Source organism: Anastrepha obliqua, chromosome 1 (assembly GCF_027943255.1).
Source record: "Anastrepha obliqua isolate idAnaObli1 chromosome 1, idAnaObli1_1.0, whole genome shotgun sequence".
NCBI lineage: Eukaryota > Metazoa > Arthropoda > Insecta > Diptera > Tephritidae > Anastrepha > Anastrepha obliqua.
This window is the reverse complement of record NC_072892.1, coordinates 182,920,624-182,988,333: the sequence shown is the minus strand read 5'-3', so window position 1 is coordinate 182,988,333 and position 67,710 is coordinate 182,920,624. Positions and strand designations below refer to the sequence as shown.

General features: G+C 36.5%; 3 protein-coding genes across 5 annotated transcripts; all 3 read right to left on the bottom strand.

Annotated features, from left to right (window-relative positions):
• Window positions 1–2,421: 2,421 nt before the first annotated feature.
• Window positions 2,422–3,720, bottom strand: LOC129238898 (uncharacterized). The gene is made up of 5 exons (XM_054874127.1): window positions 3,502–3,720; window positions 3,300–3,442; window positions 3,076–3,239; window positions 2,764–2,975; window positions 2,422–2,574 (listed from the first exon to the last, which is right to left on the bottom strand). Exons 1-5 carry the CDS (start codon window positions 3,718–3,720, stop codon window positions 2,422–2,424), a joined length of 891 nt encoding a protein of 296 aa, XP_054730102.1.
• Window positions 3,721–9,424: 5,704 nt separating this feature from the next.
• LOC129243500 (calcium-binding mitochondrial carrier protein Aralar1) lies at window positions 9,425–58,445 on the bottom strand. 3 transcript variants are annotated; one of them, XM_054880561.1, is made up of 12 exons: window positions 57,389–58,445; window positions 17,393–17,545; window positions 15,959–16,121; window positions 15,730–15,821; window positions 15,459–15,653; window positions 15,145–15,368; window positions 11,563–11,729; window positions 11,378–11,496; window positions 11,138–11,308; window positions 10,693–10,928; window positions 10,267–10,469; window positions 9,425–10,191 (listed from the first exon to the last, which is right to left on the bottom strand). In XM_054880561.1, exons 1-12 carry the CDS (start codon window positions 57,440–57,442, stop codon window positions 9,911–9,913), a joined length of 2,058 nt encoding a protein of 685 aa, XP_054736536.1. In that variant the 5' UTR covers window positions 57,443–58,445; the 3' UTR covers window positions 9,425–9,910. The 3 variants fall into 3 exon arrangements, with proteins under 3 accessions (XP_054736536.1, XP_054736545.1, XP_054736552.1); XM_054880570.1 differs by lacking the exon at window positions 57,389–58,445 and adding an exon at window positions 39,154–39,587; XM_054880577.1 differs by lacking the exon at window positions 57,389–58,445 and adding an exon at window positions 18,584–18,840.
• Window positions 58,446–61,536: 3,091 nt separating this feature from the next.
• On the bottom strand, window positions 61,537–65,793 carry LOC129243493 (STAM-binding protein-like). Its single transcript, XM_054880549.1, has 6 exons — window positions 65,513–65,793; window positions 64,535–65,065; window positions 64,114–64,429; window positions 61,991–62,103; window positions 61,811–61,913; window positions 61,537–61,739 (listed from the first exon to the last, which is right to left on the bottom strand). The coding sequence occupies exons 1-6, from the start codon at window positions 65,626–65,628 to the stop codon at window positions 61,677–61,679; spliced, it is 1,242 nt and encodes a 413-aa protein (XP_054736524.1). The 5' UTR covers window positions 65,629–65,793; the 3' UTR covers window positions 61,537–61,676.
• Window positions 65,794–67,710: the final 1,917 nt, after the last annotated feature.

Here is a 67,710-nt window from a genome sequence, read left to right as displayed (position 1 = left end):
ACCCTAGTCATCAATAGGTATGGAATTACCCCGTATTAAAGCACTTATCAACAGCTTTCATTTGATACCCATATTGTACATACATAACCAAAAGTTACCCGGGTCCACGTTTTGGCCTATATCTCGAGACCCTAGTCACGGAACGGTATGAAAAATACTCTATAGTATAGAAATCATCAACAGTTTCCATTTGCTACCCATATTTCTCGATACCCTGGTATCCGATTCTTAAAATTTCAAAACACAAACCATCTCCACATGTGTCTCTTCAATGTGGCAAAATTTGGGTAAAATCGGTTGAGCCATTCTCCGTAAAGTTCATCACAATGCGAAAAACGGCTGAATTTTTATATATATAGATCTGTCATAAAGGCAATACTTATATATATTACATTCAAACATTTCATGTCTTCAGTCACATCTAAGGTTTCTTGATGAGAAAATATCATATATGGTGAACAGATTTATAGAGGCGTGGCCAAGATTAGACCATTAACCCAAGGATGACAGTTTACCGGGTTTAGCCTTTAGCTATGGTGAAAAACGTGACTGAGCGAGTAACTTCGGTTGCCACGTCACGGGGCATAGTGGCAAAAATTCTGGAGAGGTGACCCACGTTAGAGAGAATAATAAGGTGGCGCCGATCGTGGTACCTCTACTTTTCTCTTAGTGGATTTGACAGAATCGGTGTGTGTGCAGACTGTGTTAATTTTTTTTATATTTCCCCAACACAATCTCAGTTTTTTTCGTAAAAGAACCGCTGTCGTGACCATTTGACGTTAGCCAATCAGCTAATTCCTAAAATTTGGTTGAGAGTCGGTTAACAGTCTAATCTCGTCCACACCTCTAAGCATACGAGGTTTGTTAAAAAAATAAGGTGAATTTTCAAATTTTGCGTGCTACGTACATTCGACTTTAGATTATTACATTTTTACGTTGGTACACTCGACTCGCAGATATGTTGACGATTTTAGCAATATAGCCTGTTTAGATTGTTTGTGAGAGGCATGGACAAGGCAAGTGTTTTGTGCGTTCTGCGATTTTCTGCTATCTACTCTTGGCTCTCCTGGACTCTTCCATTGGTACGATTGGACTTTGGTTTCGATGTCAAGATTCGTCACCACTTATGACGCCATTCAACAATTCCTGAGCGAACAAACTTCGCTGCCACACGCTCCATGCCCAAAATTTCCGAAAATATTGCATAGCATGAGCCCACCGATATGTCGACATTCTCAGCAACTTCTCTAATGTGATTCGACTTTCTGCATAACAACTTTCTTAACATTCTCATCGGTTGCTGATGTGCTGGTGCTGGGGCGTCCAGAGCGAATGTCATCATTCACATCTTTTTCTTCTGTGAAAAGCTTTTACCACTTGTAAACATTTTTTTTGACACAGAGTACTCTCACCGTATGCTGCTGTCAACATTTCAAGGGATTTTAAGCACTTAATTCCATCTTTGACTCAAAATTTTATGCAATTTCTTCTTTAAATTAAAACAAATATTGATGATGGAACATAATTTTAACTAGTTACAAGCGATCATCAGTGATTCCTTCAATTTTAGGTTTAGAATTTTTGTCTCCGTCGAAAAAGATTGTACGGCTCATGTGTGTGAGGGAAGATGTGGTTGGCCCGTTTTATGAATGAACAGGCTTTGCTTTGAGAAACAGGTTTTATACACCCATTTCTATTATGAAGCAGTAAAATTTGTCTAGAATATTCTCCCAAAATTGTAGGATAATTAGAATCCAAATTAAGAGATACAGTACTAAGAAGTTCCATTCATTAGACCAGGTCGGCCTTAGTAATCAGCTTTAAATACTTTTGCATTCAGTTGACCTAAAGCAAAAGGTTGCACGTTTCTTCAAGATAAGTTTAACTCGAGCTTAAGCAAAGTACTTTCCTTTTATCACAACTAATTTATAAGGAAGAAATACTCCTAAAGTAGCACCCTTTTGTACACAACTCTGCCAAAAATCAAAATTTATTTCTGTTCATAACTTCAGTTAAAATAAATAGGTATTTTGAATTTTCTTATTTGAGAGGGGTCTATTCTGATTTGTTCCGACAACACCAAGGGAACTTTATTCTGAGGGTTGAAAATACTCGAAGTCCCATTGGCAAATAACTATAAAAAAATGAAAAAATAATAATTTGAGAAAATACGATTTTTGAGACTTTGAAACCCATGCAATTCCTTACTCAAGCCGAAAATAAATTATCATCCGCTTGGATATCTGCCTTCAATTTTCTAATATGAGCAATCGAGTTCCAGCGCTCTATTTTTTATTCATGGTCACATTAATGTGGGTACGTAATATTCCAAAAAATTTTACTAAAGCTTATGGTAAATATAAATATTTTAATAGTTTCCTAAATTATTCACTAATTTAATTATCGCCTCTCCCATTTGCTTCATTTCTTTAGTCCCAGTTCTTCGGTGACTGGTTGCGCCACAGTAAAACCGGCCACTTGCCTTGGATGATGCGGGGCATCGCCTCGATCGTAATAGCCGTAATGCTCACCGGGTACGTGATAGAGACCGTAATGTATGCCGCTGTTGGCCACCTGTGGCAATGAATTGGTAGAATGAGAAAACTAACATTCATAATTTTATTAATTTTTTTTAAATAAACGATTAAAATATAGCACTAAAAGCAACTAAAAATTCAATGCCAATAAGAAAAAAAAAATTTTTCCAAAACTATAAAAAAATTTAAATTTAAAAACAAAATTAAAAAAATGTATTCGTTTCACCTTCTTGAGCCCATTGATGGAAGCTAACAATAGTGCCATTTTCGCCAACAGCAAAGCTTTGCCGCTCACAATGGAAAGCATTTGAAAGCCCATTGGCACAAGCACAGCACCCAAAGCGGTGACCCCAAACATCATTGTAATCATCATATTGTAGCGCTGACGGCGATGGCGGGCGGTGCCAAGCTCATCAGCAGCGACTCTGTTTGTATGCCCTATGGAGCAGTAATAAACGTGGCGCATAAGACACACACATACATACATATGCACATCGATTACATGTATACGAGTATTCTTAGTGCAGCTTTAACGAACCTTCTTTCTCCAGAGCATGCATGTAAGCGTCGGTTAGCTCCTTCAAGTTCACCTGTAGGAAATGGGTGCTAAGCGTGTGTGCCAACCGCATGGCGAGTCGATCGAACCAAGTGAGATGCTGTAGGTCTTTGCGATCGTAATATTCACTGAAGTCCCTTGGGAGGCTAAATATAGGAGTTCTAAACTATTTGCCAATTACTCGTTTTGCATTTAATGGCTTTCACCTGTCATTTGTTGCATGCGTCAGAGCGGGCATTCGTACCAGGCGGACGCCTGGCCACACGGGAATCACATTAGATGAGAGAACATCTTCGAATATGCGTGCACCTCTCGCCTTGAAGCAGTTCCACATGGTATCGCCCGTTTGCTGTGTATGTTGTTTTTATTTGTGCGCTTATGGCTGCAATATTTATTCATTCTTCTTACCTGTGCGCAATCCTTTATATGTCGCCGCAGTTGCTTCATTTCTTGGACCCACAAAATGCCTTCGTTGCTTACGCTCTTATCGGCCAAGCCGTTTTCGAGGTGGACATTTTGGGGTTTTTGCAAATTGTACTCGAATGCCGCTCCATTTACGCGCTCCAGTGACACAATCAACAACAACAATAAAATACTATACATTCCAGCTGATTTACAAGGACACATTTACAAGGATTTGCTTTCTCAATTGACGCTTCCCCATGCGGTATCCTTTTATTTGATGAAATATTAATAGTGCTACGCAATTATTTTAGCTCTAATCTTTTTGGCCTTTAATGTAAGTTTCTGTTTCCTTTTTCTGCGCGCACAACTACGAATCTCGTCACTGAAAGCGGCTCTGCGCTATTGCGCCGATATTTATATGCCAGAGGGCACTTCGTGTGACAGCTGAGTGACCACTTTAGAGCAGCTGCAGTTCAAGCTACTCCACTCGACCAGCAACTGCTATAATTATTCGGCTTCATTGCACTGAACGGTGAAATGCGGCTGCAATGGCTGGTTGTTTCAATGCTGCATGCGGAATCAGTGGAATTTATACACAAACTGCGATATAGTGGCATGAATAAGTATTACAAATTTGAGAACCACTGCTTTAAACTTCACAATTGATTCAGTAGCATTAACTTTTTTCCTTCTCTTTTGACCCAATAAGCCCGGTGCGTTTAGCGGAAAATTGCCATATGCATTTAATGAGTCTAAGCTGTTGACTTTGAAACCGAATGTGGTCGAAAACATCCGACGATAAGAGAAGACAGAGGAGGAGGATGTATAACCTAAAACCTCCGAGAAATTTTGTAGCAGCTGCGGCAACTTTTATATATTTTGCACTAATCAACAGTGATCACTGCTGGGCTGATAAGTGCGCGTTTTTAATCCGAATAAATGCGTATTTGAGACCTCAACATCACTACCCTCATTTCCTTTTCCTTTTATTTTCTTTTTAACAGCGAGATAAAACGGATTATATTTATATGGATGGTATGATGTATGATTGACCTCGGAGTAGTTTATCAGGGACTTTTCATAGTTACTCCAATATTACCGAACTCGTACTCAAAAATCATATCGAATGCCATATTTTCTTGGGACTAAAAACTATGCTGTCCCCCGTATTTTTAACCTCTTGCAGAGTTTTGAACTGTCTATCTCGAACGGAAGTAGCAGTATCTGGAGAATACAGAGGTTTGGGAAAAAGTTTCCATATGAGGGGAAAAACCACCTTAGTACCATACTTGATGTATAAAACTTCGCGTTGTTCTCCTGCAGGATCACCTTTAATTGACTGAAATATCTTATAAACGGGCAGTAATTGGATACAGCCCTGCCGAACATCGAATTTCTAAACTCTCTGTGTCAAATGGGACCTGTTTTCTACGTTACCCGACGTGCCGATACATAGATGTATAATACAGTGTAAAACAGCTCATGACATCAACGTCAAAATTGTTCTAATGACAGTTCAATATATTGTTTATAAGCCATCAAAAGCATTGGCGTCTCAGTTTTGTTGAATTTATTTTTCTGTGATGGAATTCAAACGTAATAGTGTGATTGCGTTATATTTGGCTGGAAAATCACAACCAGCCATTGTTCGTGAGCTCAGTCACCTCAAAGTGAATAAAATGTTTGTGTATCGCACTATAAAACGGTACAATGATACTGGTAGCATTGCAAAACGGTGTGGAGATGGACCAAAAAAAACCGCAACAACGCCAAAAATGGTTCGGAAGGTGAAGGATCGACTTGAACGAAATCTACGTCGAAGTGGAAGAAAAATGGCCAAAGAACTGAAAATATCGCAAGACAGCATTCGACGCATATTGAAAAATGAGCTCAAGGTCAAGGCTTACGAGTGCCAAAAAGCACACCATCTTTCACCTCAGCAAAAAAAAAGTTCGGTGCGAAAGAGCAAAGGAGTTATTGCGCTTGCACGAACGTGGCGAATTTCCTAACATTGTGTTTTCTGATGAAAAAAATTTCCCAATTGAGCAGTTCATAAACTCTCAAGACGATCGTGTTTACTTGACCGAACGATCATACGAGAAGTTGAGCCTACGTATGGCCACTCGAAGCAATTTCCCATCGCAAGTAATGGTTTGGGCCGCAATGACCGCTGATGGACGTTCTCCAATCGTTTTTATTGAACCTGGTGTCAAAGTGAATGAGACTTATTATAGGGAATATGTTTTAGAAGCTGCTTTAGAGCTTTAGAACATTTCGGTCGTAGACCATGGACGTTCCAACAGGACTCGGCACCGTCTCATAAAGCTCGTGTGAACCAAGAATGGTTAAAAAATCATGTTCCACACTTCATTTCGTCCACACAATGGGTTTCGAAATCGCCAGACGCAAATCCGATGGACTATTCCATCTGGGCCAGCATGGATGCGCTGAAAAAAGCGATTATAAGAGAATGGGCCAAAATACCTCGATCACATTCGTGCAGCGAGCAACACAGTTTTTGACCGTTTGAAGGATATAGTCAAGGCAAAAAGTGGTCATATCGAGCTAAAGTGAATATATGTTAAAATTGTAATCATTTTTGAACAAATTTTCTTTGAAATCAATAAAAACTAATTTCACACAAAAAAGTTATGGTGTTTTGAATAGGTATGCTGAAATATGTAAAATTCCATATTGTAGTTGCAACTAGTTGAAAACATGCATCTTCCCGAAACCATTATTTTTCTTTTCGCTCTTTTTTATATAAGACATGGAGGATTACAACTCAATTTATGAAATGAAGAAACATACAGTTATCCTCGCTATGTGTTGGAATCACACCACGCCCTTGGGAGGGAGTTTAATGTTTCTGAGAGTATTTTAGATTTTTCAGAGTTATTGGAAAGAGTAGAAAAAAATTGGACTGATCAAATGGACCATGTAACTCGTAGGTGCGGCGGACATATGCCGTGAAATTATCTATCTGATTAGAATAAAAAATATAAAACAAAACATTTCAACAATATTTACATTTTATATTAACACTTTAATTTTTCAAGGTCTTGAAAAACACTCTTTACAACCTTTCCTTCCAAATTCCACATATTCCTATCGAATACGCACAGCCTGGTTGAATACCACGGCCTTAAGAGGCCGAAGTTCGGTTGCTCCAAAAAATGGAAAGTTTTTTTATTATGAGAATTTCTTCCCCTCGTACATATATGGGGCATTTTTATGATGCTACAACAATAACATCACAAGCTTGAAGCGCTGTCAACAAAAAAGCGAAGAGAATATCACTAACTCATTAAATAAAAATTAGTTTTAGAGTGAAGTACTGGATTCCCATGTTGCTTAAATCTTCACAAATTAAATGAATTTGTGTATTACAGAACTAAAGTGGTAAGCAATAAAAACAACAAGCCATACCTGCTAATACAGGTTCATTAAGATTTAGGGAAAGAGATCTGTGAAAAGATACAAGTAAAAACAAGATAGTTGTCCCAAAAGTATCGCTTCAATACTGTATAAATTCCGTATGTACAAGTATACATTGAATGCATCAGTAAAATATTGGCAAAGTTTGTAAAGCTTATTTTTTTTTTGTTTTATTTGCTTTGAATAATATTACAACACTAAAAATTAAATATTAAATAATATACAAATATCTTAAATACAAAATATTTCGTTCTCCGCCATTTTTTTCCTTTGTACATGTACTCATATTGCATCAACTTTTTTGGCGATCCTATGGCTTCATCTTGTTGCCTATCGAGAACATCAACGATGCTGCTGGGAACACGATACATCGTCAATGGTTTCAGGGTTGTGTTTAGGAACATCCTGCTTTGTTCGAACGCAAAGCAACAGCCATTTTGGAAGCGCCTACATATGCTCCTCCAGCTCCAGAGGACTGGATGTATCTCTAAACTTCCTTCTAGATTTCGCCAACTCCGTCAGACTTCCACTTTCTTCTTCACTTCATCACTAAACCCCACCTCAATACTTTCCATTTATTTGGTTTTTTTTATTATTTATTCCAAAGTAATAAAAAGTAAATCGATTCCGTAAAAAACAAAGTGTCACAGCTGCTTACAATTTAGATGCCCATTCACAATAGCGTAAATAGTTGTACAATACATAAATAGAATAGAAACGACTCAATTGACAAGAGTCTTTTCTAATGCCAGTCGACATTGACGTAATTGGGGGCACAAAGCGCTAACTAAGATTGTGCTAGTCATTCCCACGGCAGCCGGTTCTACGTTACCGGAATGACTCGGGCTTTTCCCAACTAAGGGCTGCCGCCCCAATAAACTAGCTCTGTCTAGTGTACTGTACCCCATTGCGCTAGTGATATATGGAAAAAATCAACACAGTCTCGACTTATGTTGCTTCGCATATACTTCTATTTATTCTTTACTTTGGGGTTTTTAAAAGTACTCAATAATAAATACCCTACATCGCATAATATGTTGAGAAGGTCCTCACTCTGGACTATTCATTTTGACATTTTTTAAATCTTTTTCTTAGACGTAGGCACCAATTTTCTGAACTCCTTTACTCCATCATTACGGAGGATGCATTTTGAAAAAACGTTGCAATTTTGAAGTCCTAAATGTAATATAAACCGAAGCTAGTTTTGTTCTAAGTTTGTTTGATAGGAATAATTCGTAGGCAGTAATTTATGCTTAATTTTAGACCTTTTAAAATACTCCATGCCAAATACTCTACAGGAAACCTTGGATACCCGGCATTAACTGAGTCTTGAACACTAGCACGGAGGCTACAAATTTCTTGACTTCGTTTTCAAACTAGTCTTGCACATTTGATCTCTCTAATATGAATATTTGATATGAAAGAAGTTTTTTTCTAAAAGCGAGTGCATCTCGGCAAGCATTAGTAAGCCTCCTAGTGCATTCCTGCCACGAAAAAGCATCTGCCCTTCGGAGGCGGCATAAGCAGTAGGTCCCTCCATTTGGGAACAATATTAAGTCGTTTCCACAAATTGAAGTAGGAGCTCTGGCAAACATCCAATATGTATGTGTATATCGCACCTTTTGAAATATAGAGAAGTAACTCTAAATTTCCATTTTTGAGACTTTTGTTCAGTCTTATAAAATACCAAACATGATGAAAGTGGCAGAAATAGATGCATGTATTTGCGTGCACTTTTTGTAAACACACGTCGCCAATTTTAATAATAATTTCAGTGCTCCACCGAATACGCTCAATAAAATCGGGTAATGTTTTGAATTTAAATACAAAATAAATCTCTTTTTCACTAGCAGACAAGTATAATAAAAATATATATTTTTTTTTCAAAATAGGGCATGTAAAAATAAATTGTATTAAATTTGAAATGAAATGCAGAATTCGCCTGCCGTGTCTCCCGTGACGTGGCAGCCGAAGTCCCCTTCAAAATTTGCTTTTTTACCTTGCAAATCTATCATCCTTGGGCTAACTCTATATGTTTCCTTAAAAATATACCGGACCTGCCGTCTCAAAACCATTTTTAAATGAAAATATGTATTCAAGTTTTCGTTTGCTATGGGATTTTCTGCTTTAAATGTGGTTTTTTGTTTTAATTAATTATTTTATTGTTTTGTTTATTCACCAAATTCAATTTAACAAATTTACTATCATCAGGGTTTTATCATAAAGTTGATGTCATTTTAACAATTGATTTTATGTAGCTTTAAAGAACTTCTTAAAAGAGTGCAAAGTTTATATAATTTTCTAATTAGTGACTTATTTATATTTTGATTTATTTAATAGTTCAAAAATGTTTGTATTTAAATTCCACTTACATACTTATAGATTCGCGCATAGCGAGAGGTCACTCAAGAATTGTACGAAAACAATTATACGGACATTTGTTTAGCTCTTCTCTACACAATTAATAAATAAGTTTATGTTATTGTTGTTTTTCTTTTTGTCTATTTTATATTTGATTTTGACATTGTCCTGTACGTGTACGTGTGTATGATTTTCTGAAAAGTTGGCAAAAGTACTATTTCCGAAATACACATTAAATTTTCTGGTATGTACATATTTCCTCCTTTAATATTGGCATGCACATATCTATATGTATATAAGTACATATATTTGTATATAAAATGTGTTTTGCTTCGTCATATAAGTATATTTTTTCGGCTTTGAAAATCGTTGAAATATAATATATATTTTCCTAGCAAAAGATATATGTGTTTTCATATTTGTGTATGTGTCCTCTTTATTATTTGCTCAGTTTCTTCGTTTTGCATGATTTAATTATTTGTGTGTTAAATTTCTTTATCATTGCTACAACATTTTTTATGTTATGTATTTTAAAATTATTTAACATTAGACTTATTTAAGAGCAACTATTTGTCAACACCCGGTCGCCGCCACTGCCTACGACACCGAATCATCACGATCCTGTTGCAGTGCTGGTGGTCGCCGCTCCGCGCCCGAAACGTGGCAAATAGAGGCCGAACTTGGATTCGATGCCATTGAGCAGCGGTACAGCGGCGCGATAACCACCAATATGGTCAGCATTAAATCTTTGTGTAGTCTCACTAATGGCGCTTGGCTTGTGCACGACTGACCCGGTTGGATGTGATCCACCGAAGTCCACATAGAAGAGACGCTGCAGCAATTCATAGGTAACCAAAGTTACACCGAATTGCGGTGAAGAACGGAAGACACGAGCTGCGAGAATAGCGAAAAAGTTGTCAATAAGCTGTAAGCTTTTCAAAACTCGAATATGTAAATCTGTAAACTTACCGGCAGTTCCTTTCCAGAAGGCGCGTGGCCCTTCTTCGGCCATGATCTTCTTTGTGGCATCCCATACCCCCGTGTATGTCGTCTGCCCTGAACGTGCTACCACCTGGAGGCGAGTTTTGATCACATCAGCGGGCGTTACGAGTGATGCAGCGGGCACACCAGCGATGGCACCAGCCGCCAATAAGGTCAGCGGATGGTTGTAACTAATTGAGGTGAGAAAAATGTCCGTGAGTGCAATATGATAAAGTTATCGTTAGAATGTTAAATAGAAAGTTGAGTTTAGATTCGGAAGCGGCATGAATCTTATTTCTTAGATCAAATTTGAATGTATAAAAACGACCGAGAAGTGCGATCTGTTGGTCTATGAAGTAAGGGTAGGCTATTCGAAAGTTCATTATTTAGTGTTTATAATCATTTCAGTCTTACCCATCTTCATCGGCGAACAGGGATTTTGTGTGCGCATATGTGGGGAAGTAGATGGCAGAGAAGGGTACGTCACGTAATAGGCAGGCGCGTGCTCCTTTGTATAAGCCAAATAGACCCAGATCACGCACGACAGATAAGGCACGTACTTTAGCTCCGCCCGCGATTTCGCCGGCAACCTGTAGTCGAATTTTGACGATTTCCAAAGGATTGGTGAAGACCACTTGTGAGGCGCCGGCCTGAAAGAAAGCAGGTAAACCGAAAATTAGCGAAGCCAATAGTTTCCTAATTACAACGGTTAGGTAAGCTCGCCTGAGTACACATTCCGTGCAAGCTCGCTAAGAAAGCTTAAGAAAACTCTTTTTCGCAGTAGGTATATGGAAACTAAGAAAAATTCTTTGCAAAACTTAACCGAAACAATTAAGTAAACCAATTTGCGCATACTTACACAAGCACCAGACATAACTTCGGCCCACATGGGTATCACACCCTGTTTATCGGTGAATTTGTCGCGCACGAAATCGTTCACAGTAAGTTTGATGGCTTTCTCGGGAGCAACGCCCATCAGCTGGGGCAGCAAGCCGCGGTACAAGCCAAGCACTCCCTCGTGGCGTATGACCTATAATGAAAAAATGAAAAGTTTTTGTGAAATATTTATGTACTTCGTGCAACATTTTTCTCGGCGTACTTTCTTGAAACAATCCCATGAGTTTCTGTAAGCGATTTCTCCAATAAAGGAGCCTGTGCGTTGATTTTGCATGCGTGTCTTCACCAAATCAATGGGGTATACCACAGTGGCGCCAACAGCTGTATAGAAGAGTTTAGAAAACTGCTTGAACGACACTTTTAAAAACAAAAACAATTGTTACTCACCGCCTGCCAGTGAACCGAGCGTGAAACGGTAGGTGCTCTCCAAAATCTGAATGAGCGCAGAACGATCGGCAGGACTCTCGACGGCCTTGATTTCCGCCAAACGTGTGGTGATATGCTTTGTGTAGTGCTCGGGCGAAATATTATTCAAGTCATTGTAGACGATGCGTCTGAGGAGAAATTATTATAGTAAATAAATTATTATATTGGATGCTGTGAAGAATTATAAGCATAATTAATGTATTTAAAGTAAATTAAAGTGAGTATGCACTGCTACGTTTATTTTACATAAATATGTACGTATGTAAACATAATAAAGAGAGAAATCAATAGGAAACATTGCTGTTATTAGGGAAAGGAAAATAAATTTCAAAAGTAATACGATTTCTATTCGTGGAACGAGACGCCGAAAATCATATTCTAATCCCCAATTAACGTATGATGACACGACGTAAATCGCTTAATAAGAGTTCAAATAGATTTTAGATTACGTTATATTAAAAATATGGTTTTCAGCGCCCCTTCTGCATGTAGATGTATGTATGTATGTATATTATTATAAAAATATATGTAAGTAAGATTTGTGTTTGTGGGTTTTAATAAATACGAACAGGGGGAACGAAAGAAACACACAAATTAACTTCGTAACTACAACCAATCACTTGCCTATTTGGATCAATCTTTTTGCGTCTCCACCAACTATTATTATAATCAGCACATTACAGTTATAACATTATTTAATTTTAACATTGGGAGGAAATGACAAGAAAATATAAAGACAACAAGGGAAAGTTAATAACATTATTTCTCAGATGGATTTATTTTCGGTATGAGAATACAGTGAGCAGCAAAATCATAAGTCAGTATTGCATAAATCTATATGTGTATGTGTATGTATGAGCACAAGTTTTCCAAAATTTCAAAGTTTAGTTAGGTCACGCTTGGAGGCAGCACTCTCAAGACTTTAATTCTTTGAATACCAGACACTAATAAAAAACGAACAGTAATTGAATCCCGCAAAATGATTCGCTAATACCTATATTTCAAACGCAACAAACTTTAACTTCGCTTCATGTCCGGACAGCTTCAGAATCAAAATAAGATACCGAAAAAGCCGTTTTCAATCAAGTTCTGAAAATTGGCATCTATAAAATTTTTTTGTATCATCCGAATGAGTCGACATTTCAAAGATTGGTGAAAAATTTTCAAGTAGTTGGTTCTATGGTCCAAAAACTGGACGTTCTGTTGAGAATATTGCTCCTGTAGCAGAAAGTGTTGCTGAATAACCTTCAACATCGATATATCTCATAATTGATATCTCGACGTACATGACGCATTCATGAATCGACTGTTTGGCAAATTTTACCTGCGGACGTTTTCATGGTGTACATTTAAATTATGTCATTTTTCACATATAATTGTTAAGAGCCGTATTTGGAATAAACATAGTGAAAAGAACGTAAATTTTTACATGTTTTATTTTAAAAGAACGTTTGACGTATATTCGGTCAAGGAATGTCACTCCAGCCGCATTCGCCGTTCATGTATGGGAAATCCTTATGCTGCTACAACAACAAACATTATTAAAAAATGCTACTTTGAAAACAGCTTGAGAAGACTTGGCTAAATATATTTTTTCTTATTTTTGGTTTTTGTGATTAAAAATAAGGTTCGTCTTGAAAATCGTAGATTCTTTTCAAGTGGAGTTCATGTATGAATACAAAATTAAATGTAAATTATTGTTGTCTAATATTTATATTCAAATATAAATGCACCCAACACTCTTTTTACACGACCTTTTTTATTTTGAAATAACACCGCGCACAAATACATTTTTTTACACGAAACTTTCGTTCTTGCACAAATATGAAAACAAAAAACGTTTTTCTAAGCAAAACATAATTCCTAAAAGAATGCCATATTTATATTAGTAAAAAATTTACGTGTAAGATAAGAGCAATAAATACATTTCGGAACTAACTAAGTGCGACTGTGCATTAAAATTTCAACGTATCCGTTAGGTGGCGTGTAGCTGGATAACAGGTATTGTACAAGGTGGCACAAAATTAGTCTTCTGTTTTTATTTTTGACTAATTTTTTTACAGAATAAAAAAAAAATAATTTTGAGTGATGGAAATTTGTATTTGACCTTTAAAGCTCCATTCAAAATACACTTCACAAGTGTCAAATATGACTGCCGTACGATTGATAGCGTGATTAATGTTGTTGTTGTTGCTGTAGCAGCATAAACATTCCCCATACTTGCATACGAAGAATGCTGCTGGAGTGACAGTCCTTGGCCGGATATAAATCCGGGTCGTTTCGGTAACGTAGAACCGACTGTCGTGGAAACGTAGCGTGATTAATCTTGCGCCTCCTTGTACAAACAACTCGAGAAAGCAAAAAACAATCGCTAATAGTACCAACAACAGTATAGTATTTGACATATGTTATCTACTGTTGGTAGCATTTTTGGTTCAGTACGTAGTAAACGTAAAGGCTTATTATGAAGGAACGATAGTTGCAAAATTAATGTTTTTTCCTCATTTCTATTTGAATTTTTATATGTTTTGTACCATACTTATGGATTGAATTTTCTCTGTACATTAATTTTAATTTTTTTCTTATAAAAATAATTGTTTTTGTTTTAAATATACTTTTATAATACGGATTTCATTATTAATTCTAAAAAAATTGTTTTCTCTTTTAATTTTACACGATTTTTTTTTAAGTTGGGAAACATATCCCCAAATTTACCATCCGTCTCATGTATTTTTTTACAACATGTTTTTTGCACGCATTTTTAGGGAACATATTTACCGTATAAAATAAGAGTTGATTGTATAATATATCATGAGGAAAGTTGGCACGAATAGCTACTCCATTCGGCCAGTGATATCTTTTAAGTTATACAACTAAAAATGTATCTAGAAAAAAATGCATTGAATTTGTCCTATTATCTGTTTTTATAAATTGCTAAAGGGGCCACGATAAGAAGAAGTTATAAAAGGTTATTATAAGCATATCCATCTCGAAAGACTTCAAAAGCCTTGGCTATCATTTGCCACTTAAGCCAAAGCGATTTTAAGCACTTTGCTAATACTGTAGTTTCTTGAATTTCGCTAATGCTCTCGTTTTACTTGTGAATGTATGTGGTTATGTTACTATCGTATCGCTCATTTACTGGTAGAACATCATAACTCAAAATTGAAAATTCGAGAAAAATGGCTGCTTCAAATTTTTGAGTTTACTTTGCCTCTTTAAGTAAAAGTAAAGACACATTTTATTGTTCCCACGATGGTTGGCTCTATGTTGCCGCAAGGGCCCGGATTTATATCCGGCCGAGGACTGTCCCTCTAGCGGCACTCAGCAACTCATGTTCATCCAATATGATAAATATCGCCATGAATTTGTTACGCAGTATAAAAATTGACTGGTGGCCATTTCCGCGCTTAAATGGGCAAATGTTTTTTGCTTTTGGATTATGACACTTGCAGAAAATGAGCGATGCATATACAATAATATGTATGTATATATGTGTATTTATCTATCTTGAGTGTATGTAATCCTTCCACGAGAGCTTACCCAGTTTGATGAAGCGCGCCGGTTAATTGAAAGAGAATATCAATTTCTAGTGGCGTTATTTGGCTCATTGTTTGTGCGGCGTAAAGTAGTTCGTCCTTTGTCACAGGTTCGTTGCGATTACCTTGGGCAGCGTGCAAATAGATACGTTTAATCAATTCCATATTGTTGAGCAGCGAAGTAAATGCGATGAAATAAGGGAAGCTCACTTTGTGACCTTCGGTGACCTATTGATGCGAGCGAATACCGGTAATAAAAGAATATTACGCATATTTAGTTTGTTTTTGCGGCGCAGAGCGTTTGATAACTTTACTCACCGCTACCAGATTATCCTTGACAACAGGTGTGAGTAAATGCCTTTTAACTTTAACAATAATATCCTGAAAATCTAGAGGTGAGATGTATCCAGAACCAGCTGGATCTCTACTACGGAATGCCTCCATTGCGTACTCCTCATGAAAATCATGGAGCAGCTGTGTGAATTCCGCATAGTTTATGGTGCGTTTTTTTTTCTTCAAAATAAATAAATAAAAGAATAAATTAACGCAATTCGAATGCAGGTTTCAATTTTGGTTAAACAGTACTCACCTCACCAAAATACCGCTTGATAAAGGAACTATCTAAATTAAAAGGTATTTTAGAATGCAATTCGGTTTTTTGTACGATATCGACGAAATCGGCTGAAATGAGAACAATGAACTTTTTTCAATGGAAAATAGATTGTAAGAGTAATTTTTCATTTTACTTATATAGAAGATTTTTTTTTTATTTCATTTGTTTTACTGTACAATCCACTCTTATTTGGCCCCACACTCACCGTAATGCACTGTGCCATTGCCTTTGCGGTCGAACAGCTGAAAAGCAGTTTTGTAGAGCGCATCTGGCGTGCAGAGCAGTCCCTCAAAGGCTTGGAATTCGGCAAATGAGATCAACCCATCTTTGCTGGTGTCCGCAATGTTGGCTAACAAACGCACAGATTCCTAAAAACAAAGATTGGATGTGAATTAGCAAGGTCAATATTGATGGCTGACGCAGCACTTCATAGAAATAATCGAGCCAATAAAACATTGTTGGCTTAATTTCGATGTTTTAATTTAATCATTGGTGTTTCTGTTTTGTTTTGCTTTAACTACTAATAAATGCACGCAGCGCCTTTAAATCAAAAAGCCCATTTGCCGGCTAAATTACTTGAAATACTTGAAATGATAAGGCTTTTTCTTGGTATAATTCAGTTTATGCTAGAACAACTACAAAAATGCTGTGTTGTCTCACTAAGTTCACTACATACATACACACACATCCACATACAGTCACACACCATTCTGGACGCTTAGAAAATCATGTGGTGTGCAGGTGATTTGCTCTGTTTGTTTTGGGGAGTCGTTATGAGTATCAGAATTTTTCGCGTTATATTTTTGATGTGTTGTTTTTGTAAAAGAAAAGTACATAATTCATGAGATACCTAGTAGAAAAACAAGTTGTATAATTTAATGGTGAAATGCTCTGAAGTTGGTATGAATTTTCGTACTAATTGTCATCATTTGAAATAAGTTTTTTGTACAATTCTCCTCTTCTACTTCCCCTCTTCCATAGCGTACTTCAATTTTTCCTCTTCTCAGTTTTATATCCGAACGATTGATGCCCAAAGTATTGTATAATATTTACTCACTTTTCTATGTTTTTTGTTTTTCAGAAATATTTTCTGTCCAAGACATTGTCCGAGTGTCTTTAGAAATGGATGGGAAAATAATTTTTAAAAATAAAATCCCGCGTATACAACAAGTACATAGAAATATTTGCTCTTATATACATATAAATATACGGTCCAATATTTGTATGTATGTATGTAAAATAACAAATTGGCGTATTTGGTGACGCACAGCATGACGCAGATGTATTTACATTTTTCTAATAGTGTTTCTTATCAAATAAAGATGACAAATTAATTGAATCTAAATTCATGCTGATCCACCAGTATCCGCTAGCTGTCGTACATTATCGCTCGTTTGCTGTAGATACGTGCCTTAATCCAGAAATGGTTTCAAGTTTTAAATTTAAGACATTTCCCTAAGTGAAAGTAAATAGACATTTTCAACTAATGGCAAAAGAAGAGTTTGCGGCAATTTATTCAAACTTATCTATTTTTTTTTTTGTTTCTTGATTATGACTCTTTAGCAGCAAATAAGCGATGTGTACTTACATATATGTACATACATATGTATGTACGGATGTATAATACTTATATACTCACATCATTGAATGTAGCATCTGTGAAGAGTCCAAGAAATTTGCGCACGAAATCCTCACTGGTCATGTAGTAGTCGCCATCCTTTTGTAACGAGGCGTATCTAAGGAAGACTTCGCGGAGTTTATCGGTGCTGGCACGTTTTAGAAACGACGATCCCTGCAATGAAGAATAAAACATGTAAGAGAGTCAGCAACTGAGTGAAAAGAGCGTAAAATACTAAGAAAGAGAATAGAGCGTTCTTATTTTTACATGACATTAATACGGGGTGTCTCATTAAAACCTTTAAAAAGACTTTAAAAATAGCGGTGTTTACTTGAAAAGTTTTGAACAAAATTTTAAACATTTGCATAGATTACAATACCAATAAATAGCGGTGCTTTTAACGAAATTTTCGTTAATATTTTCCAGTAGTGCCGATTCAAATTTTGATTAATGGAGCGTTGAGTTCCGGCTTTCAGTTCACCGATTGTTTTTGGCAAACCTCAAAGTGAATTTCTGCCATGAAAAAGCTCCTCTTAAAAAATCATTTGCCGTTCGGAGTCGGCTTAAAACTGTAGGTCTCTCCATTTGTGAACCAACATCAACACGCACGCCACAATTAGGAGGAGGAGGAGCTCGGATACCCACATAACAGAGTTTACGCGACAATTATTTACTTATTTTTTAATTGTTTTTGAATTATTTGGCAACTAATTTTATATTCCAAACAGCCAAAAAAATCAAAAATCCAACAGCATTCATCGCGTGATCCCCGCCGGAGAGCAAAATATTATTTTCGAACGTTTTCCGCAATATTCTTAATTTGGTGAACTGAGCCTCAGTGCTCCCATGACATAACTTACACAGAAACGGCAAAAAATTGTGGCGCTAACTTCAAATGCAATAGTATTAACAGAACACCCGTTTGGAATTTACTTAGCTGACTACATACATTTGTAAGTGAGTAAGAGATGGGAGTGCAAGAGCAAAACTACGTATAGATGTAGGCATACATACATACATGCACTCACTACATACATACATGTACTCGTATCAGTGCTCTTGCCTGTAAAGGTCATATTAGAAAAAAGAAATACACGAGCGCGTTAATTTGACAGCCACTTCGTAAGTAAACTTATTCATACATAAATGTACATATTTGGTATGCCTTCAAATATATCTATGTAGATAAATTAAATGTGATAATTCACGTACAGACTGTGGCATTTTGCGTTAAATATGGGAGCCCTCCTTTTTCCTTGCAATAAGTTTTTTGTTTTTCTTATGAGCTCAGAAATTTAATCACTGTTTCCTATCCGCTGAAATTCTCGCGTAGAATCTAGTATGCATGAATTTTGCCACACAAGCGCGTCTCACTTCGTTACTTGAAATCGTTTATTATTTACGTATGTTCTCTACTTTTCACAGCGCTTAAAGTTAACAACTGAATCAGTCGTCAGCAAAACACCAACTAAACGACGTTTTCATTGATACCTCGACCACCACACAGCCGGCTCGACTATGTACGTTTCCGTCAAAATTCTGCAGGCAACTCAAATTAAACAATTGTGAGTTTGTACAGAACCGGTTCAAAAGTGATAACGATTGGGTGCTACAATGAGGTGAAAGCTGTGGAGGAACTTTTGGAAAAATTATGAGATTTTCTAACTTAATTTTTTTAGGCTTTCGTTTTACAATTTCAGTGAGTGTAGATATTTAGTTTCTGGGGCTTTTATCCAAATTGTACAATACGTCATTTATTTACTTGGTTTACTATGAACAGGTAGACTATAATGGCAGCACAGCGCATCAATTATCCTTCACAGGTCTTTAGGCAAATAAAGGTTCCTTTTTTAAAAAAGATGAGAAAATAGTTTTTATGACAAGGTTTTTTCGGCGTGGATATGAAATTTGAGGTTTGCTTGGAAGGGCGGTAACTGGACAACTGTTTTACCCTTAGTGTTATTTATATTTTGATTAGTGATATCTGCGTTGTTAATTATTTTTGTTGCTTTTTTATTATTATTTATTGCATCCCAAAAGAGGACTAAATGACATTAACTGCCAACAGCTTAGCTGCAAGCCAATAATTTATAACAGATACAAAATATTACAATTAAATATATACATATATAGGTATATATAAATATTATATAAAGTAATTAACAAATTTACAAACAATAAAACGTTTACTGCAAAAAGTTTCGGGCTATATGACTGAAATTGATTAAAGCTGCTTTCCGCATATCGAAAATTAGAGGTTCTATTTTTGTTATTTGTTATTATTATTATTATTGTTATTGTTATTTTCGTATAAGTCAGCAAAAAAGAACCTGGCAAGAGTAATACAACAAACCAAGGAAAGTAAATGGAAGCATCTTAGGAATGACATTAATAACAATCCATGGGGCCTAAAAACCTTGACTAGCAGCGGAAGTACAAAAAGGATCTATACTCGGCCAAGGACTATCACTCCAGTTGTATTCCCCAAAGATGTATGGGGAATGTTTATACGGATACAACACAACACCACATAGCCGCGATCACGATACGGTTACTTCAGGAAATGCCTCTACCGGTTGGGCAAGTTGGAAGAAAACATCAATGTCCAATGTCAAAAACCGGCAACAGGCCGGGGGCACTTGTGAGAATAATAGGCAATATCTCTTTAGAAAACTTAGCCCAAAAAAGGCAAGCAGCGGTGGGAAATAGATTGCTATTGCAAACCACGTAGAAAGTATCCTGACAACGAAAAAGCAGTAGCTGAAGACTTATTGTGAGGGATAAATGGCGATTCTGGGCGCAGAAGCCACATCTATGCTGAATAAATAAAATTGTCATAAGCCGTTATTTTTAATTCACCAAAAGTATTTTACAATAAAGTTTTCAAAAATGTTTTTTGCTCAAACTATTAGGCGCTTCCGTATTTCCGTAAAGTTTTCTTTTAACTCCGGCCCTGGTTCGATTATTATCATCTCTGTTGGAGCTCAAAGAAAGAAAAAAAAAACAGCGCATAAATGGCACGTAGGCTAGTAGAAGAGTAAACGCTGCTGATTGATTTCTTTGCACATAATTTGAGTATATTCTTAACTTCTCCACAGCAATCTCTTTCCTAAATCTCATGCACATTGCTGACGTCTAAAGTTTTTTCCTAGTCAAATTGGTGGCAATAATGTGATCTCGGAGTGGCTCACTCTCTTTGACTAAGCACTTTGCTTCGACACATATATATGACCACATGCAGGAGTATACATATATGTTTGTATGTGTTGCCAAATTTTCACGTGCATGAATCTCTTTGACAAAGCAGTAAAGGGTACTGAAGAAGAGATACTCTTACCAACTTATACACACAAGCTCATATATACATTTTATACGAATAGTTTAATTGGAACGAGACAAAATGACTCAAATAATTTCACACATACCTACATATGTATATGCTTAGATCATTCTGAGAGTGAATGAATTGTTGTAGTTTCAGAGTGTGATGCTTTTGATATGTTTTGAAAAATGTTGCAAATATTTGGTGCGAGTAATGGTTCACTATTACAATAAATAAATAGAGAAATGAGAGAAATATTTCCATTTTTATCGTCTACAAGAAAAAAAAAAAACAAAAAGGAATGTTGACCATTTGATTTAAGTTTATATATACAGTTCATATATACAGTGATGAACAAAAGTATTGGCACCGCAAGATACTTCCACATTACTTTAACATTACTTTTTGTCCACTTATGAAGTGATTTTAAATGGCAGAGGAATGCAGAATATTGGGGTAGAAACCACACAAAAATTAGTTTCATCGATGCCAAAGCGGCTTTAAATTTTCCTATTTTGTTATTGCTTTTTTTTTTTTTTTTGCTTTTAATGAAGTGTGCGAATGATTTTGTTTTGTTTTAATAAGTACTTTTCTTTTATAATTATTGTTAATTAAATATAACAGATAATAAAATGACCTAAAGGGAATATAATTCATAATTTGTCCTTCTGTATAGCGGGTTTTCTTGTGAATAAAAATGACTTGAACAAGAAATAATGTTAAAGTACAGGGTGGCTGATGAATTTTGCTACATTAAGAAACTCAAATAACTTTTTTTTTTTAGTGTATGGAATTCATTTATTTTTTTTTTCAAGTTGAAGGTCATTAAATAATTGAATTTAAATGCCCCCCATGCTCGTTGACACAAGTGCGGCATCTTAGTAAAAAGTTGTTCATTGCTGCTTTGAGAGTTGCGACAGGAATAGCCGCAATTGTTGCCCGAATGGATTGTTTTAGTTCATCCAAATTTGTTGGCTTTGTTTTATAAACTTCTTGTTTACATAAACCCCACAAGAAAAAGTCAGGTGCAGTAAGGTCAGGCGACCTGGGGGGCCAACGAAATTCGGAGTTTCTTGAAATCAGTTTATTGGGAAATTTTCGTCGCAACTCTGTCATAACAGTCTGGGCTATGTGAGACGTTGCCCCATCTTGTTGAAACCACACAGAGTTGAAAGGAATTCTCTTTCGGCGTAGTTCTGGATAGAAAAATTCTTTCAGCATTTTCAAATAACGGTCTCCAGTAACCGTAACGGTGTGACCATTTTCTTCAAAAAAATAAGGCCCGACAATACAGCGTGAAGAAACCGCACACCACACTGCCACGCGAAGAGGATGCAATTCCGTCTCGTAGAGTATCTGTGGGTTAGAACATATTCGACAATTTTGTTTGTTCACATTGCCGTTCAAATCGAAATGGGCCTCATCAGACATGAAAAGGCAGTTTAACATGTTTTGGTCTTCTTCCACCATTTGCAGGATCTTCTGGCAAAATTTCAAGCGAATCGGCAAGTCTGCTGCATTGAGTTTGTTAACCATTTGAATTTTGTAGGGAAATAAGTCTAAATCTTTGTGCATTATTGTTTGCAAAGACTGCCGGCTGACACCAAGTTGAGCAGATAAGCTTCTTGTTGAAACCCTTGGATTGCTTTGTATAGCTGCAGCTACAGCAGCGATCGTTTCCTCCGTCCGAACTGGTGGGTTTCGATGATAAGGCCTTCTTGCGACTGTTCGTTGCTCAGCAAAATTATTCACCAGTCTCATTATGGTCCATCTGCTCGGGGGATCGCCGCAAAACATCCGCCTGTACTCTCTCTGTACCAAAACTACGGACTCCAGTGCGTGATAGCGGCGGACTATCCAAATTCTTGTTTGCGTGTCCCAGTTATCCATTTTAATAAATTTTAAAGATCAATCTGCAAATTAAAACAAAAATGGAACAGATAACTTAAAAAGAAAAAAAGTTATTCAATTTTTTTTTGGTAGCGGCTTTCATCAGCCACCCTGTATAAGTATCTTGCTGTGCCAATACTTTTGTTGATCACGGTATGAATTTTATGGTATTTACTTTGTGGAAGTGTTGAATTTTTCTTGGCAATATGGCATAAAATGGATGACATTTTTTTCGAGAAAAGAAAACAATATTTGGTATTTTCTATTCCAACTGAACGAGTTTTACATTATATAATTTCGACGGCATGATCTCGCAAGCTGTGTGCTCGTAATAAAGTCAATTGCTAGGGTTCGCGTCACATTTCCGGCAGTAAAACATTCTAGGAAAGCTAAATAAATCTTAAATCTTAAAAAAGTTCCCATAGAAACTATGTCCAAGGAAAAGAAATAAAGTAGTAGATTATTTTGTGTGGAAGTTTTAAATTTTAATTCAAGAGAAATCAGGCATGGCTTTTATGTAGTAACTGTAATGGAGCCTTAATAGGATTTGGCTTAGGTGTATGTACATACATACATATGTATATTGGAATAATTTCATTTCTTATAATATTTGGATGTTGTGGGCTAATATTATTCCCAAGCCTCTATTGCCTGGAATGATTATTATCACATCTCGGATAGATAAAGTTTTCTATCAATCTATTTGTAGAAAAAGAAAATAAGGAGAAGTCAACCAGGAAAAGTATTTTAGTGTGGCTAGAACTGTTCTTCCTGTCATACAGTAGAGGACCTCAGTGAACGGGTAGAACAGAATGCATCGCTTCTTTGTTAAGATCACCTTAGTACATACAATAAATTACATCTAATTCTTTGGCACTAATTAATTGTACATATGTAGGTGAAGGACTTGAGTCTGCAGAAGCATATTTTCTTATTTCCCAGGAGGTATACAATAATTGATAAACGGTTCACTAGACAGGGCTAGTTTATTGGCGCGGCAGTCCTTGGTCGGGAAAACCCGGAGTCATAAATACTTATTCATAAATTTACAAAAATTGAACTATTTCACAAAACATCAAAAATGCGGTATTACAAAAGTCAACATACAGTTGAAATAGCTTAAAAAAACTAATTAATAAGTATATACATATAATTGGCGCGTACACTCTTTTCGGGTGTTTGGCCAAGCTTCGCCTCCTATTTGTGGTGTGCGTCTTGATGTTGTTCCACAAATGAAGGGACCTACAGTTTCAAGCCGACTCCGAACGACAGAAATGCACTCGGAGGTTTGCCATTGCATGCCCTGGGGCGACCGCTATTAGAAAAATGTTTTTTCCGAATGGTAGTCACGCGCAAACCCATTCGGCTACGGCGGCCGCCTAAAATTAATTTATTCATTAATAAAACTTTTTTTACTACTACTTTTAGTATTTAGTAGATCCATCACCATTATAAATCACTGATTGAAGGCATCGTTGTATTGACTAGTTGAGTAATCTCTTCCAGTGTTATTTGGTTCCACGCCTCCATCGACACTTTTTTTAGCGATTTTGCGTCAGTAACTATACTTCGTCAAACTTTTTTCTCTAAAAGCTCCCAAGCACTGGGTGCGTAATATTAAAGCCATTCTTTGACACTTCGTGCAGTATGCTTAGGGCCATTGTCTTGTTGGAAATCAAACCGACAACAACGGCCTGAGTAAGAATTACCACATTTACATTGACCAGCAATGTAAAGCGAGTACTATGTATGTAGATAGGCAAATGTATATGAGATAGATTATTAATAAAGCAGATACTCGTATATAAGAGTGTTTGTATGTTTATTTTAATATAACAAAGTGTTTAACAGGAAATTAAACCAGCACAGCAAATGCTTTGAATTACTGACGGGGAACAGTTATCAGGTTCAAAGCGCTTATACAGGGTATTCTTTCAAGTTCGAGTTGCTTTTTTTAAAATTGAAATTGATCACATATTTGAAATGGTAATATTATATGTTATCTCTTTATTAGCTTATGAGCAAAGAATCCTCAATTTATGATTGAAAAATTATATATATACATATATGTATATATAAATATTTTAAATGCCCTTCGCAAGTACCCTTACAGATGTCGATTCATTTTAGATATTTATCTATATACATATATAAATTGTATACTCAAGACGACCTCACAAAATATAGTTCGAAGTCACAAAATATTATGAAATTAATCTTACCGATAATTTGTTTCCTTTGCCTAAGCTCTTAAATGAAAATGAGCTTCATGAAGAAATTATTTTTTTTACCAAAACCAACTGTAGTGGATTTTAATTATTTTTATATATGGTGTTGTTGTTGTTCTAGCAGCATAAATACCCCCCATACATCTACTGCGAATGCTGATGGAATCGCAGTCCTCGGCCGGATATAAATCCGGGTCGTTCCGGTTACGTAGAACCGACTGTCGTGGGAACGAGATGTTAAAGACAACTGACGAAACAGAACACTGCTAGAAAACAAACTTGGGCTTGGCAGACCCTGTATCGAATATGCTTGCATGTGGGTGCATTCAATTTCAAAAATATGTGCATATGGAAAAACATTCATCGATTACCGCTGGATCGTCTAATAGACGTTGCGACGTTGACTTTTACTGCTGTCGAATATGCCTCCCTGTAGTCAACCATTTACAAATGTATAAATTTATACTGCAAATAAATAAATACAAATATTCATGGTAACTTTGTTGTTGTGAATTAACGCTTACGTAGGCAACCCAATAAAAATAATGGCAAGATCAAAAATAATCTGAAAACACAACAAATGTAAACAAACGCATTGAAATCAATTGGAATTGCAATCTGTAATCTGCTGGTGGTAGTACGAATTTTATTGTAAATAACAGTGGTGGTGGAGAAATGGGAACAGTGCCTTAGTAGACAAGAATGATATAAACAAGATTGTACAGTGTTGCCAACCATTTGCTCTTCACAATAAATTTAGTGCTTTTTTATGCCCAAAATGCGAAAATTTTTAAGTCTGGGGATTGTTTCCTTTTGTTTTTAATTTAAAGCTACCGAAACTATAAGTTTAAAAAAAACTGTATACTGTATTATTAAACAAAAGAATGTTAAAAAAGGTCACTCTGAGAAGATTTTAGTGCGAATGCAAAATTGTTGGTTCTTATAAAGTTTGATATTTTGAAAGTGCAATTTAATTTTTTGCTCCTTTTAAGTTAATGCAAGATTATTAAATGCTCTTCTCTCAACTCTTCTTAACATTGAAAACCTTTTTACACATTTTAAAAAGCGTTTGCATTTACTAAATACGCATTAAAACCATAGAGGTGTATTCGTTTCGTCTGGTCCTCAATCCTTGGGACCTGGGATATCATAGTAAAGATAAGCAAAAAAAAACAAAAATTCCAGAAAATACTGAAAAAACGATATGGACATTTTTACAAAAAGAGTACCTTATTTTGTTACATAACCTGAATTTTGCAAATAAGTCGATCCCTTATCAAAAGAGTTTCTTTTAACAAAAAAACTCATAAATTAAATTGTATATATCCATAACACATTTATTAAAAAAAAAAACGCACATTTTAAAGACAATAATTCAATAAAAATTTGGTGTTTTATTTTCTTTAAATTAAAAAATTGCCGAAGAAATTTCGACCAAAATCGCGTAAGCGGTTAGCGCCAATTAAGAAGACGAAAAAGAAGAAGAGAATTGGCAACCACAAGGAAAAACACAGGAAAAATATCTTAAGTGTATCTAAGGTATATATAAGGTATAGCTCTCTCTCCTTTTCCTCTACGTTATATCTTTTTTCTCTCTCGCGGAACGAAAATGCCCAAAACGTTGCATGGCCTTGAAATTGTACTCTCCATTGACGCTCGTCCATCGACGCCTAAGATGTCTCACTTCAAAAAGTATTTGCCTAGACAACCTGCTCTGATTTTAGCTAGGGCTGGACAATTGCAAGGGAAGTGCTCAACTGTTTCTTCCTCTTCCTCATCTCTGCAACTTCTACAATATTCATGGGAGAAAACTCTTAGTCTCGAGAAATGCCTGCCAAATAGCCAATGACCGGTTACACAAGGCACGACCTTCAAGATATAATCTCTTGAGATACTAAGCATTTCCTTTGCCCTTTTCTTGTTAATTTGCGGCCATTGTAGCCTCCTAGCTGTTACACATGTATCTTCATCTTCCCATGAGCTATTGGCCTCTTGGGTAATGTTGTTTTCTTTATTAATTTATTCGTGGCCAAAGGTATTCCAATGGTACTTTATCACTGTTTTATTACAGTTTTCCTCAATATCTTTGTGCCCCGGAACCAAAATAAAGCTGACCTTGAATACGACACTAATATCGTTTAGGGCTGCCCGGCATTCCTGCGTAACCTTCGATCTTAGTATAGCCGCATTCATTGATTTAATGGCCGCCTGGCTATTCGAGAATATATTTATAGTCGTTTTTGTTGCGGCATGCGTATTTAGGTATGTAGCCACTTCTTTTATAGCTAGAACCTCTGCTTGATAGACCCTGTAATAGTCTGGTAGTCGAACGGATAGTTCCAGTCCTAATTCCTTCGAAAAAACTCCATAGCCAACCTTATCGTCTAGTTTGGAGCCATATATGCAAAAATTTGATTCCCCCCTTCTCCAAGACATTGGTGTCTGCCACTGCCTTCTTGACGGTATACTCGTCTTGAAGAGCCTTTCGAAAGTGAGTCTAGGAATAGAGTAGTCTATTTTTTGTTTGTGACTATACCAAGAGTGCAAAATAGAAGCGTGGCCGAACTCCCAGTTTTTCCATAGCGCCATACCTTTGAGTCTGAGCGCCGAGGCGGCGGCCACGTGTTTCCCTACCAGATTTAGTGCAGGTAGCACTTCCAGCGCTGCTCTCAGTTCAGCTTCTAAGTGTGGCCATGTTAGAGCGCAGAATATCCATAAAGGTGGTAGAATATTTGCCATTGACGGTAATTGCTCGGTCATCTGCGTAAGCAGTGGCGTGGCAGTCCCCTTGTTTATTTCGCTGTTTGTCGCTGTGCTTGTCAAGTGGATTAAATAATGAGCATAAAAAATGATTGTTAAAAATGACGAAGAGACTAATTCGTACGAAAATAAGAAGCCGTCCAGAAGAGATGTAAGAGAAGTCGACCAAGATCCGAGAATAAGTAAACCGAAATTGGTCCAACATATCGTCGAGACATCCGGAAAGAGTGTTCATCCAAGAACTAATAAAATATATCGTAATAATAGCGGGTATTTCAACAGAACACCAGGTACGGAAATGAAAAATGTGTTACTTACTGTCAAGCACGACGGCAGCAACGTAATGGAGCTGATATGCGGAGCTATAGCTGCATCTAGCGTTGGAAAGATGACCTTTATTGAAGGTACTAAGGACCGATGTAAATATAAAAGCAAATTGGAATATCAGTAGAATGCTTGGGTTTCCCAACAATGCGATGACCTTAAGATATTGCACTTATTGTCAAAGAATGGCTCTTATATTACTCACCCAGACAGCGAAATATACCGCCACAGAGTCTGGGTTTAAGTCCGGTAGAACGTGTTTGGGAGGTTTTACAGAGAAAAAGTAAATAACGCGGGAAGAGCTTACCCAAGTAGTAGGATCAATGCCACGACGCATTCAAGCCGTGGTTGATAAAGGTGGTGGGCCTACCAAATACTAAAAGTATTCAGCAAAGCTAGTTTTAATATATAAATATGTTTTTTTTGAGTTGATTGAACTGTATGATGACTTTTGCCATACCGCTTTTTTGTTGTTTTTTTTATTTTTTTGTTATAAAGCAATCGAAATAATTCAATTTTTATAAATTTATGAAAAAATATGAAATAAAAAAATAAAAACTACGCCAACAATTTTTTCAATTATTGTACACCTTCTGGGAAATAAAAAAATATGCTGCTGTCTGTAACTTAAGTCCTTCGCCGTAAACTCGTATACATATACATATGTAAATAAGCAGAAATGACCGCTAACTCAATTTTTTTATGCACTGTCGATATTTATAATAATGTTTCATAAGATGAAAATTACATTTTTAATTAAGTAACAAAGTTAGGTTAGGTTAGGTTTGGCAGCCGCATCGCACATAGAGACAACGATGCCACTTAGACCACGAGATGGGCCGTTGTGAGCCGCGGTGGTTGGGCTACATTTCCCTCTCCAATTTAACCATCCTGAGTTTTTGACAAAGTGTAAAAGGTTGTTAATATCTAAAGTGGATAGAGTAACGAATATAGATGTTAAGAAGTAGGATTTTAAAAATCGGTTCGTGCTTATGGCTAGAGCTGGGCATGTGCAAAAAAGTTGTTGAATTGTTTCCAACTCCTTCTCATTCCTGCAGCTACAACAGCTACTTAGGTCCTAATTTGAAGTCTACTCAATTTTATAATATTCTTGGACAGACGTAGATTTAGCCTTGGCCATGTTTGCCTAGCAATTTCACAGGTGTTACCGCCAATCCATCTTTGATTTGCGGAACTGATTAGTGCGTCCTTAATAAGAAGCTTACAAGTTGCGAGAGGTATCGCCATAAAATTACTTATGTTTGGCATACAGGTACCTTCTACCCTAGAATTCTCTGGTATGTCTCTGGGGCCTCGAGCCCTGCATAAGATTATACGATATTGCTTGGCCACCTCATTTAGAGATTGCTGACAACGATGATGTTGTTTGGAATGCATCCAGGGCTCGTAGGGCAGCTTGGCTGTCTGATAGAATACAGATATCTGTTGATGATAAGTAGTAAAGTAAATCACAGCTAGTTTGCTCGACATATTTCCATCCAAAGATATGCTGTTCACAAATATCTCCATGTGTTTCTTACACAGCATAAAAAAGCCGCTGGTCATTTCTGCATTCTTATCTACGAATTTGTTTTCTTTTTTCGATTATCAGCAAATTATCGTTGGTCATCAATATGTACACATGTTCTCCGAGGAACAGTCCTTCGAGTATTGAAAATAATATAATATATTCTAATACTTTATGTTTCCAACAGCATAATTTACTAAACAAAACTTATTCCATTTTATTCAGATATTATATGTATGTATTTTTTTGTATTCCGTTGTTATTGTTGTATATTATCACATAGAATTATTCTAACAAAGCGTTAATTGTTCTAAGTGATCCCGCACTTTCCGTATTTGTAAGATATGTAAATAGATTTTGTATGCAGTTATTATGCATATTAGTACTTGAATGTATGTATTGATATGTGCATGGATGTACGAGTATGTGCATAAGTGCAACCTCCACTACAAGTGCATACTCGTAGTGACATACACATAACTATGTACATATATATAAGTCTGTACTTGAAAGAACTTCTCGCCTACACCTGAGTAATATCTATTTTGTACTCAAATTAGAAGGTATGCATGCATATACACATATTTTTTTATTTTTATTTTTTGACAGATAATTTGCACCGCTTATTCCACATGCAAGATAGCGTAAGCACGCCTAATCAAATACATACATACATCTCTCGCATTTATCGTAAAAGCGTGCATACATATTCAAGTCCATGCATACATATATACGCTTTACTTATGCATGCATGCATGCACATACATATACATATGTATACAATGTTCGCATATCGGTTGAATTTTGTTTTCTGTAATTTTATCACTATTTAAACGAGTTACTTCTTTTCAACACATTCAATGCGAGAGTGTAAATTCACACAACACTGACTCTACATATCTTCCGAAAATTCGCTGTCCTATCGGACTAGAGAAAAAGCGCCGCTTTCTCAACAACAATTGAAGTGAATCTCTTCGGAAAGTTAAGGGGGTATTCTAGTCTAGAAATTTGAAAAAATCGAATTTTTTTTCAAAATTCTATAGTTTAAGTATTCAAAAATATCTTCCTAAAAGGATTTTTCAAAATTCGAATTATTTTCGAAGTTACAACTATTTTAGTGACGCGACTGCTAGACTGGTTTGAGCGGACGGCGAACTTTAAACGTGTTTTTCTCGAAACTACTTCTTTCGATACGGCCGGGACGATATCTCAAGTTCTAATCAACCGATTTGTTTGAAGTTTATCATAAATATTCTTTAAATATATCCCTTTTTTCCGCGTCATACGATAATGACATTCATATTAATTAAGAATTTGTCATCTTTTTTTTTTCAGATGACCACAAGGGTAGAAATCGTGACGACGAGGACACTGCCGTTTGTTTCCCTCTTCCACTTCAAGGACGCATAATTCCATGAAAATTTAATTTGTTTTTATTCATTTTGTGTGCTCTTAATATATAAATAAATAAATGATAAAAAATGGATAGTAAAACTATCAAAAGCTTTTTTTTATTCACCGTCAAAAAGTGCTTGAAGTTCGGGCCTCTAGACTAGAATACCCCCTTAACCTACAAGTCAGTTTCTGGTTACTTTAATGCATTGTACGACTGCTCCAGCAACTACTTGTCGCGTATGACAGTAGCTTTGATTACTCGTATATTATGTCAGCTGTTTGCAACGGCGTTTTTATCTATACTAAACATTGCGATTTTTTGTTACAGTTATTATTGCTGGCGTGTTGCAATGCTATTATGATTATTGCGGCTATTGTTGTTGCTGCCGCTGAATTTTACCAACATTACGTTATTGATCAACAACAACGACCTTCAGAGCGGAGAAAGAGAATAGGGGAATTATAAATATACACACATGAATGTGAAGGCATGAAACGGCGACATTGAATATTGTGAAGTGTGCCCCGGGGATCAGGAGAATAACATCACCTGGACAACTACGAAGTATTGCAAATTCAACAGACTGACAGGAAGTTGACTGGGGAATATACCTGCATACCACGTGCAAGCAGGCAAATGCATGTAAATACATACACACATACAATGCATTGCACCAAAATTGTCTTGTATCTTCTAGCAGCGGCGAGCTTGGAAAATATTTCGATGGGGTTGAATTTTAAACTGCCCGATAATATGCATGTAATTTAATTTTTTTAAGATTTATAAGCAACATTATTGTCTTACAAATCTTCGTACAAGTACCCTTAGAAAACAGGAGCGATGTTTTGAAATGAGGCAAAATTCTTGATATCTGAATCGTTGCACAAAATGAATATTTATTTCTTCGTATAATATGTGGTTTATTGGGTGCCGGGAACAATGATTTTATGTTTTTGGAGGAGTGTGAAAGAATTTCAATCTTTTATAATAAATTCAAAACTAGTCTAGGAAAGAAGCAATATACTACATACCTACGCACATAAGATTTTATTCTAAAATGAATATTTTGAAGTTTTCTCTGAGTTTATAACACTGAATTGAATAGAGTTGAAATTTATTGTAAACCGTTTCAACGGAAAGTGAGTTCCAGTTTGTTTAAACTTGCTTTTATGACAATAAAAAAATTCTAATTTAGATCCATATATATTCTATAAACTTCGCACAGCCCATTGTTAGTGTTTAATTTCTTTACTTAAGTCAATGGTAACAACCTTACTAACTAGATTTCCAGGGTAAAATAACAAAAAAATAGGAATTAAAATTAAATATATAGTTTATTTAACAATTAGTAAGATACAGTCTGTGACTTAAATAGAGACCTTGGCATTGCGAAATCCAGATCAAGACTTCTAGGAAGCCGATTAAGCTCTTGTCCCTCTTGGCCTCTTGTAATAGGGGAGATATGAGAACTTCTACATAAAGTGGAGTATAAGAGTAAATTGCCCTGTAAGGAACAGCACCTAATTTGGCAGAGTAATTTTGAACAGTCAATGGAGCCAGATATTATATCGTATGTAAACATTAAGCTTTGAACAAGTCGGCGGATGTTGAGTGATAAAACATTGATAAGCATGCATCTAGTACTGTAGGATGACAAGGGACTATCAAAGTGTAAAGGTTGAAGAGCAAAACGTACAAACTGGCGTTGAACTCTTTCAATTCTAAAAGAATGTGAGCAATACATTGGACTCCAACTCCAACTTCGAACGGACTAAAGCATTATATAAGAAATATATACAGTGGGGTGCACAAATGAGTACATGTTTGTACTCCGTACACTTCCAAGTGCATAACAGTAACCACAATAAAGCAATTCGCAAAATTTTTTTTCAATTTAATTTTTTATTCAATTCTTAATAAAATAAATAATAACACAAAACAAAAAAGAGCAAATTCTAGGAAAAAAGCGAATAAAACAAAAACAACTTCCATGTACTCAATTTTGCACCTGCAAGATCTCAGTTTTCTCTCAATAATATAAGCGAAAAAATTTATTTACCGTTGGTTTTTTTCTCGAAAATTTTAAGATTATTTAGCTTAAAGCAAATCGTGAACGCGGCACATTTAAATTTAATAAAATAAAGGAAGTTATTGAAACAATATAATACGTAATTAAAGTCATGAAGAAATTATCGCGACAAATTGAGGACAGTGTTATATCCATGACAAATGCTGGTTCCGCGACGCAAATAATAGCCAAGCAGCTGAACATAAGCCAATCAGTGGTTATAAGAGTCCAGAAAAGGAGAGGGGTGGTCACTAAAGCACAAGTTAGAGGTCGCCGAAAACTTTTAACGGATTCGGATGCACGTGTCATGATGTCACAATTGAAAAAGGACAAATGTTTAACCCCAAAGGACGCGGCTATAGCTATAAACAAACCCGTTAGCCGATGGACTGCAGCAAGAGCCCTTCATAACATCGGCTATATCTCAGCGGTAAAAAAACCAAAACCTGCACTGTCGGAACGAAATGTTAAGGCGCGGTTGAAGTTCGCCAGGGAACACCAAAATTGGACTGAAGATGACTGGAAGCGGGTAATCTGGTCAGATGAATCAAAATTTAATCGGTTTCAGTCCGATGGTAAGCAGTATTGCTGGCGCCGTCCCGGAGAAACCATACAAAGACACCATATTAAAGAAACGGTGAAACACGGTGGGGGAAACGTCATGGTATGGGGCTGTTTCACGTGATGGCAAGTTGGGCCATTGCAAAAAATTGACGGAATAATGAGGAAGGAGGAACATTTGCATATTCTAAAGACTCATCTTCCCCATTTTGTTGACATAGCCGCTTATCCTCAAGAAGAAGTAATATTTCAACAGGATGGCGACCCCAAACATACGTCCAAAATTGTGAAAGAATGGCTAGCTGGGCAAAATTTCGAGGTAATGCAGTGACCCGCTCAAAGTCCTGACCTCAATCCGATTGAGAACTTGTGGTCAATCGTGAAATGACGGTTAGGACAATATCAAAGAGCCCCAGCCAATACAGACGAATTGTGGCGGCGTGTACAGCACGAATGGCAAACTATTCCGGCTGAAATTACACAAAATTTAGAAGGAAGTATACCAAACCGTATGAAACATGTCATACGTAATAAAGGTTTATGGACAAAATACTAAAAACATACTCCATCCGTACAATTGGTGAAAGGTGCAAAATTGAGTACATAGAAGTTGTTTTTGTTTTATTCGCTTTTTTCCTAGAATTTGCTCCTTTTTGTTTTGTGTTATTATTTATTTTATTAAGAATTGAATAAAAAATTAAATTGAAAAAAAATTTTGCGAATTGCTTTATTGTTGTTACTGTTATGCACTTGGAAGTGTACGGAGTACAAACATGTACTCATTTGTGCACCCCACTGTATCTAACAGAAGCTTTTATGCATAAATTGTTTTCCTTTAAGTAAAATTTTACATAAATAATGTATAGGTAAATTGAAAAAACTTAAAGAGTGTTTGAGAATTTAGAATATGAATTAAATATTCTCTATTTTGCAAAAACTATAAAACTCTTAACGTAGATGGTACTAGATATTGTAAAAACATCAAAATTTCATGGGTAATTTCTGGTCTCAGTTATATTAGGAGTTGATTGCATATGGAGTGTCTATAATTTGCAGTGGTATTTTAACCCCTTGAAAGACCTCCCCTTCATGCGCTTACACTTGCATGCATATACCGGAGAATTTCCAAGTGCATGCACCAAATTCTTTCGTTTCTGTGCCTGTATTAATGCATCACTATGCCGGTTGCAGGGCGTGCTGAATTCCCATACTACAACCGCAGGTGGTACACGCCCATTTTATTCAGTAAATGGGTGGCTGTTCTCATTAATTTTTCACTGTCTCCTGTTGCAAGTGCTCTGTTTTTTAGATTATGCGGCTGTACTGATTTTAGTATCAATACAAGTGTACGAGTATGTGAATCTGCCGAAGTACACTCGTATATACCGAATGCTTACAGTTAAAGTATGGCTATGCGTGTGCATGGTACATGTGTGTGAGTATGCTAGTAAATTCTCAGAGCTATTGCCGCATTTAGCGCATTTGCTACATCCGCCAATTTTGTAGAGCATAAAAAGTTTCAAGTTCCACAGAGTGTGCCAAAGCACAAGGACAAATCGATATGCGAAGGTTACCAATATGCTAATTCTGATGCAAACTCATCCCTGCGGGGTAAACACGAGCTAGTGAAACACATTTGTGGTTGAACAATAGTAGTCCAATTATAACAAGTTATTGTGTTACTATTGAATTGTAAACGGTACTAAGTGTGTATGTACAGTCGTATGTATGTATATACACTTACACATTAAAAAAAGCATGGATTTATGTTATTGCCTTGCCTTAGCCCATAGAGCCAGGAGTTCAAAAACGTCGTGGAAAAGTATATTCTTTTATAGAAAAGAATTGGCGCGAAGTTTTTTCGAACTTTTGGGGTTGCAACTCAAGATTACGCAGATTGAAACGAAAGTTTGGCGTTATTTTGGCGTGACCTAATTTTAGATGGGGGGACTTTTGTAAAGAAAAATAAAAAATGAATGCGAGCATGGAAGATAAGATAAAAGAACTATAGAGTTAAGAGCTCTTTGAAAAAAAAAATTTTTAGTTACGTCAACTCAACAATTTATCCTGGTAAATTCGTTAAGAACCGAGTGGGGGTACCACAAAACGTGCGTTCGAGACTAGCGGACTTGCCTCGGAGTGGACTCGCGTATCAAGAGTGTCATAATCCAAAAAATGCCCTACATTGCTTGTATTTGCTGCTCCAAAAACAACAATTAGAAAGGTATACATAAATTACCACTAGCTGTTGTTGTTGTTGTATGTTAGGTTAGGTTGAAGCGGTTGTCCTGTGAGACACACTCAGGCTCATAGCCCATTGTGATGCCGCGTGGGGAGCTTGCCCCTATCTCTCCTAAAACCAGTGTGTGTTTTTCACAAATTTTAGAATGTCTCTGATTTTTGCAGAACTAAGATCTTCCAACTCATTAAAAAATTGTTTACCCAGAATAGTAAACCTGCGTCTGGATAGAGCAGGACAGTGGCACAGTTGGTGCGAGACCGTCTCTTCCTCTTCCTCGTCTAGATAACTTTTCAGAAGTCATGTGTTTGCACACCCATCCTTTGGGCGTGTCTACCTATTAGGCAGTGCCCCGTTATGACTGAGATCAGTGTGCTAAGGCTGGGTTTATTTTGGCTTAGCAGAAATTCTACGCCATATTTCGTTTGCTTTCCCTAGAATTTCTTCAAGGATGAGTAGCTTACATGTTTGTAAGGGTATCCCTATGTCATTGTCTATGTACTCATCGGTAGTTCATCGGCTCTACAGTTACCCTCAATGTCGCGATGGTCAGGAACCTATGTTACCTTTAGGTTAAATGACTCAGCCATCTCGTTAACAGATGTACCTTGGAGGTTGTCGACTGTTTCGTGGGGGATTTTATCGCCGCTTGGCTATCAGTGAAAATGTAGATATCATTTCCGGATATCGCATCACACTGTAGCAGTGTGGCGGCTTTCATTATTGCCATCCATTCAGTCTGAAAGACACTACAGTAGTCGGGGAGCCGAAAACTGAAGGAGATCCCCAGATGTTCGGAGTATACACCTCCGCCCATCCTGCCCTCGAGCTTTCAGCCATCTGTGTATACATGGATGGACTCGCCCTGTCTTACATCGTCCCGTTCCCACTCATCCCTTGAGGGTAGGAGGGTCGTAAACGCTGTAGCTGTAGCATAAGCGTTCCCTATACAATTACGGGGAATGCTGCTGGAGTGTCCAGTCTTTGGCCTTAGATGTAAATCCGCGTTGTTCCGGTAATGTACAACAGACTGCCGTGGGCTCTTCTCTACAACACTTCTTTTATGCTGTAAAACAAATTCTTGCCGGTATCAATTAACAGTGTTTCACTAGATGAAAATGTAACTTGACATTTGCGTAGGGAGGCATACTGAATTCAAAATTTTAAAGCCGGTTTTACCCAATTTCGATTTTGCTTCAGCTATGACATTCTTTCCCATGTAAGGGACGCATTTATGAACGGGTAAGAAAACTATGTCACCTTACATAGAATTTTCCACTTATTAAATTTATTTCCACTATGATTTATTCAAAGTATCCTTCTAAATTAGAATTGGTTCATAAGCTATTATAGGTTCATAAGCAAAACCTGCTAAAGTCGTCGGATAAGTTGCTCTGCCAAAATTTCGTAGATATGTAAAGGAAGAAGTATTGGTTTATAAAAGTTACAGGTTTTAGTATGAGTATCAGTACTGATTAAAATTGTTGTCATTTGTTATTTTATTTATATTATTCAATTAAAAGAAAAAGTAAAATCTTCACGTAATCAAGAGCAGTTTCATTTGTGCTATAATATATTATATAAACAGCTTGTTGAGAAATGAAATGCCTCTATCGGAATTCCAATAGTAAAATAAACTATTTTAATACTCGTCTAAGTAGTCTAAGTAGTTTATTATAAATAATTCCATACGCCTCTACTTGACATTATACATTTACGTAATAAGAGAACGAACCTAGTACTAGACTCGTTAGGTGTGAATGGAGATGTAAATTATGCAAGCAATTAAATTTAGTTCACTGATGAAAACTTATGAGATCTATAAGTGTATGCACTTTTCAAACCCATTATTTGAGGTTGGGCTACTTGGTTATTATTTTCTCTCTTCAAGTAAAAAATCCCAGCTGGAAAAGCGTTAAGGAACAAAACTGGGAGCTACATAGGAAGCGCCTTAACCATCCCGCCACAAGCAGAGTTAAATGAGCTTCAACGCCCGTTTCAAGTGCTCATTAAAGGTGGACAGAAAGGGAACGCAGCACGTCGAGAGCAGCCCTGCCCACTAAGATTTCTATAGGATAGACTGTCTAAGGAGAGTGGCATGCCGAACTAGCAGCAAATAATAATGCAATTATCGATCGATCGAAGATAGAGATGGAATCAATAGACCCGGGTTAGTCATATCCACTAACGGATTATCTACCCAAGGGAGATATGTAGACCAGAATGTCTGGCTCATATGCTGAGTGATAATTGTGAAATTCATAATTATTGCAAGTGTTTTTATTTAGTTGCTCTAATTTCAATGGATTTCCCCTTTGTTGATTGCTGCTTCTCCTTAAATGTTTATATAAATCAGTCCGCGCTCTAGCAGCTACTAAACAGCTGCGCCGCTGCCAATGTCAATTCCAATTAACCGGAAAAGCGATAATTAAAACAACACAAGCTTGCCGCAACAACAATAACTACTATTTGAAAACTCTTATGTTATGCATGAGTGTATGTATGAGAGGCGGCAGCTTAGTGTTGTTACAAATTTGATGCTACCTACGAGTAAGTACATACAACAACGACTACACAAGCAATCGCTATGCACCCTTGGGGAACAATTTCCCCTTAGTGTGGGGCATGTGAATAGATAAACACCCTGAAAGGCGATCGCGATAGAGTAAATTGCAATGTGAAGAGTAGAAATGCAGGACTTCGGGTGATAGAAAGTTGGTTAGTGCGACCTAGACACCATATATATCCCAGAAATGTCACCTGTACTGACATTTAATTTCTGCCACAATTTATCACTAATCCTAGCAGGTCGATAACGTTGATAGCAAGGAAATTAAAACATTATGTAGGTATGTATTTGGCGTTGTAGGTTGAAGACAACTGAAGGAAGTAATTTTTAACAATTATCAGTTGTATCTCTGTAAAAGATTATGTTAGTTGATAAACACACATGCATATGTATGGTATGTACGTGCACATTATGTCACATTTATTTGTGAGCTGCCAGGGGACAATTGGGGTGTGTGGGCGTTCGTTATCGTTAATAGTATCATTAAAAAGATATACCGATGGATATTTTAAAAACATATTAACACAATTATATCGAATTTTGTGTTGGCAAACCTTGTGCCATGTGGAATACGGCAGGCCTTATGGCGATATCTAAATGATCTCCAAAGAGGTCATCATTAACTATACAAAAGTAAAGATATGAATAAAAATTTCGTAACGGTATCTAGCAAGCGAGTAGAGTAACAAATGACCAGAATATGTGACGCTTTACTCAAATGAAGCGGTAACTACTGGTATTACTGGACGTTATTGGGTTTTCAGTGCCGATGGCTTTGCAACAAAGATCTGATATTTAAGTGTATTGTCAGTAGCAACTAAAAAATACTGGAAAGCATTAATTGAGTTAAGGTTTTTTTTTGATTTCTGTTTGTAAGTCACTCTCTTCATCACCTACCTCGTTCAATTCCTTCTTTTCCACCATTTTTTTCAGTCTAACAGTGTTTTATGTTGATTCCTTGCAGCTACGCAGATATATAGGTATTATATATATAAATATGCACCAATTTTTTCTACAAAATTTATAAGAAATTTCAAAATTTATACTGAAATTCGCCGCACAAATATTTTCCACTACCACAAAATATGTGCAAAAATTTAGATTTATCGCCAATTTCTAAATTTCTCAAAACACACCCACATCAATTGCAAGCACTAAATACGGACTCGATATTATGTTATATATGTACGTTTATATATACATATGCATGTATGTATGTACGCGAAGGTGTAAGCCTATATATTTTTTGTGCACCGCTTCACTGCTTCACCGATTTCCCCACAGATGAGTCAACGCTGAGTGTTTCTATTCTAACGTCACGTTAACGTCAAATACCGAATTACGACTGAGGATCGTTGGACTAGCCAAACGCCCGCAATGTTGAGATTTTCTGAGGATTGACAGAATGCCCCTAGAACGTGCTGCGATTGTGTTTGTGAGCAGATTTCGGTCGATTGTGCGTCAAAGAGAAAAGAAGTGTATCGAATGTGCACACACACACACAAATATATATAATAATATATATATGTATGTATGTATGTATGTATGTGTGTAGGTAATGCCATAAACAGCTGGGTTTTGTAATTAAAAAATAATATATTATTTATTCATTTTCATTCTCTACGTTGTTAGCAATATTATTTGGTTAATTATTTAGCCATTAAATTTTTAAAACTGCTTATTTATATTTGTCACTCAAACGCCGCTCGCAACTTACACTTGACATTTAAGTTTTTATCTATTCTGCGCTTTCGCTTGTTCAATCCGATCTTTCCCATGCTTGTTGACATTTAAATTTGTTTTTATGTAAATCATTGTATTTATGCAATATATAAACACACTCACATATTTACACATATATGTATGCATGTAGATATTTTTTTAAACTAATATTATTCATATCGCCATTATTTCAATTGCCTGGTGCTGTGCGGTGAAAATTTCTCGCCATATATTATATTAAAATCAATTTTTCGTATACTACACCTGTGCGTGTGCATGTGTGCTTCGCGTATCAAGCTGATGGTAGCGCGCGAGTTCGGTACCCAGTGTGGACATTAAGCATCAAATATTAGACTCTAATAGCAGTTGCCCATCCAAGCAAATCTACGAGCGTATTTCAGTTATAGATAGATTTGAGGTTTGCACCGCAGTACCTCAACCAAACCCCATTCCCTTAATAAACTTAAGTTAGAGCTGGCTTGAGCTGAGTCAGTGAGTATTTCAGTCATGAAAAAGCTTCTATAAAAAACGAATTTCGGTCAAGAATTTCATTCAAGAACCTACATACCTGGATGCCTGGAAATTAACATCAATTACCCCAATTTTGAATAATGGGAAAAAGAAAGATATTACGAACCATAAGCCAATCTTCAAGCTGGCTACAATTTCTAAATTGTTCGAGAGTATAGTGAAAGAGAAATTGTATTTCGTTGTGTCGCTGGACGGTCTACATCTACCAACCACAAATAAAATACAAAAGGATATATATGCATACATACGTTCCTACATTCGTGTGGAAGTACTATTAATATACAAGCATAGCAATGCATTGTTAGGTGACGAGGACTCCTTGGTAATAGATTTTTAAATTAAGGAAATTATCCCATTAGCAGCAGCACTAATACTAAGAGCATAGAGTTTATACCTTCGCTGATGCTGTCACTTCATTGGAACATACATATGCAGATATGTTCTCTTGGTAACCGATTCAACGCAAACATTGAGCCCGCCAATCGACAGCCTAAATGATGTTTTTTCATTGTTTTGGAGTATATTTTGTAAGGATACGTCAAGTCACAGTTCTATGCTGGCAAATTAAGCAGTTATGGTAGACAACTTAGGTATGATGAAAAATGTGAAAGACTCCTCTGCCTTCGAAATATGTAGGTATAAAATCATTTCGAGATTTATTAAGGGTTTGCACTTCGCCTAATGGTCTTTGTGCCCTTCAAATTATTTATAAAAAACAAACGTCAAACAATTCTGGAAATTTCTTTGATCGTTTTGTGGATATTTTGTTAGAAAAATTAGTTAGTGTGTCTGAAATCTAAATTTTTTAACCTATATCTGCTGATTCAATGTGATTTAATGTCAGATAATTGTATTTGAGGATGGTTTCAAACCTCAATCTTTTATATAAATAGGCAAACATGTATTTTTTAAATAATCGCAAAAACTATATATCTAAGGTTTGAAAATTTATACATCATTCGAAACGTACTTTGATGATGAAGGAAAGAAATTGAATCAAATTTTAATTTAGTTTAATATAAAACAAACAAAAATTGAAAATTAAAAAATTACACTAATGTAAATGCAAAACAAAAATTATGTGTGCATATGTATATGTGTATGTGCCTCCTAAATGTATGCTTAATATTGACAATAAATTAAAGAAACCTGTTAGGCAGCGGTTTAGGGAAAAGATTTAGATTAAAATTAATACACTGGAGAAGGCGAAGGTGAATATGTAGAGAAGAAGAGGATAAGGTAAGATCAAGCTAAAAATAAAGATGTGCAACGATAAAGACAAAGACGAAGGTAAGCATGCGGATTTGGAAAATCCTAAGGAGATGGGGTTGAAAGTGAAGACAAAGATAAAGCAAAAGAGGTTTCACCCTTGCAGACACCTGCTTGAGCCAGAGCCGCCTCCCAGGCACGTCAAAAGGCACCTACTCCGACGAGATCCAGGACAAAATTAACAGACATCTACTGGACCAGACAGTGTTTAGACAGATATTAAACGACATTCACCGGGAGACTGTTACCGCCTTCATAAGTTCCCGTCCACAGAATGCCGAAATCGGAGTCCAAACACCACCCATAGCAGATTAAGAGTTACAGCTTCCCCGTGAGACACGCGTAACACTGGCACAACTACGATCTGGATATTGTAGCAGGTTAAACTCATACTTATCCAGAATTGACCCCGACATACCAAACATATGTCCGGCATGTGAAGGTACCCCGCACGACACTAACCACCTTTTCACATGCCCTTTAAAACCTACTCATCTAACACCCTTCCCCCTCTGGACCCAACCTGTCGAAACAGCATGTTTCCTGGGCCTACCCTTAGATGAGCCAGACGAAGACGACCGGCATATCTACATTGACGGGGCTTCTATTACTGCTACAATAACAAAATAAAGCAAAAGAGATAAGGATAATGAAAATTATAGAAATAAAGATAAATTTATAAGTGGAGATAGAGAGAAGCATAGAGGTAAAGATAAGGAGAAAAAGGTCTCTTCGGTTCGCCAAACGTTAAGTAGGCTACAGAAGTAGGCTTGCGCCCCGCTGCATGTTCATCGCCTGTAAGAATGTTGGCAAGTATGTTCGCTAAAAGTCAAATTTGTTTGATATTCATCGTTTGTAGTGTGGCATGCGAGCATTACATTGAAAACCGCATTTCGTGTTGATGCTTGAAGTGTGCACAACTGCAAAAAAAATAGCTTGAACCAGAAATTAATAGTGCAGTTAATTGAGTGGCTAAAAATCGAGCTAATGCAAATAAAAAATGTAAAATATAAGAAAATCGGAAAACCATAGCGGCGGATAGGATTAATGACTTTAGTGCAGAAATAATTCCTGAATATCTTTCTACTACTTTTAAGGCGGGGGCTGCTGTGAAGTATTTGTCAAGAACTTCAAGTCCTCGTAGCTTTGTTCTGCGACAAGGTATCTTAACGTAGCGGCTAATCTCTTGTTTGGCGTAATCACGCTTGTTTGGCAGACGCTACCAATTCGAGAAACAATTACGCAAACAATTTTTAGAATTTCTAGAATCCGACAGTTTAAGACGATTTAATAGCTTTACTTGGTCTCTTTCTTCTTCTTCATTTACTCACACTTCCCTACGTTTTGCTTTTGCTCTCTTTGTTTTAAGCAGGAATAAATAACAAACATTGTAATAACATCGTCCGCGTGCACAAAATCAGATAAAGCCGCTCACCGCCTGTGGCAAACGACAGCGAGCGTGTTCGTCGTAGATGAAGCAACTGGAATAAATGAGCATATTTGATAACTCTGAGAAGGAGCTGCCAAAAATTATATTTGTTTGAAGGGTGGCGAGCAAAAAACGATAATTTCCCCGATTTATGTTACTGGAACGACCCGGACTTAAATCCGTCCAAGGTTTGCCACTTCAGAAGCATTTATCGAATAAGAGCAAATATTGATGTTGTTTTTGTAGTGGCATAACATTCCCCATACAAATATTTATTGTTTGGTTTGGTTTAGAAATTCTGTCCTATTCTGCTCAAACCAAAAACCCTACAAGTTCATGTCTTCAATTTGAGCCCAAAAGATGTTGGCAAACCCGACGTTGTTGCACTCGCCATATAAACAAATTACGAACTAAATAAACCACTGGACACTTATGTCTAGATTTTATTTAACTCTCATTCCAGCATCTTTTATATATCGGTCTGGCTTTTCACCGTTAAGAAAACGATAATATTCTGCCTCAATAAATGATTGACGGTGCCGTACCTCTAACTCTTTATTTGGCTGATTTTCTGTATGGAGCTGAGCAGCTTACATGGCCCAGCGCCAAAACCAAAATTATCCCACGCCATGCGAACTGCGTCCCTGGCGTTGATTATTATTATGCAAGATTTTTTATCATGAATGGAGGAGGTTATCCACATACAAATTATAGCAAGTGCTTACATTTTTTATATTCCAAATCCCTACAAGCACTCATTCATGAAAATACGAAACTTGAGCTCTCAAAGCAAAAACTTACTAGCTCATGTGCGCATTTATGGGTATATTTCAGAGGATTACACGAATACCGTAATGCCTATTACTGCGATTCTTCAAAAGGGAATTAACGCAGGTTGCTAATTTACAACATTTTCAAGTGTTTAAGCTGCTTACCGGCAAAAGCAAATACTGTCGTATGTGTGATAATGTGTCTAAATATTTTCTGAGTGAAAACGTTGCTTTGCAATCTCAATATTATTTTCTTTTATTTATAGTATTTTGTGTGTGCTGCTTCGCGTTGCTATTCGCTCAAAGCAATGTTTAGATGAATGAGACTAAAATTAGTTATGAGTAGGTATTTTTCCGCCATGTTTTGCACACAATTACACTGTTATTTTTAGACTAAATTGGGTTTGCTGAAAGGAAAAATAAATAATTGGGAGGTGATTACGAAAAGTTTTGACAGAAATCCTCGAAAAATGAGAGTTGAACTATTTTTACTAGAGTAACTGTTGTTCGTAACAGACTAAGAGAATCGACACATAAGTGCCATGAAATTATATACCAGATTATAGCAAAAATCGGCGGCCGCCGTAGCCGAATGGGTCGGTGCGTGACTACCATTCGCAATTCACAGAGAGAACGTCGGTTCGAGTGTATTTCTGCCATGAAAAAGCTGTAGGTCCCTCTATTTGTAGAACAACATCAAGACGCACACCCAAAAAGGGTGTACGCGCCAATTATATATATATAGCAAAAAATATAAAAAAATTCAACAATATTTCTGTGTTGTATTATCATTTTAATTGATCAAATAAATTGTCAAGTTCTTAAAAACACCCTTTACATGTTTACTCGTTGTTCAAGTTCAAGTTGATCCTAAAAAATTATGTATTTATGTACAATTTTTCCAGTTAGTTTTGCGGCAAGGCGTTGGCCCATGAAATAATTTATTTTTATTGGAAAATATTCTTTGCCAATTAAAAAATACTACCGATTAGCTATGTCTGAAACAAAGTATTTTGAATAAAATAAATTATTAAAACTTTTGTAATCATTCTGTTATTTATTCTTCTTCTTCTTGATTCACGCGGCAACAGCTTACGCGAATTTGGCCAAGTTTAACAAAGCGCGCCAATAATTTTTTCCTATTATTCATTCTAAACTATTAAATGCCTTTAATAAAGGAATGTTAAGGCAAACGGCGACAAATGCGTTTAATAATTTTCCCAGGATTCCTAATTGCGGCAGAGTGTGCAAAATAAATGGTCACAAACAACAAAAAATACAACAAAAATTAATACATATAAGTACACACGACGACGAATTACTTAGACGAGGGTCCTTTGAAAAGTCCGTGTAAAAATAAAAACTACCTAAACCTAACTTTTTTATTTTTCGACATAGTCTCCTTTTAGACTTATACACTTTGTCCAACGCGGTTCTAGTTCGTAGATCCCTTCCGAATAATAGGATTTTTCCAAGTCTGAAAAATAGCCATTCGTTTTTGCAGTCACCTCCTCGTTTGAATAAAATATTTTGCCCGCCAGCCATTTCTTCAAATTGTGGAACAAATAGTAGTCCAAGAGATCCAAGGAAGTCATGCCTGAAGAAGAGGGTGGATGTGAAACGAGTTGGAACCCTATTTCTATTAACTTGCAACCACAACTGCTGAGACGTTAGCTGGTGCATTGCCGTGATGAAAAAGGAAAATTACTTGAATTCCTGAATCCGAACGAATGCCAAACATAGAGAAACAGACCGATCTGACTAAAACTTTGTGTGTGTTCTTCCAAGAGGTGCTACGGACTAAACATAACCTCGACACGCACCAGTAGCGCCATCTCTTTGACTTTGCGCGGACTTTTCAAACGAGCCTCGTGGTTATTTTCAGTTGGCTTTATGTTCAGTTTGTTTTCCCTTTTCTCTTGTTTTTCTCGTTAGCATTAGAGCAGCTGGCAATTTCCACGTTTTGTACACTCAAGGTCATTCAAAGCAAATAACAGGCAGTAAATATACATAAAATTTAGTAAGAAAGGCATGTAAATTATAAATAACCACGCATATCCGCCTATCTGTGGAAAACAAACAATTTTCGGCGAAGTTCACTTCTGCAAAAATACCTTATCTCGAATTAAATGTTGTTTATATTCTAATAACGCAAAACTTTGATATTCATGACTGCAGCGGCAATCGGCAAACTCAAAGTTTAATCATATCTGAATTTATGAAATGCTTGCACTTTCAACGATATTTTAATTGCATTGTCCAAAGCAAATCAGGTGGATAAAAGTGAATATTGCCTAAGCATTATTCCTTAATCATAAATTTCCTATTGATTAACTGGAGAAAGTTAACATTTTTCTGTAAGAATGCTTATATACATACACACACACATATGTCTTCCCCTCGCACAAAGCGGGCCATTCATTTGCAGCACGTGTTGTTAATCGTTCCGTACATTCGTATACATTTACATATCTACAGACAAAAAGACTGACTTGCATAATATGTAAACAGCAAAATATTATGTATATATATATATATATATATATATGCGTTTTTATGTGTGCTCAATTGCAGGCAAAGTTATAAGCTCAATTGAGCAGCTGGCCCAGCGGAACTCTTATTGAAAATACGTTACTCATACGTCACGTAGTCTCACGGTACCATCACGTGAATATCAAAGCATGTCGTTCGAACTGGGTTCGTGTATGCGCGTTGGTTATTTTATATTTTATGTTTATTTATAGATCGCACACTATTCCGACTTTATTCTACTCTACCTTTAGCCAACAGATACCTGCGAGTAGAAACTGGAATCGTATATTATTTTCTCTCCAGTTTGTTTTTCCATTGCTGTACAAATGACTTCTTACTTTAATGTAGAAGTATTCAGTCGACAGCAAACAGTTACAATAATGAGTTTCTGAGATAATTATTTCGAATTTTCGAAATGCTCTTACAAAAGCTTGCTATAAAATCCTAATGTAGATATTAAAAGTTCAAGAAATCGAATTGCCACTGTATTTGAATAAAGCCGCGTGCTTTGAATGAGACAAATAAAATATTAAAACAAATATTGAATGACGTAAGAATCAAAAGAGTGCCGTTTATTTTAATTTTAACACATTAATAATTTTCATGAACAGGAAATCGCGTCGCCAGCAAGCACCACAAATGGTTATATCTATCGCAGTCTTTAATCAATACTTAATTGGAGGCAAAATGTAAGTCACATACATGCACGCATAGACATATGCCTGAATGTATGTATGTATGTATATATGTATGTATGTATGCACAGTGAAACCTCTCCTAACGGACACCTCTATTAGATGGAAGTTTTCTTTGTGCAGACATTTTTTCCTCTATCAAGTTCTGAGTATAAATTTCGGAGCAAATTACTTTCTCTTAAACGGACACTCCCTTGGCCGAACGCAGGCAATTATTTTTCATAAAATTGACACAAAAACCTCTATTGAGCGTTCACGAACCTCTTTCCAAAAGACATTAAGTTTCCTTTTCATGACAAATCAAGCAAAAATCTCTGTTGAACGGACGTGAATTCCTCAGAGGTGGACAAAATATAAAAAATGTGAGTGGACAGTTACTTGCTAAATGGAAAAAAGGGGACTTCCCGGATGTGTTTTTGTGTGATTTGTTTTCATATATATACATATAAAGTATAATTTTTTAGCTATTATCTTTTTTTTGGGTTAAACAGCTGACACACGTTTCGTGTTTTGTTTCACTGTCAAACATCTTCAGTTTGGTCTATAATTTAACCATGAATCATCTTACAAACGAACAATGCTTGCAAATTATTGAATTTTATTATAAAAATGCGTGTTCTGTTAAGAAAGTTTAAAGTAAAAAAATTGTGTTCAGCGACAAAGCTAATTTTGGATCAATGGGTACGTAAATAAGCAGAATTGTCGATTTTGGAGTAAAGATCAGCCAGAAGAATTGCAAGAGCTACCAATGTATCCACAAAAGGTCACAGTTTGGTGCGGTTTATGGGCTGGAGGTATCAGTGGACCGTACTTCTTCAAAGATGCTGCGAATCGTAACGTAACTATGAATGGCGAGCGCAACCGTGAAATGATATCCAACTTTTTTTTGCCCAAAATGCAAGAGCTTGACTTGAATGACATGTGGTTTCAGCAAGACGGTACCTCGTAACAATGGACTTGTTGAGAGGCGAGCTCGGTGAACATTTTATTTCACGTTCGGGACCTGTCAACTGGACACCCAGATCGTGCGATATAACGCATTTAGATTATTTTTTGTAGGGCTATGTTAAAGCTCATGTCTATTCAGAAAAGTCTGCTTCAATTAACGCATTGGAAGACAACATTAAAGCATTTATATGTGAGATACCGGCCGAAACATTGGCAAGAGTATGCCAAAATTGGACTAAGCGAACCATTTGAAGCGTAGTCGCGGTCACCATTTGCATGAAATAATCTTCAAACATTAAATTATATGGACTGTACTATCGATTTAAATAAAAATTTCATGCATTTTTCTGAATTTTACGTGTGGTTTTTTGAAAAGCTTTCCTATAGCTCTTAAAAAATCACCCTTTATATATATATACAGCCATGGATAGAAAAATACCACAAATGTGAACCTTCTATGTTAAGTTAAGTTTTTAGTACGAACTCTACTTTGATGAAATGAATGCAATGAATTTGTTTGTTTACATTTATTACCGTTATTAGGTTCACATTTATGCGAGGAATCTACCGTTTTTTTCGATGAAATTTTTTGCGTTCTCTTTTATTTATGCTTATTGCTGTTTTGAAGTGGACACAAAAATAACACATTTTAACGGAGAGTAAAACGTTGATATTGTTTCAGCGAATTTTAGTATAAGTTTTTGTTTCTTAAATAAAATTTTAAAGTAATTACTAAATATGGCGCGTTGAAAACAGTGCACGCCGGAGAAAAGAGCTCTTATATACCGAATGAGTCAAAGCGGAAAAAGCTATGCAGAAATAGCTGAAATGTTGATGTGCTCTCCGAAAATGGTTTATAATGCTCTTAAGGGGATATTCTGGTCTAGAAATTAAAAAAAAAAAACATTTTTTCTGCATTTTTTCAAAGTTTAGACCTTCAAAAATATTACCTTCAACGGATTGTTCAAAATTCGAATTATTTTTGGAGATACATCAGATTTTGTGACGTGGCGTCTAAGCCGGCCGAGTGGAGCGAATCGCGCAAGGAACGGCAGATGTTACCGGACGATTTGAGGACTCGTTCTTTCCAGAAAATCTTTTGTATCCCACACAACCTTTATTTATCCTATACATATATATATATACTTTATACTTGTATAATATATACTAGGAAATATATAGGTATATATCCAGAGTGAGTGCTTAGTAAGTATTACGATCTAAGCTATTCTATTAGATTGTTGCTCAAGCTTCAAACGCGATTTTCTCAAAACTACTTTTTTGAGATGGTCGTCATGATATCTCAAATTCTACTGGAACGATCGCTTTGAAGTTTGATAAGAATTCTTTATTATACGGCTGCCTCTGATTTTGAAAAATTTAAGTTTGAAGTATTTTTAAAAAAATTGAAAAGGTAAAAAAAGAGGGTAAACAATTTTTTTTTTTCAAGTTGACGCCATTTTGTTTTTTTCTTTGATTTGGCGTAATCCGATAGCGACATCCTAACTAATGAAACATTCTTTTAATTTGTTTGTTTTAGATCACTACAAGGGTTGGAATCATGTCGATCATGGGGCACTGTTTTCTATGTAGCCCCCACTCCGCCGGCCTGAAATTGCACCATTTTTATATTTTTTCGTTTTATTAATTTTTTTTTATACTTTTTCAATATTAATAAAAACCATTAAAAAATGGATAGTAAAAATATTTTTCATTTTTTTTTTTAGTTTTTATTAAAATTAAGGCATCTTAGTTTTACCTAAAATTAAGGCATCTAGACCAGAATACCCCCTTAATTTAGTTAAGATTCATCCTATCTAAGCAAAAAAACGGAAAGAAAACCAAGTCCGCGAAAATCTGATGTTAATGTGGATGGAGCTATAATACGCAAGAGCAAAGCAGATCATTTTAAGTCGGCACGGCAAATAATACTTGAAATAAACCAAGAATCTGATCTACAGGTATCCAGAAAGCTTGTAGGAAGGCGACTTAACGAAGCCCAGCTGCTTGGCCACATAAGCAGAAAAAAGCACTCCTCTCAAAAAGACATATCAAACACCGACTTGCCTTTGCAAAAGCCCACAAAGACAAATCTATTCAGTTTTGGAAAAACGTGTTTTGGACCGACGAAACCAAAATATGTAGATAGGATGGGACCAGATGGGAAAACTATTGTACGACGATTAAACACGGCGGCGGAAGCACCATGGTTTGGGGAGGTTTTTCCTGGCATGGTGCTGGGCCGATTGTTCGCGTGATTGGTAAAATGGATAGATTTCAGTATCTGGATGTACTCCAGAATAAAATGGAGCCATTTGTGTTTGAGGGTATGCCATTATATTGGACATTTATGCAGGACAGTGATCCAAACCATACTGCAAAGACAATGAAGCAATGGCTCAGAAGAGAAAAAATTAATGTACTGGATTGGTCGGCGCAGAGCCCTGATCTCAATCCAATAGAAAATTTGTGAAATGACGTGAACGTCAAAATCGCTAACAAAAATTTTAAAAACTTTGATGATTTGTTGGCGGCAGTTGAGAAGGCTTGGTACTCGATTCCAAAGAAAAGATGCCACAAGGAGCGACGGCTTGAAGAAGTAACCAAAAACGGTGGATATATTACAAACTAATCTGGTAAAACAATATTATTACTTAACTATCTGATTTGTTTACTATTTTTGCTTTTATTTGGAATTTTTCGGGATGTGCTATTTATGTGTCCAGGAGGTTTCGTGAGTTATCACCGTTCTCGTAAATTAAATCAGAACTGAAATTCTTTTTGAGTTTTTGTTTGTTTTAAAGTGGAAGTAAATAAGTTTTTTATTTTTTATGTTGCTTTTTCCCCAATAAAAAAAAATTATTTAAAAACATATTCAACTCTTTGCTTTAAAAGTCTATATGTACTATTTATAAGACCACGGTTGTATATACATATATAATTGGCGCGCACACACTTTTTGGGTCTTGGAGCGAGCTCCTGCTCTTATTTGTGGTGGGCGTCTGGTTGTTGTTCCACAAATGGAGTGATCTACAGTTTCAAGCCGAAATACACTCGGAGGTTTGCCATTGCCTACCGAGGGGCGACCGCTACGTTCTCTCTGAATTCCGAAAGGTAGACCCGTACCAACCCATTCGGTTACGGCGACCGCACACACATTTAATTTGGTTTGCGCCATGATTTCATTAACGAAATTTTAAAAGAAATGAGTCCGATTTTTCTTATTAGGTTCAAAATTGGAATAAGCCAGGCTACGCTTATCTTCAAAAATTCAAAGATTATTCGGTCAAAATGGATGTGCGAGGACAATGACTTATTGCTTTCGAATTGTTAAAAAGTTCTTACCCTCCCCTTGAGCGGGCACCTTTCTTGGGCGGACAAAAGTTAACTGACAGTAAGTGTCCACTCATGGGAGGTCTCACTGTATTTACTTATGGAGGCATAGTGAATTAAAAACTTTGAAGACAGCTGTCTGAATATTTTTGGTATTTCATGACACTCTTGCAGTGAATGCGCGATATGAGGTTTATACGTGAATTAGAAGGGCTTACAGAAATTATTATATAACTATATTGAGACGAACTAGCTTAGAAAGAAATAAACACAGTAGCACGCATCAAATGCAGTACTAGGTTGGATATGGCAAAGGCTTTAATTATCAGGTGATAACTGCGGGAAAGTATTTAAATGGCATAGCTAGGATTATCTTACATTTTATTTGAGTAATTTATGTTCCTTTTCGACACAAGAAGTGTTAACTGGGAAAATGCAGCTTATTCTAAAGAAATTGTTGTATTTTTTCATTCTATTTTATATTTTAGCATGCGCTTGAACTAATTCCCGTAGCCCCTTGAACCCACCTGCTACTTCCTTGGACGTCATACAATGTTGGCTATACAATTTCCTTTGCTATGTGAGCATTAACAGAAGTCTTTGTATGCGCTGCCTTAGCCATATTTCGCTGAATAAATTTGGCAAACAAATGGTTGCTCAACAGGTATAATTCAATATTGATATAACTTCACAGTTTCAAATTACCAATTCTTCAGAGAGAATAGGCAACCACTTGCTTTGAAGCGCTTCATGCTCCAACAACTTCTTGTGAATTGGATGATCTTGAAAAATTCCTAAACATATGGGCGTATATAAATAATATCCCATCAGTACCGGGGAAGCGATTCTCTTTTCGTAAATAGAATACCAGAGTGTGTTGTGGCTATCAACACATTTCGTGCGTAGTGTGGCAGCCCATCGAAATGGAAAGCAAAGGAAAAAAAGTAACTTTGCAAACAGTGAACAGAAGAACGGTATTTGCAGGTGAAGAGCTGCACATTTTTAAGTTATTTTAAGATCAGGGAAGAAGTAACAATATAATTTTGTAGACAACGCAGATATGTTATGCTTTTTTACTAAAGTTATAATCATTCTATTTTAGCGCCCCTAACAAAAATTAAAAAATTCTATCTCTTGTGACCAAAATTTTCGAGGAGAAGAAGCGAATAAAGTACTATACCGATTTTTCACGCACAACGTCCTTACAGGAACCATCCAACATAAATACTCTATTGTGCGGGGTAATATTATTAATTTTTTTTATTATTATTAATTTTTTATATTATTTCATATCCCAGCCATATGACTAGGCCTTCTAGAAGTATTTCTATAAAAAAGTTACAAAATATAAAGAAGAAAAATAAATCAAAAAATTATATACTAATTTAAGAAAATTTGCTTTGCATTCTCAATTGCCGGAATTGTCACGCTGCATGTATTTAGCTAACTCCGAAGGTCCAAGGTCTCCCCAGAAGGAGAGGAGGGATCGTTTTAGTGGCCACACCACACGACACAGTAGACGACGGTCTCTGTAAGTGCGAAAGCACTCACCTCACCCACCAAAAAAAAACGTCCAGACGAAAGGCGGACGAAGTGTAATGCAGAGATGGCCAATGTTCGCCTATATTTTGTCGCTATCATTGTAATGCTGTAGTTTCGGCGGCCTACGGCCTAGGATATACAAATGTCAAATACTAGTATCAAAAGCATCGCGAGTAGATTGAGCTGGGAAAAATCGTGGGTACCAAATAGTCGACGATACGTGAGTCCATCACCGCTTCCTGGTATTGGCGGGATGTTCTTGTCTTTACTTACTCTCATGCGCATAAATTCAGTGAATATTCAATTTTGCTTAAATGGTTTAAAACTTTTTTATGGTTGATCTTTAGCTTCTGGGCGATGCTACGACTACTAACACCCCGGTCAACTTCGATTATTTCTGTAGTTTTATCGACATTTTCTTTAACATCAAAAATGCCTGAACGGAATCGACGAAACCAAAATTGCACATAATTACCTCTTGCAGTATCGACGCCAAGAAAACTGTTCACAATTTCAACGGCCTGACTTGCATTTTCGCTGAAAAATGTACCGAATTTTCCCTTTATTGACTTCCATTGTTAACACCCCGTAACTCACAACTGAATAGAAAAAACAAACAATAGGAAAATAATTTTTTTAGTCGGAAATGTCGCCCTGACAACGAGCATCAACTTTAAATTGCTTGATCGTTACTGTGAGATATCGATCACTACAGCCATCTACCGAGAAAATAATGGATTTATTTCATTAATATATATATATATAATATATTTAATAATATAGATAATTAAGTACCATTCATAAAATAACGTAAAATTTAATAACATAAATTATTATTAAATCATGACCGATGCGCAATCCTTGTAAAATTACGAGTATTCGAGTAAATAAGTATGCAAATAAAAAACAAGACTATTAGTTGAAATGAGTTGTTCAGAACGTCACTTCTTTACTATTCATTGAATCGATGACAACCACTTCGCCCCTAAACACACACCCTTCAGAGTGGGCGCTCTACAGATATATTTAGCAGCGAAATGGCTCACGGGGAAACCTACACAAATACAAATTTAATCTAGTCAGTAAGCAACATAAAAATAAAATATATTTATTCGAAGGCAGTACTATGGGGGAGACTTTGGGTGCTAAAGCCCCAGTATAATTAACAATTTAATAATTTTTCAACGTATTTGTTTGAGCATGCTACTGTTGCGGAAGTGTGACAGCATAACGCCTACATCAACTGATTTGAGTTCTGTTTTTTTGTTTGGTTGCCACATCTCTGATGAACATTTCCACTAATTTAACGACATTGCTTGACATTTGTAAAAGTTACGCCGTCTTGAGTAAATATATATATATATATATATATATATATATACAGGGTTGGCCATATTAAACTGACCCATGTGATTATTAAAAAAATATGGAAAAAGAAACATTTTTTTGTGTTTCATTGTGAAAAACATTTAATTTAGTTCAAGGAGATTCGTTTACATCACTTTTTGGATATGATATCGCGCAAGTGGTCGCCCTTAGCTCGTATAGCGTAATGTGCCCGTTTTTCGGCGTTTTCCATAGTTTTGGCCAGCGTCTCGGCCGATATGGCGGCTATTTCCCGTCGGATATTGGCCTTAAGTGCGCCTAGTGTCTTTGGCTTGTTGACGTAAACCTTAGATTTCAAATTACAGTAAAAAGTTATAGGGTTACTCAATGGGTCAGTTTAATATGGCCAACCCGTACATATATAATTGACGCGTACACCCTCTTTTAGGTGTTTGGCCGAGCTCCTCCTCCTATTTGTGGAGTGCGTGTTTATGTTGTTCCACAAATGGAGGGACCGACAGTTTTAAGCCGATTCCGAACGGCAGGTAGTTTTTATGAGAGCTTTTCCATGGCAGAAATACACTCGGAGGTTTGCCATTGCCTGCCGAGGGGCGACCGCTATTAGAAAAAACTTTTCTTTCTTTTGGTCTTTCGCCGAGATTCGAACCTACGTTCTCTCTTTTGAATTCCGAATGGTAGTCACGCAACAACCTATTCGGCTACGGCGGCCGCCAAGTAAATCTACCTCTGCACTAATTCATCACTTTCCGGGAATTTTTGACCAAGAAGGAAACGAATACCATCCAACAGCTATTGAATTCATAGCTCCCTGCGAATTTTGTTTGTTTGATCGGGTCAAAAAATATGACGGGGAACTCATTTTAAGAAGCGAAAGGAAGTAATGGAAAAATCAGAGACGGCTTTGATGGTTGTACCGAAAATAGAGTGGCAGAAATGTTTCGAGAGCTGGATTAAATGCTGGCATAAGTGCGTTACTGTTGATGGGGAGTACTTTGGGGGCGACAATATCACTTTTGAGGAATAAACTGGTATTTTCAATTTTCTGAATATATTCCGGGAATTTTTAGATCAAAGTGGTATACCGAAAGCCCTTAATTTTTAAGCTCCCGTATGTATGGAATGGGATGGAATGGAACGGAAACGCAAAAGTTTTCGTTTGTTTTCTGAAATATGTTGCTATTTTAAGAAAATTGTCCTAAGCCATGTAAGAAATTTTTGTTTTTAATAAACATCTGTGATCTCTTCAAAGGTTTTTTACGAAAAGTTCTTTTGTGAGAAATTGAAGTTTGGAACCATTTTTGAAAAAATCCTCTTGCGCACACCTGTGTGCCTGTTAGCCTTCATCATCCTTCACAAACATACATACATACCTACATAGAAATACATTAACAATACAACTCAATCTGTTGAAAGTCTCGGCATTCCATTTGTGTGTTTCTTTCTTCTTCAGAGAATGGCGGTTGCATTCAATGTATAAAAAGCGGATAACTACTTAGAGTCTTGGTTGGAGAGGTGGGATGAGGTTTGAGCGATGAAACCATCAGCCGCCACTGAAAAAAATTTACATTCCTAACGAACAAAAATATATATTTTACGCTGATTATTTTACACACGTCGTGTTATAAAGGGTGAACAATTTAGAGGTGTCGGATTTTTAATTCAAATAAAACAACAAATTAATTGAGCAATTTTTATTATTTCTGTGTAGAACCAATCATGACATTATTTTTTTAATTCCTTTCAAATGTTGGCCCAACTGCACCGTAATTCGGCCACCAGTAAGCACAATTTTGAATGACTCGGTGGAGGACTTCGGTCGGTGACTCATGAATAACTTTGGTATGTTGGTTTTCAATGCCTTAATCGAAGTTGGTTTATCCACAAAGTATTTGGTCTTTACATACCCACACAAATAAAAGTCCAACGGTGTGATATCACACGATCTTGGTGGTGAATCCATTGGTCCGTCACGAGTGATAAATTGCTCACCGAAACGACGATGCAGTAAATCCATTGTTTCACAGGCTGCATGGCAAGTAGTGCCGTTTTGTTGGAACCAAATGCAGGGCCTCGATTCCCGGCACCAAAAAGTTGTTTATGATGGCGCGACTGCGTTCGCTATTCACTGTTACATTGGCGCCAGCCTCGTCTTTGAAGAAATATGGGTCACTGATTCTTCCAGCCCACAGGTCGGGCCAAACGGTTATTTTCAATGGATGTAATGGCTGTTCGTGAATGGCTTCGGGTTGCTCTTCAGCCCAAATACGACAATTTTGCTTGTTGACGTAGCCATTAAGCCAAAAAAGGCCCTCATCGCTTAACACGATAAGTTGACCTGAGCGCGCGATGAACACTTTTCACAGAGCGTCGATATTCGTAATTCAATAGAACGATTTGTAAAGGTTGTTGAGGCGTAAGCCTTTTCATGAGGAAATGTCAATGAATACTGAAAAAATATGTATTTAGTTTGACAGTGGTCACGTCTGATCTGTCAAAAAAAATGACCTCCAATCTGATCATCCGTTATAAAAATATTTCATTTATAGAAATGTATATAATTTATTTAATACGTCCTTCTTCCGGATCTCCGAAAAACGGGAACCGAGGTTTCCCCCCTTTTCTTCGCAAACTCTCTCGACCCTGATAGCTTATAACCCGATGTGACTGGAGCTGCTCGTATGCGTGCACCGGTTGCGTCTATCCTGAAGCCCAATTTTTTGCTTTGAACTCATTGAACAATTACGAATGCTCGCAACGAAAGAGAACGTCATTATCGCAATATGGAAGTAATATTTAAAATACATAATGCTGTTGGGATTCTCCATAAACTTTTTGCCCCTGAATTAAATTTTTCGGTTTAAATTTTTTTTGTTTTGTGCAATAAAAATCTGATAAAATTATAGTTTACTTCCCATACTGAACATAAATATGTATGTCTGTATATGTACATATGTATATATGCTTTTATGTGTGAAACTGTGTATAAAAATGCATGTTGGTTTAATGCAACTTACATCTTGGCATTGAGCTGGCTGCAGTATCCAATTGTGTGGAGAAAAAATACTCATTATAACCAAAAAGGCAAGCGCCGCGTGGATTGGCAGGCAACAGATAGTTTATTCAATTGAAACACTTAGTTTAACAGCTGCTCAATTAGAAATTGCACACTTCCCACCTCGACTCGGGTCACTTCCAGCCACCCTTCCACTAGGGCCGCAATTACCGCTGTGCCTTGCTTCGCTACTCGGTCTCACACCAACATTTGCGTGTGATGACGAACGATTTGAAAACCGTTTCTCGCTACTCCCACTTTTGCTTCGCCACACCTGCTGGTTCTAGTGCTGGTTATTTTGTTCGCGCTATGAAGTGGTTACTGTTTTGATTTACCAGCAGTAGTTCCTGCAACTGTAGGTGACTGGTAGGCTGCAATTATCACTTTACGAACTTTGCCTTTGGACAGACGTTCCTGTGAAAACTTTTGCACGCAGTGCTTCTGCTGATGATGACAATAATGACAACGACAACAACAACACCAACACCAAATATTAACACAACAAACACAAAAAGCCAGCTAGAAAACTCTCTGCGTGTGTGAGGGCATGGGCGAGCGGGCGAAAGAACGAGCAAATCAATTTCCAAGTGTGCGTTTATGTGTGTGTGCTAGCGCTGCTGAAAGGAAAGAAGCAGCACTTCCTGCCTCTACACTTCACCGATCTAATGAACCACACAGAATTAAACCGTTTCACTTAGCTGCTGCACTGCTCTTCAGCGCCCCCTGCTTTCCACTGTATTTTTTCACGTGTTTGACCTTTGCGATTAACACACGAAAATTCACTTAATTTTGTATGTCGATATCCGAAAACAAACAAAAAAAAAACAAAGAACAGGAGGGATGGGCGAAATCGATTTTTCATAAGATTTCAATTAGTTCTCTCTTTTGAATATTGAATTACTCTTTATTTCTCGATTAACAACTTTTATTATTTTTAATATTTTTTTCAGGACGCTAAGATACTTTTTAATACAACTCCGATTGCGCTCCACAGCATTTGACCAACTACGAAGAACTAAACCAGCCAACTTTCTCTGACTAAACTCAGCTGAACCATGCGGAATCGAACTGAATGGTTGTTGGAGAATTTTTGCAGCAATGGAAATCTCATGGAAATGTAAATGTGGAGAAAACTGTAATTCCACATTTGTTTACGTACACTCCGCGAAATTCAATTAAAGGCACCCTGTTTTATTTAGAAAACTTTGGAATATAAAACTCTAAAATACATACTTTTTTTACATTCTGTAGCGATATTTATTAGGAGTCAAGCAATTAAAAAGGTCCTCATTTAAGAAACTATGCCATTAATTAAAATGGAACGATACACGCTTAAACAACGCACTGAAATTATTAAAATTCACTATAAAAATGGTGAAAATTTGACAGAGACGGTTCGTAAAACTCGAACATTTTTGGGTCATCGTGCAGCACCTTGGCGGGCCGCAATACAGAAATTGGTGAAAAAATTCGAGCTGTTGGGACAAGTTAGTGATGTGAAGAATAAAACCCGTGCACGTCACTCAAGAACAGCCGAAAATATTGCTGTTTTAGCCGAAAGTGTTGAAGAAAACCCAGGTTTGTCCATTCCTCGTCGTTCTTTCGAATTAGGCATTCCACAAACGTTATTCCACCGTATTTTGCTGAAAATTTGGGTCTTAAGGCATATAAAGTCCAGTTAACACAAGAACTCAAGCCGGCCGATCATCAAAAACGTCATGTCTTTGCTGATTGGGTCGTTGAAATACATGAAAATGATCCGGAATTCCATCGAAAAATCAACTTGAGTGATGAGACCCATTTACACCTCGGTGGCTTCGTTAACAAGCAAAATTGTCGGATTTGGGGCTCAGAAAATCCAAGAGTTATTGTTGAAAAGCCTCTTTATCCTCAACGTGTGACTGTTTGGCGCGGTGTAGGGTCCGGCGGAGTCACTGGACCTTATTTTTTCGAAAATGAAGCTGGAGCAACAGTAACGGTGAATGGATTGCGCTATCGAGTGACGAATGACGATTTTTTATGGCCGAAATTGGATGGTATTGATCTGGACAACGTTTATTTTCAACAAGACGGCGCTACGTGCCACACAAGCAACGAAACCATTGATCTTTTACGGTAATAACACCATTATATGTAGATATATTCCCGTAGTTCCTAGGTGGAGAAAAGGACCTGAAGAACCGTAGCACAAAACTATTAGTGAGTCCCAAGGCGAATCTATAAAAGATGGCATCTGCAACTGACTTATTTTTTCTTTCGCCGTGTACATCCGGCTGTCAGCATAAATGGTATGACGAAAAGCCGTTCCATTCGCACCATCGTCGTATGCTGCTAGCTCCTACTTCATATCGACTGTGCCAACCAATTAGAATCGATGCCGACACCTAATAATAGCCGATGTTTTTCATGGAGTAAACTTTCCGCTGTTCTTGTCTGAGCGGTTTCTGTGATGATTTTCCTTAAATTTCCAAAATAACTTTTATTTATTTATGACAAATGAAAATATTTAAAAACTAAATAAAATCAACACTTTAAACAAAATTGCGCGCAATTGCAATGGATTTTAAATTTAACTCTCAAACGAAAAATGTAAAAATTTCGAAGAGAGATCTAACGGCACTTGCACTTTTCTGAGCAAAACAAATAATTATTAATGGCATAAATGGCAGTGTCCTTTTTTTAATTTCGCTGAGTGTACACGCAGAGGTTTATATGTATGCACATGCCTATGTTTCATTGTAGTTTTTTTTAGGTCTACTGTTAATCGCACAATTTTTGTGTATAATAATGTTTCAGCTTTCGATTATAGTTTTCATTAAACAAGTACGCCGGGGTAATTTGTAAATATTTTCGAGAAAATAATAATTTTGCATCTGTAGTGTGCCCAATGGCCGACACTTCAATCTAAAAGATTCTTTGTGTCCTTTTGGATAAATAAGTCAAATAACTAATTTAGTCTCTAATCCAGAAATTGTAGTTTATTTCTCAGGAAAACACAAAAACAGCGGTAAATTAATTAAATTAAATTCCATTTCGCCGCTAACATTCCTATTATTGGCTAACACTAAACGAAATGTTACTGTTAAAGTGTCCTTGTGGGAGCGCGAAAGGTCCTCTGTTACTCACCCAATGACACACTGCTTCATTTCCAATAAAAGAGCGAGTATTGGAAGTATTGGAGACTTCGCTCAACTCTAGGTGGGAGATCTCTACACAACAGCTGGATTTATTTATAAATTCCAGTGCCTACAAAGTTCCAAAGAGATGCGGTGCGTTTATGTATGGAATTTTTATTAAATTTCGAAATCAATGTTACAAGTTTAATAATTTATTTGATACACACTAAATTATTGTAAGTAATAGTAGCTAGAATAATTATGATGGTTTCTTGAAATAATTGTTGTTAAGAGCGTCTTTTTTCTTGCACTGGGTTGCAGTTTGATAATCCAGTAATAAATACCTTCAATACTGAATTTTTATTTCATTTTCATTTTCTTTATCAAATTTTTTATTTCTTATTGCTTACACTAAACTAGCTTTGATATTTAATTAAGCCATTGATAACATCACATTTAAGCGCCAAAAATGCACAGGTACAACCCAAAAGCATAAATAAACGAATGCAAAAAATGGCTACTCAAAATACAATGGACCAGCAGGCGTTAAACGGTATGAAAGCGACTAGCCATATTTCTTGTTTATTCAAATTTTAGCCTTTTTTCGAAACAAAATACAGTAAGTTTTTTTCTTTTAATTTCGCCTTAAAGCAGCGCCATTTAAATTCAATGTCATGGTACAAATCTCCACACTTCTGTTTCATGTACAACTCCATTTGTTCAGCACAAAAATTTCTAAAAATATTTATTTTACTCTTACGTAGCTTGCAGTGCTAAGTATTTATTAGTTTAACTTTACGGTGCTGTCATAGCGTGCTCGCGTATTTGCCACAAAAAATAATAACATTGACTTAGGTGTAATAAAGTAACTTTTCTTCTTTGCTTTTTTGCTTTTGCAATAGCGCATGCACTTAATGTACATTTTAGGCAAATTGATTTTCTTGAAATCTGGGGCATTGCAAAAGGAACTTTTTTCATTTTCTAAAAACGTTACTTGAATTCAGAATATGTTTTTTATTAAAGTTAGTTTTATCTTTTAATTTAATAATAATTAAATTCGCTTGGCGACCTTTCTCTTTTTGTCTCTATATATATCAATGGTATAAGGCCTCTTCAAACATAAAACTCCACATACTATCTTCTCAGGTCCACCACTTCTATCTTCCTTTGAGCATCGAGCTGATGGTGTTGCGATTCCTGCGAATGGTGAATACATTATTTATGTATGTGTTTTATTTTTTGCTGATTTAATCAAATGAGTTGCTTACCATGTACAGTCGGGGCTCGTTCGGATGTGGATGAAACCCAGTCTGCCGGCATTGCGCGATATAGTCAAGTCCATAGTTCGGTGTTAAGATAAAGAAGCCAGTGCTGTAAGTGATGGTTTATAATAAATGCAGGTATACACATACACCCATATTTGTGTTGTAAGCATGTGGTTTTCTTACGTTTTATACTTGGGCGCGCACACAATGGCTATTGCTTCGGGCATCATCATTTGGTACGAACAGTGCGTATGCAAGTCCACTGAGGACAGGAATGCTGTTTGGCTGGGGTGCGTCTGCAGGTAAAAAATTAAATGTGACAGTTAATGCAAATGCCTGTAAAATTTTCACTGCTTCAAATAATATCAGTTTATGTAAATAAGTTATAAAAATAATAGAGAAATTAGCATTCATAAACTCTGTTCGCTACGGTTTCACCGGACAACGAAGGCATCTTTAAGAATCTTTTGTATGCGAGCTATTCATTCAGATCTAACTATATCTGGTATATTCATAGTAATTGCGATCTGATTTACCAAAATAAGGCATTACACTTTCCTCCTTTCATTCTGCACTCATTTTCATTTCACCTTTCACTATATTTTTTTATTATTATACAGTTTTAATGTAATTTACAGGTGACACACGATATCAATGAAAGGCTGCTAACAACTAACAGACAGACTCAGTGGCGTAATATTTTGTATACCCGCGTGCATATAGACCCGAATAATGGGGGTGCGCACGATAACTCGAGCATAAATCAATCTATTTCAACAAAACTTTGTAAAAATATAGGGTGGGCCATGTAAAATTTGCTTTTTGAATCGACTATAAAAATCGTCTCTGGATGGTTCGCATAGCATTTGTCCTTAACGGCTCCCCACAAAAAATAGTCCAACGGGCTTAAACACAGCTCCGAGGCGGCCAATTGATATCGGAATTTCAGCTGATTATTCGGCTTTCAAAAACGGTAGCCAAAAGTTCGAGTGTAACTTTGGCAGTGTGACAAGTTGCACCCTCCTGTTGAAACCAAATGTCGTCCATGTCATCCTCTTCAATTTTTGGAAACAACTCGTTGAGCATGTCACGGTAACGCTCGCCATTTACTGTAACCACGGCTCCTCGCTCATTTTCATGAGGATGATGCCGCCAGACCAAAAACCGGACCAAACAGTGACTCGTTGTGGATACATTTGCTTCTCTACAGTAACGTGTGGATTTTATGAGCCCTAAATCCGACAATTTTGCTTATTGACGTAGCCACCGATGTGAAAATCAGAAAAGAAGAAGAAGACTCACCACTTCGGAAATAGGTTTTCAATATTTCCCAATTTTTTTCAAGCGTATAGTGCCCCATTTCGTAAATGTCATACCTTTAAGTAAATTATGAACACATTTGACATGTCATTTGTGTTACCATTCTCAAAAAAATAGGTGGTTCAAAAAGCAAACGCTATATGGCCCACCCTGTATTACCTTTTCCCTAAGGTAGTTATTGAAAATGGGCGAGATCAGTCAATAACGACGCCCACCTCCCATATAAAGATAACTTTCGAAAAATAAAAAAACTGAAATAACTGTTAGAAATGAAGATGATTATTCAAATGTGGTAGAAATGATAAGCGCAAGAAAAGAAACACGATGAAAAATGGGCGGTGCGAACTCCCATTTTTAGGTGAAAGCGTTTATCTAGATAATGACTTAACAAAACTTGCCCAAACTTGGTGCTAATATTTCTCACCACCTTATTTAGATCCGACATATATAAAGAGTCGATTCAAGACCTCAAAGATGGAATTCGTGAGGCTATCGAGGACATAGGGCAGCCACTGCAATTCGGTTATGGAAAATTGTGTGAAAATTTTTGTCCTTCATCTTTATAATGAAATAAACATCCGATCATTTATATTAAAAATAGCATTTTTCTTTGAATAGCAAAATAACACCTCTCATTGGTGGAACCCTATATTACTGAAATCGGAAAAAGGGTAAGAAGTTGCCACCCTCCCTTTTTATATGTTAAGTCTAACCTTCCATTCGTTCGTCTGCTGTTATACGCTAATACTCTCACTGTCTATGCGCTTTTTGAGCTCCATATTAAATTTAATAAAATTTAAATTTTATTACGTGCGCGGGCATTTGAAGTTCGCTCCGGTCTGTATTTAGAGCTTCCTTAATTGTCATGTTTAAAATAGGTTGGGAAATGGCGTGGTGGTTATGCATGTTAGACTTTATGATGAACTATATTTACGATACAAAACAGACGCTTTATAGTAACGTAATATTTCGCTGGTATTGCTTACATGAATCCAACCGAGTGTAATGAGATTCTGTTGATCTTGCACATCAAAAATCTCCTCCTCGTTAATTGTATTACAGCTATCAGGTGTACCTTGTTGCTTTGGTATTATGATGTGTGTTATGAATAAACGATTCTGTGCTAAGTGACCTGCCAGGATACCGCAGGTTTCGATGTTTTTCATAGTATTGCTTTGGGCCAGCCGCAAGAAAACCTCCATTGTGTTCTCCGGTATGACTACAGTGCGTAGCGAGCCAGCCAGTAGGGAATCGGAACGCTCGTACTGCGGTTTTTGGCTACGATCGAAGCTGGGTGGTTTGCTATCGAAAAGAAAAATAAATATGAACAATTTTGAACACGCCAACTAATGAAAAAATAAAAATTCAAAACTATCAATTTGTCTTTAAAAAGGTAAATAAACAAACCTAATTGATTTTGCTCCATCTTTGTCAGCGTCGCTGGGCAAGAGAAGTCCTGAACTCGAACGATTGGTACCTGTCGGGAAATCGTTAGGATAAATGACCTTATCCAAAAGTCCTAAATCAGGTGCACTGGGTTGCATGGTTGGATCCATCTGAACATGAAGATTAGTTGGTATATAGGAACCTGTACCACTACCACTTCCACCATCCCCTACAGCCGCGCGTTTTTGGCGCTCGCGTTCCAATTCGCGCGCTTTCTCCGCCTCCTTGTTTGCCAGAAACTGCTCATACTCCTTCTGGTAGCGATCAAGCAGTTTGGCGCGCAATTTCTCAGTAGTCGGCATGATTTCATCTTTAATACGTTTATGGATTTCTTTTACTTCAGACTTGATTTTCGGATATTCCGGATGCGCACGCACTTTCTCAATGAAAAGCGTCATATACTTCATGTAAAGAATAAAGGCATTTTCGTGATTACCTTCGGCAAGATAAACATTTGCCATGCGAAGCATCTCTGTACCGGAGCGATAGTATCTGTGGAAAAAAGTATAATTAATGAAATAACTCAACAACTGTGATACGATTTGATTATTTCAACTTATAAGCCCTTTTCCTGCTGCAAATTTGCTGCCTTTTATACCAATAACTCAATGAAATTTACAACGGCCCTTCCATCAGCGCCCTTGTTTGCATACTTTGTTTGTGCTCATTTGATTGTATTTTGGCTTATTTCCGTAAGAGAAGGACAAATAGTAACAAAACAATGCTACAAGTGCGCAGTCGGAAGGACACCAAGATTTCTTAAGACACTCAAGGGCGTCCCCACATGCTCAGAGCAGACACAATGCGATTACGTATTGCTATTTAGCTTGTCTATTATGCTGCTCGTTTGTAAGTGTTTTCACTTTCCTCGCAATATTGCATATGTTTAGGCCTCCACCCTTATATTTTCGATACAGTGCAGAGGTCACACTGACTCACCGTGTGACTGGCATGTTGGCGTCCACTTCAATCATATTTCCGTAATTAGATAGGAAGCGTATTCTTTCATGAGGTTCCACAATTGACATTCCCATGTTGTTCACCGCTTTAGCCATTGTCGTTGCCTTCTACTGTTACCACTGCTGCAACATTAGCTGGTACAATAAATTATGTTGTTTTTCGCCTTCTGTGATTTTCCACGGACTTTCGCAACTCAACACTCAATTATTCTGCTACCAGAGAACATTGATTCCATAAAAACAACAAATAAACTTTCTCTGCTTCGACTACTGTCAAAACCAAAACACAGCTGATCAGGCAGTGTTGCAATGACTAGTGTTGTAAGCGTTTACTTTTATTTTCCCTGCAGACAATTTAAATAGTTAATAAAGTACGTTCACATATGCATTAATTACCAATAAATCCAAAAAATTAATCTACCCGTTCACATATGGCACAATCAGCTGTCAATACTGTTGTGAACGGTTTAATTTGAAATGGGAATAAATAATGAAATATTCCACCAATATTTCGGTGTTTTTGGTTAGCTTAATTATTATTAACGATATGAAGGAAAGACAAGGAGTAGGTAATTTAATTGCGCAATTGGCTGCTATTAATAAACAGTTGGAGGAAATCCGTAAACGACGTTTACTGAGGTATCAAAAAAGTATGGCAGCAATACGATTCGAAAAAGCAATACGATTAAAATTAATAATAAGTAATTAGAGGCCATACGTTTAGGGACACACGCTCTTTTCTGTTATATGAATGCATAATCAATAATACCTAACAAAGATTTTATTAGAAGTGTGTCTACAAACCTGTTTTCTTTGCCCGGCATCCATTTTATTTAGTTTTTACTTTTACGTGTTTTTTACACTCGCAAAAACAATAATCTATTACACGGAAAACACAGGGGTGTATGTCAAAAAGCATGGTTATTATCTAGGATTATTTTGTAATCTCAGATTTTGGGGAAACAAATTTTGTATGGGAAATCACGCTTTTTAATTACGGATTGGGAGTTAAGCACGAAAAAAGAGGTCATCTACTTATATGTGAACGTATTATAAGGCACAATTTGGAATTGCAAATTCAAATTTAGTATTGCTTGCTTTTCTGGAACGGAAGGAATTTATTAAAAAAAAAAACGGACTTCATGTTTTTTTCAAAGCCCCTCACAATTATAAAAATAGCTGCCCTAAATCGTCCCCTTAGTATTAAAATAGCCTATAAATTTTTTGATGTTTTGAGAAAATTAATTTCAAACTTTTTGTCGAAAGTAGCTCTCACTCAAATCTCGTTATGTCTGTAAATATTTATTATTTTTTGACTGACGTTTTGACCCACTTTGTGGAACTAGAATTTGACAAAATTTTGACCACATATAAAATCGACGATGGAGAATCCAAAAATTCAATAAAAAAAATAATAGCATGAGCACATAGGCTATTATTATACTAAGGGGACGAAATGTGATCAACTAGGAAGTTATGTAAATTAAAATAATTTGCTTTTCAAAAAAGTTCCTAACCTACGCTCTGATTTGTCTTTTAAACATGGAAAAGAACCGGCACATCGCATTTCAACTTTAATTTCAACTTATAAGGAAGAGCAGGCAAGATTTCATTTTTTGGACTTAAGACGATTGAACGCCTCTTTAGTTAGTTACATTTACTCGTACTTATGCGTATCAAAAGGAAGAGTACCTACCAGTTGCTGGGCTTAACGGAAGGTTAAGCTAAACATTTTTTTGGAATTTTTACAGTAGTTTCACCTCTTAAAGATACAAATACATATTTACAATATTGATTGCATGCATTGCACCGCAAAATTTATGACTGTTATTAGTTATCTACTCAGTCAAAAGCTTAGTAAATGATAAGAAATGTCGAATTCCAACATCAAGGAGAATTCGGTTTGAAATAAAAACAATCACCAATGCGCTGGCGTAGCTCAATGAAGATTTATTTTGAGCGGCAGCCACCGTATCCGTGGTAAGAGATAAAATATACATAAATAGTATGAGTTCCCTCTTCTGCGGTGGAAAAAGTGTGAAACCATTTTCGTATAGTGCTTAAAAATTCGCAAAATTCGTTTGTTTTTCCATAAATTCATTCAATACCAACAATTTTTATGGTTTTATAGGCACAATCGCTCAATTCATAAAATACCCCACTTAGAACCCATGAGCG

Bases quoted from the DNA above. Each gene is read 5' to 3' on its own strand.
- LOC129238898 (XM_054874127.1), bottom strand. From the start codon at position 3,720: ATGTGTCCTTGTAAATCAGCTGGAATGTATAGTATTTTATTGTTGTTG. The intron at 3,240-3,299 runs GTGAAAGCCATT...TCCTATATTTAG, and splicing joins ACGCATGCAACAAATGACAG to CCTCCCAAGGGACTTCAGTG. The intron at 2,575-2,763 runs GTGAAACGAATA...TCATTGCCACAG, and splicing joins CCATCAATGGGCTCAAGAAG to GTGGCCAACAGCGGCATACA.
- LOC129243500 (XM_054880561.1), bottom strand. From the start codon at position 57,442: ATGAGTATTTTTTCTCCACACAATTGGATACTGCAGCCAGCTCAATGC. The intron at 17,546-57,388 runs GTAAGTTGCATT...TCTTCATTGCAG, and splicing joins AGCCAGCTCAATGCCAAGAT to GGATCGTCGTTTCTAAAACG. The intron at 11,730-15,144 runs GTAAGCTCTCGT...ATTTCTCCTCAG, and splicing joins GGCGCGCTTCATCAAACTGG to ACGCATCGTCTACAATGACT.
- LOC129243493 (XM_054880549.1), bottom strand. From the start codon at position 65,628: ATGGCTAAAGCGGTGAACAACATGGGAATGTCAATTGTGGAACCTCAT. The intron at 62,104-64,113 runs GTAAGCAATACC...TTTTACCTGCAG, and splicing joins TTACACTCGGTTGGATTCAT to ACGCACCCCAGCCAAACAGC. The intron at 61,914-61,990 runs GTAAGAAAACCA...CATCACTTACAG, and splicing joins TGCGCGCCCAAGTATAAAAC to CACTGGCTTCTTTATCTTAA.